This window comes from Heloderma suspectum, chromosome 2 (genome assembly GCF_057233095.1).
Source record: "Heloderma suspectum isolate Gila_16-S chromosome 2, 16-S_ref, whole genome shotgun sequence".
NCBI lineage: Eukaryota > Metazoa > Chordata > Lepidosauria > Squamata > Helodermatidae > Heloderma > Heloderma suspectum.
This window is the reverse complement of record NC_139459.1, coordinates 350263650-350335738: the sequence shown is the minus strand read 5'-3', so window position 1 is coordinate 350335738 and position 72089 is coordinate 350263650. Positions and strand designations below refer to the sequence as shown.

The following is a 72089-nucleotide window of genomic DNA, read 5'->3' as shown; positions in this document are numbered from 1 at the left end:
TTGGGAAGGTAATCCCACCACCTTTCTGGAGTTATGGTGCCTTGCATAAGTATTCACCCCCTTTGACTTTTCCACATTTTGTTGTGTTACAATGTGGAATTCAAATGGATTTAATTAGGATTCCTTGTCACTGATCTACACAAAGTAGTCCATGATGTTGAAGTAGGGGTGGGGAAATCCACATATTTTACAAAACAATTTACAAAGAAAGAAAGAAAGTATTCACCCCCTTTGCTGTGGCATCCCTAAATAAGCTCTGGTGCAACCAACTGCCTTCATAGAATCATAGAATCAATTAGGGATGGCGGAGAATTCCGCCACGGATCTCGGTGAGGCTGAATACCAGTGCATTCGGCCCCCTGAAATCCATGGAGGAACTAAGCCCCCCTCCCCCCACCTCACGAAATGGGCCCGGAACGGAGCTCCCAACCCAGTACAGGCGCACGAAACGGAGCACTTACCTGCTGCCATCCGAGCCGACGAGCGAATGGTGGCCGCCTCTGCAGCCACCATTCGTTTCTTCTTCATAGACATGATAGGCTATGTAAGCCTTTTGCGTCCCTGCAGAGGCCGTGATAGGCTACATAAGTACTTATGTATAGGGATGTATGAAAGTCACTTACTGTTTCGCGGATCTGCTTCGCGGTGGGGCGTGAGGCACTCCGTCTCTCCTCCCGGAATCCTCGACAGGGGGGAGGCACACCATCCTTCCCCCTGGAACCCTGCATGGCCAGCTTCGCCCACAGCCGGACATCTGGCCACTGGGCAGCAGGGATGTTTGTGTCCCTGTACTTAACAGTGATAGGCTACGTAAATATTTACGTAGCCTATCACGGCAAAGTAAAAAAAAAATACATACGCAAATGGCGGTGGCTACGGCAGCCGCCATTTGCGTCCGCTATTTTTTGCCATTCTAGCCTACGTAAATATTTACTTCGGCTAGAACGGCTAGAAATAGCGAACGCAAATAGCTGCCTCCGTAGCCGCCGCCATTTACGTATGCTGCGCCCAGCCATGGCCAGCCAGCAGACCAGCTGCCGATACCCCACCACCGCCGCTGCCGTCCCCGCTGCAACTGCCGCTGCTGCCGCCCATGCTGCCAAATCCTCCTCTGCCACAGAATCCTCCGCCACCCCCGCCACCCCCGCTGCCACTGCCGCACCTGCTGCTGCTGCCGCCCATGCTGCCAAATCCTCCACCGCCGCCTAATCCTCCGCCGCCGCACCTTCAGCTGCGCCGCACCTTCCGCTGCTGGGCCCATGACTTAGCCCTGCAGTACCCCACTCGTTACCTCTCCCCAGTTTGAGAAGGTCCCATTCATAAGCACTCTCATTGAGTGCTTGATAAGAACTCCGCACCCGCCGCTACCGGATTCGAGTGCAGCGGTGGTGGCAGAGGCGGCGGTGGGTGCAGCGGCGGCAGATGCGGCGGTGGCAGTGGGTGTGGTGGCGGCAGCGGGGGCCGCGGCGGTAGTGGGGGTGGGGGTGGCGGAGAGGCGGGGGCGGCAGCGGGGGCGGGGGCTGGTCTCCTGGCCGGCCGTGGCTGGGTGCATCATACGCAAATGGTGGCGGCTACGGCTGCCGCCATTTGCGTTCGCTATTTTTAGCCGTTCTAGCCTACGTAAATATTTACATAGCCTAGAATGGCGAAAAATAGCAAACGCAAATGGCAGCCACCATAGCCGCCGCCATTTGCGTATGCGGGTTTTTTTTACCTTGTTAAGTACAGGGACACAAACGGCAGCAGCTACGGCAGCCGCCATTTGCGTCCCTGCTGCCCAGCGGCCAGAAGTCTCCTTGATATTGGAGCATTTCTCTAAGCTCTCCTTGTAAGGACAGGGGCAAGGAAGATGGGGATGTGTTGTTCTGTGACTAACATCTCTTGCTTCCACACAGGGAATAACTTTTCCAGGGCTCTCCTTTGTATAACTGGAGAATGACAGAGTTGTAAGGGAGCTTGAAGGTCATCTAGTCCAACCCCCTACCCAATCTAGTCTCTCCAATGCAGGATACAGCTAGAGCATTCCTGCTATACCAACCTCCAGCCTCTATTAAAACCCTCCAAGAATGGAGATCCCACCACCTCCCAATCTTGCTTGTGCCACTGCTCAGCAGCTCTGTAAAGACGCTTCCCTTCTCCAAGCACCAGCTAGAGTTCCCACTCCCACCAGAACAGCACTTGTCCTTTGCTGACCTCAGCATACCTGTTTTGCATCTTTCACATGCATGGGCAGTTGTGTTCTCATTGTTCTGCTAACTCTGGTGCCTTATCAGGCTCTGAGCTGGAGAGGAAGCTGCAAGTGATACAAATACCACTTGTATCCCACATCTGGCACTCACAAAGACCAACGAAGGACCAAGCACACTTAAAAACTCATAGTGCCAATCTACATACATGATTTAGTGCAAACCAGAGCACATCATGGCCACTTCAGACACAGGACGTCGTTGCTAATACACAGCAACCCACAGCTTCCCTATGTAAAAGACACATTTTTGTAAAGTACATATTCTTCCCTTAAATGAGCCCTCCTTGCTGACCTGCTGCAGTATGCCCTGTCCCCCCAGCATTAAATCCTGGGTGTGCCTCTGTGATATGGCAATGACATGGTCAAGGGGTGAGGCCACACCTTCCCCCTATCCCCCTCCTTCCGTTCCCTCTTTTTCCCCATTCAAAGCAGGGCACTTTTGGACACAGGCTTGCTTTCCCACTTAGCACTCTTTCACTCTGTTTCATCCTTTCACAATATCGCAGTAGTACCTTTTCCCCAATCCTGATATAAAGCCTAGCACAGTAACCACTTTACCCATACACAGTATATAAGCTGTTTTCCCCTCTCATCATTAGGGATGGATTACCTGTTCTTGACGCTTGCTTCGTGGTGGGGGGGCACTTCGGTTCTCCCCCCGAAGATCAGGTGAGGGGGGGAGGCGCCCCGCCTCGCCCGGCCAAAATTCAGGCCGGAGGGGAGGCGCCCCATCCCTCACTGGCGAAATTCAGGCCGGGTAGGAGCGCCCCGTCTACCTGGCCGTGAAAAAAAAAGTAGAAAACACACACACAGACACACACACACCTGTGATAGGCTACGTAACGATTTACGAAGCCTATCACGGCTAGATTTCCAAAGTCAGCCGTGATAGGATATGTAAATCGTAACGTAGCCTATCACGGGTGACTTTGAAAAAAAAAAAAGTGCGTACGCAAACGGTGGCTCCCATGGGGACCGCCATTTGCTTTTCTTATTTTGACACGTCTAGTCTACGTAAAGATTTACATAGACTACGGCGAAAATAAAGGCAACGCAAATACCGTTCCCTTATTTTCGCCGTGGTCTACGTAAATGTTTACGTAGACTAGACATGCCAAAATAAGGAACGCAAATGGTGGCGCCCATGGGCCGCTGCCATTTGCGTATGCGCTTTTTTTTTTCAAAGTCACCCGTGATAGGCTACGTGACGATTTACGTAGCCTATCACGGCTGACTTTGGAAATCTAGCCATGATAGGCTACGTAAATCATTATGCAGCCTATCATGGGTGTGTGTTTTTTTTAATTTACTTTTTTTTTTTGCAATGGCAGCGGCAGCAGCCGGTCGGGAGACCGGACGCCGCCCCCGACGAACCGCCAATGGGACCCGCCGCCGAGAGGGACATTCAGCCACGGTAAGACCCATCCCGGGGGGGGGGGCAGCAGAGAATTTCCCCACCAATTTCGGTGGGCGAAATGCGTTGGCATTCGGCCTCCCGAAGATTCGTGGAGAAATTCTCCATCATCCCTATTCAACATAGAGCAGTAGCATGGTCTCAATCAGTCAGAATTGTGCAGTAGCCACTTCACCCATTCAAAATATGGAGCCTTCTTTCCCCATTCATAATAGCACAGTACCTTTGAAACTTTCATAATATCCCAATGGTGGATGAGAGGGGGGAGGTGTGGGGCAAACTATAGGGACTAAAACTTCCCTGAGCAGAAGGTGTGGACAGGGGTGGGCATAAACAAGCCTCCCTCATTTGCTGAGCAGCACGTACACATTGATGATGTTCAGTTCCACTGGCTAGATGCAGCCCACCCAATTCCAAAGTATGGCGGTTTCAAGTGTGTGACATGGGAAACTCAGTCTTTAAATAACGTATACTCTGCTTTTCTTACATCTTGTGCAGATCTTGGAGCCCAAGAAAGTAAAATCTGTCCCTGCTTCCATTTCTTCCCCTTCTATATGCCAGGAAGTGATAGGGCCAGATGACATGATCTTAGTTTTTTTAATGTTGAGTTTCAAACCAGCTTTTGCACTCTCCTCTTTCACCCTCAACAAGAGGCTCTTGAGATCCTCTTCACTTTCTGCCATTAGGGTGGTATCGTCTGCATATCGGAGGTTGTTGATAATTCTCCCGGCAATCTTAATTCCGACCTCTGATTCATCCAACCCGGCATTTCTCATGATGTACTCTGCATATAAGTTAAATAAGCAGGGTGACAATATGCAGCCTTGTCGTACTCCTTTCCCAATTTTGAACCAATCGGTTGTTCCATCTCTGGTTCTTACTGTTGCTTCTTGACCCTCGTACAGGTTTCTCAGGAGACAGGTAAGGTGGTCTGGTACTCCTATCACTTTAAGAATTTGCCACAGTTTGTTGTGATCCACACAATCAAAGGCTTTAGCGTAGTCAATGAAGCAGAAATAGACGTTTTTCTGGAATTCTCTTGCTTTCTCCATGATGCAGCGAATGTTGGCGATTTGATCTCTAGTTCCTCTGCCTCTTCAAAACTCAGCTTGTACTTCCGGTAGTCCTCGGTTCGCATACTGCTGAAGCCTAGCTTGTAGGATTTTGAGCATCACCTTGCTGGCATGTGAAATGAGCGCAATTGTGCGGTAGTTTGAACACTCTTTGGCGTTGCCCTTCTTTGGAATTGGAATGTAAACTGACCTTTTCCAGTCTTGTGGCCACTGTTGAGTGTTCCAGATTTGTTGGCATATTGAATGCAGCACTTTAACAGCATCATCTTTTAGGATTACATCTTGTGCCCCTGGCGGACCAAAACCAATGTCATGAAAATTCAGATATAACGTGAAAGTTCTTCTCATACCGTTCCATGAAGACTGGGCCCTGGAGTTTAAAACTCTTCCTTAATGCTGAAGGTGATGTGGGTCAAATCCTCGAACACACACAGTCTAACATAAACTTCCCCATCCTGGGACCCCACAGATGTGCTGGAGACCTTTCAGCACCACCATGCCAACTTCTTGTCAAAATTCATCTGTTCTTCTTGCAATGCATTTGGAAAGAAGAGAGATTGGTTAGAATAGCTTACAAATGACCATCACTTCCAAGGCAGGTACATTGGTTTTTATTACCGCCATGCTGTACAAAATCAGTCTATTTCAATCATATGCAGTCTTTTGATTTCGTCATTAGATGCTCCTTTTTATTCAGATTTGGCCTCAGTACAATAATGTAGCATTTGGGGATGAAGATGCAACCTTGTAATCCCAAACTGGAGGCCAAAATGGAGAAGACCTGCACAGCCACCATGTCTTTGCCTTTGGTGCTCAGGTAGGGATGTCAGAGAATTTCATCACGAATCTCGGGGAAGCTGAATGCCAGCGCATTCGCCCCCCGAAATGTAATCGGCAGCGTTTCGGCCGGGGCGGGGGTGGTGGCCGGTCTTCCGACTGGCTGCTGCCGCTGCCATTTCCCCGTAAAGTTAAAAAAAGAAAAAACGTGATAGGCTACCTAACGGCTATTTGCATTGCCCTTATTTTCGCCGTAGTCTACGTAAATCTTTACGTAGACTACCTGTGCCCAAATAAGGAACACAAATGGCGGCGCCCATGGTCGCCGCCATTTGCGTACGCACTTTTATTTTTTTTTTCAAAGTCACCCGTGATAGGCTACGTAACGATTTAGGTAGCCTATCACGGCTGACTTTGAAAATCTAGCCGTGCTAGGCTATGTAAATCATTACGCAGCCTATCACGTGTTTGTTTGTTTTTTTACATTTACTTTGTAATGGCAGTGGTGGCAGCCGGTCAGAAGACTGGCCGCCGCCCCCGCCCCCGCCGAACCACCGCCGAAACGCCACCAGGACCCGCCGCCGGGAGGGACATTCGAAGGAGGTAAGTCCCATCCTGGGGTGGTGGGGGGGAGAATTTCACCACCAATTTCGGGGGGCCGAATGCATTGGCATTCGGCCTCTCAGAGATTCGTGGAGAAATTCTCCGCCATCCCTATCCCCAACATTTCATTGTAGGAGAGAAAGCTGATCAGCTTAGGAACACATTGATATCAGTCCTTGTTTGGATGTTGATCATCTGGACACTTGTCGCAATGGCCTGCATTTGAAGAAGAGGAAGAAGAAGAAGAAGAAGAAGAAGAAGAAGAAGAAGAAGAAGAAGAAGAAGAAGAAGAAGAAAGACTAGCTGTAGTATTATTATAATCCAGTCTCATCCAAGTGGTGGTGCCCTGAAAACGTTTTGGACTACAATTCTCAGTGTTGCCAACCATTGAACGTCATGATTTCGACTTATGGCAGTTGAACTCCAGAACATCTCCTGGGAATCAGGTTGGGGAAAGCTGGTACAATTGATTTTACATCTTTCTTAGTCAGTGGTGTATTACAGCCTCCAAAACAGGGGTGGACAGAAAATAGATCTCCAGATGTCTTGGAAATCAAATACCAGCTTTCTCTCCATTGTTCATGTTAGCAGGAGCTTCTGGAAGTTGAATTCCAAACATTTGGAGATCTACTTTCTGCTCATCCCTCCCCTGTAAGATATCTTAAGGGTGAAAGCATATTTGCCACGAAAGCAAGGTGAAACATGGATGTGGGAGGGAGCCAAAACTAACAAAATGAATGAGGGTTGAAAAGGGGCCAGATTTCAGAATGCCATGCCACAGTATGCCATGCCACCTGACCCTTCTGAGTTATTCAACCATTCTTATTAGTTTTCTCTTTCTTTCTTTCTTTCTTTCTTTCTTTCTTTCTTTCTTTCAAGAAACAAGAAAAATTAAGCAGTACTTTTAGTTTCCTTGCCTTGTCCTTTGGTTTGCCCTCCTCCAACATCCTCAATTCAAACCTTCCTCTGTAGTTTCCCCTGTCTTTCTTGCTAGATCCTGTAAAACAAATTGTATCTATCTATCTATCTATACACACACACACACACACACACACACACACACACTACTTTCCTTCATTTCCTTGGGACCAAAAATACAGAAAGGAACCCATGCCTAAAACAACCCTTCCCAGAACATGTCAATACATGTGGCCTCTTGGCTCCAGAGTCACCCACCTTCCTGAGTGGAGATGGTTCCTTCTGGACATGGGACACAAGCATAGCAACAGAGGGGCTCTCCTTCCTTAATCATCTGGGCATATCCAGGCCAACAACTTTCAGTACATTGAGACAAAGGCATGGCCTATCCATGAAGAGAAGGAGAATACAGGGAGATTCCTTAGACTGAAAGTTTTATATATATATTGGTAGGAACTAGTTATACATTTGTGTAACAGGGAACTTTTAGTTAGTGCCCCCTGCCTCCCTTTTGGTGGCTGCTCTGACGGAACAAAGGCAGAGGCAGTGTGAATCTGATGCTTGAAAGGAACAATTGAAGGCACAATCCTATGTATGTTAAGCCAGAATGATGTTGTTCAACTCTCAGCACCCCACAGCCAATATGGCTGTCTGAAGCATCCTGGGAGTTGGAGGACCCTTTTCTGTCTAAAGGATCAGCTGCCATATTAAAGACTAACAAATTCCCTTTGGGCTAGGTTTTGCAGACACCGTTCATCAGATCCAGATGGACCCCTGTTCATACCTTTTCAGAAGTAACAGAGAAGCTGCACAGTACGAAAAATTCTTACAATTGTCTCCTCACAGGTAAAGAGGACTGGATTACTCGGGACTAAGTATGGGAAAGCATGCCTGCAAAGCTGAGTGTGGTGGGTGGTGGGGTGGTATAATAATGGAGGATTTGGGGGGATATTTAACAAATCAATTTGCAAAAGGCATTAAAGGCAGGGTTTAAAAAATGTCCAAATGGCAGTGAACAAATACATAGTAACACTTTCAAATTCATATATACAGAAATCTCTTTCATCCTCATTCACACACACATACAAAGGGATCCACCCCTTTGACACAGAACACCCATGCCTTAAAGGAAATTCAGGGCCAACACCTGAATGCTGTTTAAAATCTACATGAAACAGCTGAGGGAGGTTATCTGAAGGTATGGGCTGAGGTGCCATCAATATGCGGTTGACACCCAGCTCCACCTCTCTTTCTCATCAAACCCAGGTGAGGAAGTGGCTGTTCTGAATCTGGGCCTGGGCACGGTAATGGACTGGATGAGGGCCAGTAAAGTGCAACTCAATCCAGACAAGATGGAGGTACTGTTAGTGGATGGTTAATCTGCCCAGCTAGGTGATATTCAACCTGTACTGGAGGGGGTTGCACTCCCCCTAAAGGATCACGTTTGTAGTTTGGGGGTGCTCCTGGATCCAGAACTGTCACTTCAGGCACCGGTGAACTCAGTGGCATGGAGCACTTTTTATCAGCTTAAGCTGGTATACCTTATCTGGACAGAGATAGCCTAGCTGCAGTTATCCATGCTCTGATAACTTCTCGTCTGGATTACTGCAATGCGTCCTTCATGGGGTTGCTTTTGAAAATGGTCTGGAACCTTCAGCTGGTCCAAAATAGGGCAGCAAGTCTGTTAACAGGGACTGGCCAATGAGCTCATATTATGCCAATACTGTTCCAGCTGCACTGGCTGCCAGTCCATTTCCAGGCCCGATTCAAAGTGCTGGTGTTAACATTCAGAGCCCTTAACGACTTGGGGCCAAGTTATCTGAAGGATCGCCTCCTCCCATATGTCCCTGCCTGGACCTTAAGATCATTGTCAGCCGCCCTTCTCTGTGAGCCCCTGCCAAAGGAAGTGAGGCAGGTGGCTACTAGGAGGAGGGCTTTCTCTGCTGTGGCACCCCGGCTGTGGAATGAGCTCCCTAGTGAGGTTTGCCTGGCACCTACATTGTATTCTTCCCGGCACCAGGTGAAGACCTTTTTATTTTCCCAGGCATTTTAACATTTTAGCTCTTTAGACTTTTAGCTTTCCAGTCCTAAATCTGTATTTTAAATCCCTGCATTGCTGCTAGGTTTTATTCTGGTTTTATTCTTGTCATATTGTTCACTGTGGTTTTAATGTTTTATATATTTTCTATTGTTTTATTGTGTGCTCTTTGGTTTTAATTTTTGTGAACTGCCCAGAGAGTTCTGACTATTGGGCGGTATAGAAATGAAATAAATTAATAAAAAAGAATAAACACCTGCATAGGTGACCGAGACATTACCATACAATTGCACACATGATGGGATGTGAGGGTATCTTTCCCTACACTGCCCTGCTTCTCTGTCCCCTCTGCTGCCTTCTGTGAAATGGGTAATTTATGATGGCCATGCCCACCAGAACAGCCATTACGCAAATGGGTACCCCCCATCATGGAAGCCATTTTGTGACAGCTCCCACAAGAGTTTGCAACATTTCAAATATGCCTTGTAAACAAGATAGGCAAACACTGGCCTGGCAAACTTCACAGCAGGACTCCAAGCATTCCTTAAAATGATGCTAAACATTTTCCATTTATACTGACTGTGTTATTTTAGTATAAAGTAATGGATTGGGAAGCACATTCCTGAAGTGTAATCTACAATAGCTAAGACAACTGATAGACTTTAAGGATGCAATCCTGTGCCCACTTACCTGGACTAAGCCCAACTGAACTTAATGGACAAGCCTTATTGAACTCAATGAGACAAATTTTGCAGTACACATATGTCGGATTGCCTAGGAAGGTGTAGAAATGTAATAAATAAGCAACTAAAGTATTAAAGGACTTCAAATGAAATGAGTAGATTATCCTACCTGGTTTAACCTCTTGGGCCACACAATGGCATTCTGATCGATGGTGAACTTGATCTCTGAGGAGGCCTGTCTCTCTATGCTCCCAACGTCCACTCTAGCAGTGGACTTATTGGGAAAAACCACCCAGTTGACTATATGAAAGTCGGATACCAGTTCCCCATCCTCATCCATATAAGCTCCATCCATGGAAGTATTGTGAAGATGGAATTCTCTCAGGAAGGGTGTAACTAGAATGACACAGAAAAAGAAACGATTGAAGAATTTCTGGAAAGTTTGTGGTACATCTTGGGTCTGCTCATTTGGAGCTGTACTCTACTGATTCTTCCAGGCCACTGAGCCCTGACTCAACAATCCTATCTAGGAGACCCCAGCATTACCAACTGACCCCTGCCCCGGTTACCTCAGGTTGGCACATTGTTGAGGAGCTCGGCAGGAGGTACAGCCATGGAATCCCCTTTTGGTTGTGTGCAGATTTTCAAAAGAATATTGACTGAACAAGGGAAGAATTTCTGACTGGGGCACCTGATACACTATTTTGTGCATGTTGGGTCTGACCATTCGGAGCTCTACTCTACACTGAGTCTTCCAGGCCAATGAGCCCTGTTTAATTATTATGGCTGGAATATGGTATCTTTGCCTGTATGCAGAATTCCGAGTTGCTAGGAGAGTTCTATTTACATTCAAGGAAATGTGGGTAGATCTTTTCTTGAGGCTATGTGACTTAAGGCAAAGTGGGCAGTTCTTGTAAGTCTTGAAATCCATCCAGGTAGTGATCTCAACATGACAAATACACAGTGTTCTGTACCTCCATACCGATATCACCAGAATAATATCATCTGGTACCGCCAGAAGGACATAATCCACGCCCAAGAGGGCTGCCTCTGCATGAATGCTGAAGTGACAACTTCAACAACAATCTTATCTAGGAGACCCCAGCAGTACTAACAGACCCCCCCCCCACCCCCCAGCTAGCTCAGGTTGGCACATTGTTGAGGAGCTGGGTAGGAAGTGCAGCTATGGAATCCCCTTTTGAGGGAATCCCCCTCAGATTTTCCAAAGAATATTGACTGAACAATGGAAGGATTTCTGACCGGGGCACCTGATACACTACCTCTACCACTATATTCCTGCCCCCATGTGGGTTCAAATCTCCACTATGGTTTCCCTAGGAAGCTCACTAGATTGCCTTGGCCAGTCACCAGCACTCAGCTTAAGCTAATTCACAGGGCTGTTGTGAAGACAAAAGTGGGGAGGACGACATGTGTGCCACCTTGAGCTCCTTGGAAGAAAGGGGGGTACAAGTGTAATCAATGAATGAAATGTGTGAAGGAGAAGGAATACCTGCCATGGCTGTATCCCTTGAAGTGCCTGCTTCTCTCCGCCAGCCATCCTCATCCCATTTGATTTGGATGAGTATGCGGCATGTAAGTTCCGTGCCACAGCCTGGATGGAACTATAAACACTGTAGGAGTCTTGAGATAGGATCCTTTTAATCACATCCTGGGGCAGGTTCTCCCAGGTCTCCTTTTCTCTGCATCTTTCTCAGACTTTCTCAGACAGCATATGACTGGAATATGAACAATGAATTGCGGTCTCTACAAAATGCTTGATAGCAATGACAAATGATTCATAATTGTCATATTGTGTCCATCTGTCTTTCTTGATTATTGTCATTGTCTGGAGTCAGGAGACTGATCCAAGTCCATTTGATACGCAGGAACATAACATAACCACCACTTCAAGGCATCAATCCAAACCTAGGGATGTCAGAGAATTCTGCCACGGATCTCGGTTAGGCTGAATGCCAGTGCATTCGGCCCCCTGAACTCCGTGGCAGAACGGCCTGCCACCCCCCATACCCCCGCGGATCCCCCCTGGGACGAGGCTTACCTGGGGTGGATGTTCCAGACAGCAGCTCCAGGGGCGGCTTCGGCAGCGGCGGCGGCTCCAACCGGCTGCTGCTGCCGCCGCCATTCACAGTCTGTTTTTTTTTTCCCCATTCGTGATAGGTTATGTAAAGACTTATGTAGCCTATCACGTCTGGGTTAAAAAAAAAAAAAAGCGTACGCAAATGGTGGCAGCTACAGCCACCACCATTTCCGTTCCTTATTTTTGGCCATCTTAGTCTACGTAAATATTTACGTAGACTAAGACGGCGAAAATAAGGGGGAACGCAAATAGTGTAGTGTACGCTATTTGCGTTCCCCCTTATTTTCGCCGTCTTAGTCTATGTAAATATTTACATGGAGTAAGATGGTGAAAATAAAGGGAAATGCAAATAGTGTCCACTACGCTATTTTTGTTCCCCTTTCTTGTCTTCCTCTTAGTCTATGTAAATATTTACTTAGACTAAGACAGCCAAAAATAAGGAATGCAAATGGCGGCGGCCGTAGCCGCTGCCATTTGCATACACTTTTTTTTTTTTTAAGCCAGACGTGATAGGCTATGTAAGTCTTTACGTAGCCTATCATGGCTGAATTCAGGGACGCAAACGGCAGCGGCTACGGCCGCTGCCAATTGCGTCCCTGCTAGCCAGCGGCTGGATGTCTGGCTGCTGGCAGAGCCCGCCGGCAGCTCCGCGGAATCCCTGTGGAGCGGAGCCGGCCAGCCAGGATTCCGAGGGGAGGGATGGAGCGCCTCCCCCCACCAGCAGAACCCACCGGAGCCAGGTAAGCGGGGTTTCGTACATTCTTATCCAAACCTTGCATTCAACTAGGGTTGTGAGAACTCTCCGCTGTTCAGTTCTCCTCCCCTTCGTTGAAGCATGCAAGCAATCGACTATCACTGTCAATCGTCCCTCGAACCTTTTGTGGTTTCGGCGGTTCTTCTTTTCGATTCGGGACCCTAATGCGCAAAAAAGGTCACGTTCGTACAGAAAGCTTTGAATTGGCGCACTTTTAAATCCATGAAATGCGCACTTTCAACTACATCTGTGCAACATTTCAATTCAGTATTGCTCAATCATCCTTTAGCATTTGCAATTATTTTGGGGAGGAGGGAACATGAGGAGCGCTGAGTTATTGTTTCTGGCATGTGCTAATTTATCCTGCCGTCCTGACACAGACACAATTCTAAGGTTTTGGGGATAGATCATGCAACATCTCCTTGCCCAGCAGCTCTCTCTTGCAACTGTTACAGGGAATACCACTTTCCCATTGTTATGCAGAAATTGAGGCCAATGGCCCATTTCAATCTGAATGAAACTCAGACTGAAACTCTCTCTTGCAAGAGAGAAAAATGAACTTCCTGAGTGTCAGAGCAATACGGCAATGGAACCAATTACCTGGGGAGGTGGTGGGCTCTCCCACACTGGAGGCATTCAAGATGAGGCTGGACAGCCATTTGTCAGGGATGCTCTGACTTGGATTCCTGCATTGAGCAGGGGGTTGGACTCGATGGCCTTGTAGGCCCCTTCCAACCCTACTATTCTATGATTCTATGATTCTAAGAGAGGATGAGTGTAACCTTCCCACTAAGATAAGATCTGGTGACATTTCTACCTGGCGGCCTGGCCCAATACTGGCATCTAATCCTTGGGACACAACTTACCTGCGATAGCAGGCATGCAACGTTATAATTATATGATTTTTTGAAATTATTATTTGACATCCTTACAAGTCGTAGCTGCGATTGGTTTAATGGTGCACGATTTCCCATTAAAAATAAAGACTTCCCGTGGTTATTTATTTTTTTCTTACATTTATATCCCACATTTTTTCCTCTTCCAAGGAACCCATTCTCTCTATTTTATCCTCACAACAACCCTGTGAGGTAGGCTAGGTGGAGAGTCAGTGACTGGCCCAAACTCGCCCAGTGAGCTTCTGGGCTGAGTGGGGACTAGAACCCAGATCTCCTGACTCCCAGTCCAACACTCTAGCCACTCCACCACACTGGCAACATACTGGCTGTGCATCATTCTCCATTTGAAAGCACGGACCTGGCTTAACTGTGTACCATGTCCCAAGCAATGCCAATCGAGACAACAGCACCTGTGAGGCAGTTCCCACAAGGTGCCCCTTTCTTTGCAGATGCAATCTTCCCATTTGGAAACCTGCTGCTTGTTCAAGACACGGAATCTATGCAATGCAATGACGATGCCATTTAAGAGTTGGGATCAGCAAGAAAATGAGCAACATTCATACTAACACTGAATTTATCAGAGTCAAAGGCAAAACCAGAGCTGGTCAAACTAGGGCAACAAGTGCTCCAAAAAGTTATGTGGGAGTGTGGTCTCTGTGTGTTTTTATAGCTGTGCAATCCAGTGCAGGCAAACATGGTGGAGAGGAGGCCATTGGCTCTGCTGTCAGTGTGCCACTCCAATGGAGGCAGTGTGGTGTAGTGGCTAGAGTGAGGGACTGGGAGTCAGGAGATGGGGGTTCTAGTCCCCACTCAGCCATAGAAACTCAATGGGTGAATCTGGGCCAGTCTCAGACTCGCAGCTCAACCCACCTCCCAGGGTTGTTGTTGTGAGGATAAAATGAAGAGGAGGAGGATCATGTATGCTGTCTTGGGTTCTTCAAGGAGGGGGAAAGGCAGCATAGAACTGTAATAAATAAAAAGAAGAAGAAGAATTTGAAAGAGCCCCTTGCAAGATTGAGGCTTCTGTGGAAGCGGGTGGAGGGGCAACCTTTCTCAGCAAAATCACCTCTCTCCTGTTTTCGGAATGCATTCCAGCGGTAAAGGACTGGCTGGCTGGGCAGGTGTCTGAGCACCTCATTCATTCTCTTTAGCTGATTCCTTGGGGACAACTGAACAACCCCGATATTCATTCATGCCTGGCAGGGGGGGTGGGGGTGGAGAAGCAGAAATTTCTTGGGCTGTCCTTTTGGTTCTTGCACAGCTCAGTGGTCACCCCGACAACACACTGTAAGGAATTATTTATTTCCCTATTGTAAAGCACTGCCCAATAAATGTGCGCATATGTTGGTCTCTGAATGAAGGAACTCTTAAATCTGTCAAATGGGCACACTCCGCTTTGTATACAGCCTTGGGATCCTGCCCTGCTGCTGGCAGAGACGCCACCTCCCCAAGCAAGAAGAATAAGCGGATGATGTGAGTTGCATGTCATGCAGAAATTGAGGGCGATGGCCCATTTCAGTCTGACTGGAATGACCGCCATTCAGGTAGCAAGTTACAACCTAAGCACACAGTAAAACACTGAATGGGGCTAGCTTGCTGTCATCTGATCGACAAAATAACTCTTTTTCTTTCAGTTTCTTCTGGTTGTGAAGATATTCTCTGAAATGGTGGGGTTAAATTAGGAGAGATTTGCCAGATAAAAACAGATCTTCTTGCCCGGCAGCTCTCTCTTGCAAGTGTTATTCACTGAATGCTCAAAATGAAAAGGGCCCTGAGAGCTGCACATTCCCCCCCCCCCATGCACATATATGTGGGGCAGGGGAATACAAAAAAAATGAAGAGCAACTGCGCAAAAACGAAGGGATCACCGCTAGAGCCGTTCGCAAAGCAGACGATTGCCGAAAGCTGCGGGGGGCTGGGTGAACAGGAGCGCCATAGCATCCGAAGCTTTGAAGAAATCTTTCGACTAGAATGGGGAGACGATCGTTGAACACAAAGCTGGAAATGAACGTTCGTGACATCCCTACGTTCATCTGCTCTGATTCCCACTTCCAGATAGATGGCTGCAAAATCAACCCTGTCTTTTACACCCTTTGTAGCAGAGATTGGATTAGAAACTTGTCCCTGCTGCCCACATCTATGCTGACTAGAACTCTGATTATACAAACATTTAATGAGAAACAGTAGGTGCCTGTCCACTGAACTTATATGTAATTTAAACCACAACAGTTCCCTCGAGACCAAGTCAAAAGCAGACTTAAGTTCAATGAAAGCAGTGAAAAGCTTCCCACCAGGAACTGAGGGATATTTCTCTGCCAAGTGATCTAACCCAAAACAATCATCCAAAGTTGAATGGCCAGCTTTACACCCAATATCTTCCCACCGATTATACTATTACCCTCCATCCAAGGTAATAGCTTACGTTTCAGACACCTCACATATAGTTCACCAATAAATGAGGGGAGACTAATGGGATGGTAGTTATGTGGATTCGTCCTGTCACGTTTCCTGAAAATAGGAACTATAATCGCTTTACTACAAATATTGGGGATCTTTTTGGAGTTATTAATAAAAGTGAATAAAGCTGAATCTAAAGGAGCCCACCATTCTCAGTTAGATTTTAAAAGGGGGGGGGGATAGAATCTGGGCCAGGAGCTTTGCCAAATTTAAGTTCAGCAGTCAAACCCATAAGTTCACTAAGAGTAAGAGATTGCCATTCTGGAGTGTCAGAGGACATTTAGGAACAATGGGCGTTATCACACAGAGCTTTTATCCTGGGGTTGAGATGCCTCCTTCACGGAGTTTGCAGACTGTTCACATGATGCCATGACCCTGCCATGTGACCCACCTGCACTAAATGCCCTTGGTCCCATTTCTAAATAGATCACAGCTAATGAGCTACCAAATTACGCCACTGTGTTCCGCTTGAGTTTCCTCAGTGTGAAGAGTTAAAGCGGCAAGAAGTGGAGTGAGATCAATGAAAGAGAAAGGAAGACTCAGATACGAGGAGATGGTCAGGAAGGAGAGTGTGGGAGAAAGCATGTGTAAAGGGAGTCAGTCGTGATCCTGCATTTAAAACAGAAGCAGAAAGCCCCATTTCAAATGCAGGATTTCAGGCTGGTGTAGAAATGCCCTAAGCAAAGAGAACTTGTCCAGATCCTGATGAATTGCAGAAAAATGTCTTTCCCACTCATAATTGGAAATACAGCAGGCAGGATCCTTTTGGTGTTCTACCAGGGCCCCCGTAACAAGTTGGCAAAATTATTTGCTCTCTCTCTCTTTTGTGTAGCATGTATTAGTAGTAGGGATGTCAGAGAATTCTGCCACGGATCTCGGTGAGGCCGAATGCCAGTGCATTCGGCCCCCCGAAATCTGTGGCGCAATGGCCTGGCCCCCACCCCCCCCGTGGATCTTCCCCTCCGTGGGGCAAGACTTACCTGGGGCGGATGTTCCGGGAGGAGGCGGCTCCGGCGGCGGCTCCAGCGGCTGGTCTTCTGACTGGCTGCCGCCACCGCCATTCACAGTCTTGTTGTTTTGGTTTTTTGTTTTTTACAGAGACATGATAGGCTATGTCAAGACTTACGTAGCCTATCACATCCCAGTTAAAAAAAAAAAGAACGCGTACGTAAATGGCGGCGGCTATGGCTGCCACGAATTGCATTCCTTATTTATTGCTGTCTTAGTCTACGTAAATATTTATGTAGACTATTACGGTGAAAGTAAAGGGGAACACATATAGGGATGGCGGAGAATTTCTCCACGAATCTCCGGGAGGCTGAATGCCAACGCATTCGGCCCCCCGAATTTGGTGGTGAAATTTTCCGCCCCCCTCCCATGATGGAACTTACCTCTGTCGAATGTCCCTCTCGGCGGCGGGTCCCGGCGGCATTTCGGCGGGGGCGGTGGCTGGTCTTCCGACCGGCTGCCGCCGCCGCCATTTCCCCATAAAGTTAAAAACACACACACACGCGATAGGCTACGTAAATCGTTACATAGCCTATCACGGCCAGATTTTCAAAGTCAGCCGTGATAGGCTACGTAAATCATTACGTAGCCTATCACAGGTGACTTTGGGAAAAAAAAAGTGCATACGCAAATGGTGGCGCCCATAGCCACCACCATTTGCGTACTTTTTGTTTTTTTTACCCAGAGCCTTCCGCTGCCAGAAATCCGGCTGCGGATGGGCCTGGACTGGGCCTGGCTGGCCGCTCTGCGGAGCCGCTCCGTAGCACAACCAGCCATTGAGGATTTCAGGGAGGAGGGCTGGATTTCTTCCCCCCCTGTCGAGGATTCCGGGTGACTTTCGTACATCCCTAAAAGTAGGTTCCATATCTCTCTCTCTTTAGCTCGTTTCTTCTGACTGATTAGTGCTTGATATTCTCATTTCAATTTATCATACTCTTCAGGTAAACATTTAGCTTCTTTATTCTGGTACATAGTGTAAAGTGGAGTAATCTGATTCTTAAGTAGCACACAGTCATGGTCAAACCACCTTCTGTTCCTGTAATATTAATGACCAATCAAGGAACTATCTACCCCTAACGTCGCTAAAACTGCTAGGTCCCTTCTGGTCCGTCATAATCTCCATCTAGACTGCACCCTCAGCAGACGAAAAAGGGAAAGATGTCATATGAACAGCATATAGCCCTTAAAAAGGAAAGATGTTAAAATATCTTAGAATTTGTACAGAATAGTTTTAAAAAAGCCACAACATTAAAACAACAATATAATAAACCTCCTTTTAAACAAACAGCGAAGCAATCTAAAAGGGTAAGTCAGTCATATTTCTGCTTTAAGATTGTTTCTGTGAGCGTCAGAGAACTAAAAAAGGATATTTTGGTCTTATCTGTTCTAAAAGTATGTTGTTGTTGTTCAGTCGTTCAGTCGTGTCCGACTCTTCGTGACCCCATGGACCATAGCACGCCAGGCCTTCCTGTCCTGCGCTCTCTCCCGGAGCATGCTCAAGTTCATATTCATTGCATCCGTGATGCTATCTAGCCATCTCATCCTCTGCCGTCCCCTTCTCCTTTGGCCTTCAGTCTTTCCCAGCATCAGGGTCTTTTCCAGGGAGTTTTCTCTTCGCATTAGGTGGCCAAAATATTGGAGCTTCAGCTTCATTATCTGTCCTTCCAATGAGCACTCAGGGTTGATTTCCTTTAGGATGGACTGATTTGACCTCCTTGTAGTCCAGGGGACTCGTAAGAGTCTTCTCCAGCACCTCAGTTCGAAAGCATCAATTCTTCTGCGCTCAGCCTTCCTTATAGTCCAGCTCTCACAGCCATACATTACTACTGGGAAAACCATAGCTTTGATTAGACGGACCTTTGTCGGCAAGGTGATGTCTCTGCTTCTTACTATGCTGTCTAGGTTTGCCATAGCTTTCCTCCCAAGGAGCAAGCATCTTTTAATTTCATGGCTACAGTCACCGTCTGCGGTGATCTTGGAGCCCAAGAAAGTAAAATCTGTCCCTGCTTCCATTTCTTCCCCTTCTATATGCCAGGAAGTGATAGGGCCAGATGACATGATCTTAGTTTTTTTAATGTTGAGTTTCAAACCAGCTTTTGCACTCTCCTCTTTCACCCTCAACAAGAGGCTCTTGAGATCCTCTTCACTTTCTGCCATTAGGGTGGTATCATCTGCATATCCGAGGTTGTTGATAATTCTCCCGGCAATCTTAATTCCAATCTCTGATTCATCCAACCCGGCATTTCTCATGATGTACTCTGCATATAAGTTAAATAAGCAGGGTGACAATATGCAGCCTTGTCGTACTCCTTTCCCAATTTTGAACCAATCGGTTGTTCCATCTCTGGTTCTTACTGTTGCTTCTTGACCCTCGTACAGGTTTCTCAGGAGACAGGTAAGGTGGTCTGGTACTCCCATCACTTTAAGAATTTGCCACAGTTTGTTGTGATCCACACAATCAAAGGCTTTAGCGTAGTCAATGAAGCAGAAATAGACGATTTTCTGGAATTCTCTTGCTTTCTCCATGATGCAGCGAATGTTGGCGATTTGATCTCTAGTTCCTCTGCCTCTTCGAAACCCAGCTTGTACTTCCGGTAGTTCTCGGTTCGCATACTGCTGAAGCCTAGCTTGTAGGATTTTGAGCATCACCTTGCTGGCATGTGAAATGAGCGCAATTGTGCAGTAGTTTGAACACTCTTTGGCATTGCCCTTCTTTGGAATTGGAATGTAAACTGACCTTTTCCAGTCTTGTGGCCACTGTTGAGTGTTCCAGATTTGTTGGCATATTGAATGCAGCACTTTAACAGCATCATCTTTTAGGATTTTAAATAGCTCAGCTGGAATACTGTCATCTCCGCTAGCTTTGTTGGTACTAATGCTTCCTAAGGCCCACTTGACTTCACTCTCGAGGATGTCCGGCTCAAGTTCAGTGACCGCACTATCATGGCTATCAGGGACATTCAGATCTTTCCTGTATAGTTCTTCTGTGTATTCTTGCCACCTCTTCTTAATCTCATCTGCTTCTGTTAGGTCCCTGCCTTCTTTGTCCTTGATCATGCCCGTCTTTGCACAAAACGTTCCCTTGAGATCTCCAATTTTCTTGAAGAGATCTCTAGTCTTTCCCATTCTGTTGTTTTCCTCGATTACTTTGCATTGTTCATTTAAGAAGGCCTTCTTGTCTCTCCTTGCTATTCTCTGGAACTCTGCATTCAGTTGGGTATATCTTCCCCTTTCTCCCTTGCTTTTCGCTTCCCTTCTTTCCTCAGCTACTTGTAAAGCCTCATCAGACATCCACTTGGCTTTCTTGCATTTCTTTTTCTTTGGGATGGATTTCGTTGCTGCCTCCTGAACAATGTTACGGACCTCCGTCCATAGTTCCTCAGGCACTCTGTCTATCAGGTCTAATCCCTGAAATCTATTCCTCACCTCCACTGTATATTCATCAGGGATATGATTTAGGTCATACCTGAACGGTTTAGTGGTTTTCCCGACGTTCTTCAATTTCAGCCGAAATTTTGCAAGAAGCAGCTCATGATCTGAGCCACAGTCAGCTCCAGGTCTTGTTTTTACTGACTGTATGGAGCTTCTCCATCTTTGGCTGCAAAGGACATAATCAATCTGATTTCGATATTGACCATCTGGTGACGCCCATGTGTAGAGTCGCCTCTTGTGCTGTTGGAAAAGAGTGTTTGCTATGATCAGCATGTTCTCTTGGCAAAACTCTATTAGCTTTTGTCCTGCTTCGTTTTGTACACCAAGGCCATGCCTGCCTGTTATCCCGGTGATTTCTTGACTTCCTACTTTAGCATTCCAATCCCCTATGATGAAAAGGACATCTTTTTTGGGTGTTAGTTCTAGAAGGTGTTGTAGGTCTTCATAGAACCGATCAACCTCAGCTTCTTCGGCCTCAGTGGTTGGGGCATAGACTTGAATTACTGTGATGTTGAATGGTTTGCCTTGGATTCGTACTGAGATCATTCTATCATTTTTAAGATTGTACCCCAGTACTGCTTTTCCCACCCTTTTGTTGACTATGAGTACTACTCCGTTTCTTCTAAGGGATTCTTGCCCACAATAGTAGATATGATGGTCACCTGAATTAAATTCGCCCATGCCTGTCCATTTTAGTTCACTGATTCCCAAGATGTCGATGTTCAATCTTGCCATCTCATGTTTGACCACCTCCAGCTTACCTTGATTCATTGATCTGACATTCCAGGTTCCTAAACAATATTGTTCTTTACAGCATCGGATTTTCTTTTCACCGCCAGACACATCCACAGCTGAGTGTCCTTTCGGCTTTGGCCCAGCCGCTTCACTCTTTCTGGCGCTACTTGGAAATACCCTCTGCTCTTCCCCAGTAGCATATTGGACACCTTCCGACCTGAGGGGCTCATCTTCCGGCGTCATCTCTTTTAGCCTTGTGATACGTTCCATGGGGTTTTCTTGGCAAGAATACTGGAGTGGGTTGCCATTTCCTTCTCCAGTGGACCACATTTTGTCAGAACCCTCTGCCATGACCTGTCCGTCTTGGGTGGCCCTGCACGGCATAGCTTATGGCTTCACTGAGTTACGCAAGCCCCTTCGCCACAACACGGCACTAATCCATGAAGGGGATCACTAAAATGAGTATTTATACTAAAAGTATAAATACACAAAAAATACTACTCTAACCAAAAAAAAGCAAAATATGTCAAAAACATGTATAAAAGTTAGGGATGTCACAGAATTCTGCCATGGATCTCAGAGAGGCCAAATGCCAGTGCATTCGCCCCCCTGAAATCTGTGGTGAAACGAGGCCGCCGCCCCACCACCTCACGTAAATACTTACATAGCCTATCATGATTAATGCAGGGATGCCATTTGCATCCTTGCGGGGACTGTGATAGGCTACATAAATATTTACATAGCCTATCACAGCAAAAAAGGGGAACGCAAATGGTGGCAGCTACGGCGGCCGCCATTTGCGTTCCTGTTTTTTGCCATGATAGGCTACGTAAATATTTACATTATCTATCACGGCGAAAGACAGTGTCACAAATGGCAGCTGCTACGCCATTTGCGCCCTTGTTTTTTTGCTGTGATAGGCTATGTAAATATTTATGTAGCCTATCATGGCAAAAAAAGCAGGAACGCAAATGGTGGCCACCGTAGCTGCCGCCATTTGCGTCCACAGGTGCCGCACGCCTGTGAATGCACCCGGCCAGTGGCTCCATGGAGTTGCCACAGAGCGGAGCCGGCCAGGTTAGGATTTCATGACAAATGAAATTTCATGAAATCCTAACCCTTGACAAATCTTCCCCTTCAAAAAGGTAAGTGACTTTCGTACATCCCTAATAAAAGTCGGTTTGAGGTAGCAGTATCCGTATAGTGGCTCCACCAGTCCGAAATAACGTAACGCAGAGTAACTCTAACATCCAATTTGCTAGAACAGAACATTGCTGAGACCAAGTCCCACGGAATGTCTTCCAGACATTTCCCGATGGGTCGTCATGCCACAGTATGTCCCAACGTAATGGAGGGACCGCTTGTATTGCAGAAGCCTCCTGACGGAGGGAGCGTCCTGCGCGACATGGAGTGCCATGCCAAGCGCCACGCTAGGTGGCACTGGCAGGCCTGCCTTAAATCCCTGGTGGGCAGGGACAGAGACAAGCACAGGCTCAGGCTCCACAGGTGCAGTGGACTCTGGCCACTCCTTCCTCACCGACCCTTCCCAAGATCCTTGCCCTTCATCTCCTTGATATTGTAGCATTTCTCCAAGCTCTCCTTGTAAGGACAGGGCCAAGGAAGAGGAGGACGTGTTGTTCTGTGACTAACATCTCTCACTTCCAAACAGGGAATAACTTTTCCAGGGCTCTCCTTTATATAATTGGAGAATTACAAAGTGGGAAGGGAGCTTGAAGGTCATCTAGTCCAACCTCCTGCACAATCTAGTCTCTCCAGTCCAGGATACAGCTAGAGCATCCCTGCTATACACACCTCCAGCCTGTTTTCAAAAACCTCCAAGAAAGGAGATCCCACCACCTCCCAAAGTAGCCTGTCCCACTGCTCAGAAGCTCTGTAAAGAAGCTTCCTTTCTCCAAGCACCAGCTAGAGTTCCCACTCCCACCAGAACAGCACTTGTCCTTTGCTGATCTCAGCATACCTATTTTGCATCTTTCACATGCATGGGCATTTGTGACCTCATTGTTCTGCTATCTCTCTTGCCTTGTCAGGCTTTGAGCTGGAGAGGAAGCTGCAAGGGATCCAATTCCCCCTTCTATCCACTTACAGCACTCATAAAGCCCAACCAAGCATGAAGCAGACTTAAAAACTGCTGGGGCCAATCCACATGGATGATTTAGTGCAAACAAGAGCACGTCACGGCCACTTGGGACACAGGAAGTTGTTGCTAATTCACAGCAACCCACAGCTTCCCTTTGTAAAAGGCAAATTTTTGGAAACTCCATTTTAGTACATCAGTTTCAGTTAACCAAGCCCCTCTTGCTGTTCTGCTGCCGTGTGCCCCGTCCCCCCAGCATTAAATCCTGGGTGTGCCCCTGTGATTTGGCAATGACATGGTCAAGGGGTGGGGCCACCCCTTCCCCCTACTCCCCCCGATTCCCCCTTTTTCCTCATTCAAAGCAGGGCAATTTTGGACACAGGCTTTCTTCCCCACTTAGCACTATTTCTCACTGTTTCATCCACTGTTTTGGACCAAAACCAATGTCATGAAAATCCAGGTATAACATGAAAGTACTTCTCATGCCGTTTCCATGAAGATTGGCCCCTGGATTTTAAAACTCTTCCTTAATGCTGAAGGCAGTGTGGGTCTCATTGACACACACAGTCTAACCCAACCTTCCCCATCGAGGGACACCTCAGATGTGCTGGAGACCTTTCAGCACCACCCTGCCAATGTTTTGTCAAAACCCATCAGTTCTTCTTGCAATGCATTTGGAAAGAAGAGAGATTGGTTAGAATGGCTTACAAACACTTACAAATGCTGTTCACCTCCAAGGCATGCACGTTGGTTTTTATTACCACCATGCTGTACAAAATAATCTATTTCAAAGAAATGCAGTCTTTTGGTTTCATCATTAGATGCTCCTTTTTATTCAGATCTGGCCTCAATATAATAATGTAGGATTTGGGGATGAAGATGCAACATGCAACCCTGTAATCACAAACTGGAGGCCAAAATGGAGAAGACCTGCACAGCCACCATGTCTTTGCCTTTGGTGCTCAGGTAGGTCAGCACAAAGGACATCCACACACTGCAAAACACCAACATGCTGAAGGTGATCAGCTTGGCTTCATTGAATGCCCCAGGCAGCTTCCTGGCTAAGAAAGCCACCATGAAACAGATGGAGTGTAGAGTGGAGGCTGCTGCCGCCGCCAAGCACATTTTGGGATAGCCTTATAGCCAAGTCAGTAACCCCCCCCCTTCGGTATGACAACATGACCACGTTATTCATTCTCCGTCCTCCTGAAATTGGAGGGTCATGTCATGTGTCAGTGTGTTCATGCTCCAGAGTCGGTGTTACAACATCAGGTTCTGGGTCCACTATATGCCGGGTTAGGCAAACCCAATTGTCAATGCCTTGTCATGAAATTAGGTCTTCCGGGCCTTAGCCCCGTGGGTGCTCCATTCCCAGATCCCATCCTTGCAGTACTATGGGAGACCGGGATACTGAAGCCAGGCATGCCAGTCTGCATTCCATGGCTCTCCATTCAGGAGCCGCCTGCGACAGAGCAGGTTGGGTGTGCCGCGCATTAGGCAAAGCTTCAGCGTTAGGATTCATGACCCTTATCTATAGATCAGTGGCCGCATTTCGTGCCTCCTTAAGGAACAGCAGACTATTTGGGACCATAAGTCGCAAGTTGGCCATTTAGCCTTCCGGCCCACAACGGTGGGATTCACTGACTCTATGTCAGATTTTAGGGTTCGGCGTGCAATATAGTGTTGGGCACAGACGTTGCCTGCTTTAGTAAATTAGCCACCCTCTCTCTCTGGATACCCATTTCGGTCTCTGGGGGTAATGGCCCTCCATTTCAGCTTTCCAGTAAGACTTTTCCCTGTCCCATGTAGCAGCCTTAACTGCCTTCAAACCCTCCCCCCTTAGGAATTCAGGGTTGCTCTGGGCTCCCAAGGCCGACTGGTCCCGGAGGGCCTTGATATGCTTCAAGGTACAGGTCTGGCCCAATGTAACCCATTTACGTATTTGGTGATCTAACTGATCAGTATGGCAAGGGCACGGCAGTGGCCCACGGCCAAAAGCAAGTCAATGGGTTAGGCCCCATCGGCACCTTATGGGTTTTATGGAATGCTGCGGGTCTGAGGAGGGGCCTCCGTTTTATCACTTCAACAGCTTACTGTTGACTTAGGGGCAATTTGGGCAGTTTCTACATTAGCTTTACCCTGCTAGGCCTAGGTAATTTGCAGTTCAGAGCCCACTGTTGTTTCATTGAAGCAGTCTCCATGGTAGCTGATGGAGGTTTCTATCTCAGGCACGTTAGGACATTTTGAAAATGGGGCGTCACAGCATTTCGGCCTGCGTTCTCAAGTTGTCCGCTTCTTCCTGACACAATTTTCGCTTTGCTTGCCCTAATGTGCTTATTCCTTAGACCACCAGACTCGTCGTACGCCGGCACAGGTGCTCTTACATGGGCACGTTATGATGTCTGGAGCTGCACGAAGGGCTTGTATGTCGTCTTCAGATGTCAGCTTCTGTCACCCTGTCACATTAGGATCCAGTGACTTCCCAGACGTGGCAGGCGGTGGGAGTCCCCTCCTCACTCTGTTCCACCAGGTTTGTCACTCTTCCTCCGCAGGTCCAGGTGCTGCACATTGAGAGCAATGATGTCAGCTGTAAGCCAGGCGAGGACCTGATGAAACAGGCCTTGGTTGAGATGCAGGTGGTCCAGCATACCTGGCTGGAAGTAGCCTATTGCAGCCTTCGCTGCTCCCATGGATCAATGGGAAGGACTGGAATGATGTTGCCAGTGGCAGGGCATGTCCGAAAGTGCACAGAGAAATGGTTTATGGCCATGTGAATGAGGTGATGGATGCACCACCCGCCAGGGAATTCTGTGGACTTGGAGGGAGCATTACAGGTAGGATGGTGTCCGCCTGTCTCATTTAGTGAATAACATATTTCTGTCTGATCTGCAAAGGGGCCTGCGGGAAGTACCACCATGCAGGGAGGGGCAGGCTGAGCTGCCTTAAACTCAGCTCCCCCTCCCAATCTCAGCTCTCTGGCTCGACGCAGCTCCCTCCCACCCTCCCCTAGGTGTGTTTTCAGCCAAGAAGTGCCAGCTAGCCGCTGACACAGTTAGATGCTCGTCCTAGTTACCCCTTTGCAGCTATTTCAATAAATGTGGCCCAATTTTCAACCCAAGCTTGTTGTCTGCATCTTTTTTAACCCATCTCCGCTCTCAATTGGAAATACAGCAGGCAGGATGTTTTGGGTGTTCTACCAGGGTCCCCGTAACAAGTCGGCAACATTATTTGCTGTCTCTGTTTTGTGTAGCACATATTAGTAAGTTCCATTTCTCTCTCTCTTCAGCTCTTTTCTTCTGACTGATTTGAGATTGATGTTCTCATTGGAATTGATAATACTCTTCAGGTACACATTTAGCTCCTTTATTCTGGTATATACTGTAAACCTGAGTAATATGATTCTCAAGCAGCATCCAGTCATGGTCAAACCACCTCCTGTTCCTGTAATATTTATCACCCATCAAGGAACTATCTACCCCTGAAGTCACTAAAAGAGCTAGGTCCCTTCTGGTCCATCACAATCATCTAGACCATGCCCTCAGCAGAAGAAAAAGGGGAAGATGTCATACTAATAGCATACAGCCCTTAAAAAAGAAATACTTTAAAATATCTTTAAATTTGTACAGAATGATTTTAAAAAGCAACGACACTAAAACACCACCACCAACAACATCATAACATTCCTTTAAACCAAACAACCAAGCAAACTAAAAGGATAAGTCAATCATCTTTCTGCTTTAAGATTGTGTCTATGTGCATCAAAGAACTAAAACGGATATTTTGGCCTTATCTGCTCTAAAACCATAAAAACGCAAAAATATAATCCAAACCAAAAAAAAGCAAATTATGTCATAAACATGTATAAAGGTTGGTTTAAAGTAGCAGTCTCCATACAGTGGCTCCACCAGTCTGCAATAACGTATAGCAGAGTAACTCTAACATCCAACTCTACCATCCTGCATTGATGAAACCAAGTCCCATGGCATATCTGCAAGCTTTCCTTGCAAGGACAGGGGCAAGGAAGAGGAGGAGGAGGTGTCAGTCTGTGACTAACATCTAGGGATGGGGGAGAATTTCTCCCCGAAACTTCGGGGGGCCAAGTGCCAATGCATTCGGTCCTCCGAAGGTTGTTTGGGGAGAAATTCTCCGCCCCCCCGCCCCCCGCCCCCCCCCGGGATGGGACTTACCTTTTACGAATGTCGCTCCCGGTGGCGGGTCCCAGCGGCGGTTCGGCAGGTCTTCGTCAGGGGCCGGGGTGGCAGCCAGTCTTTTGACCGGCTGCCGCCGCCGCCATTACAAGAAAAGTAAAAAAAAAAAAACACCCCTGTGATAGGCTATGTAACGATTAACGTAGCCTATCATGGCTAGATTTGCAAAGTCAGCCGTGATAGGCTACATTAATCGTCACATAGCCTATCACAGGTGACTTAAAAAAAAAAAAAGCGCGTACGGCTAATGGCGGCCCCCATAGGGAACCGCCATTCGCGTCCCTTATTTGGTCCCTGTAGTCTACGTAAAGATTTATGTAGACTACGGCAAAAATAAGGGCAACGCAAATAGCATTGCCCTTATTTTCACCGTAGTCTACGTAAATCTTTACGTAGACTACAGGGACCAAATAAGGAACGTGAATGGCAGCTCCCTATGGGGGCCGCCATTTGCGTACGGGCTTTTTTTTTTTTTTAAGTCACCCATGATAGGCTACGTGACGATTAACATAGCCTATCAGGGGTGACTTTGCAGATCTAGCCGTGATAGGCTACGTAAATCGTTACATAGCCTATCATGGGGCGTTGTGTTTTTTTTTAACCTTTCTTTTGAAGTTCGCGGCTGGGGAGACGGGGCGCTTCTTCCCGGCCTGAATTTCGGCCGGGCGAGGCGGGAAGCCTCCCCCCCCAGGCTGAATTTCGGCCGGGCGAGGCGGGAAGCCTCCCCCCCTGGCCTGAACTTTGGGGGGAGAAGCGAAGTGCCTCCCCCCCACCACAAAAAAACTGCGGGACAAGGTAAGTCCCTTTCGTACATCCCTACGCTTCCAAACAGGGAATAACTTTTCCAGGGCTCTCCTTTGTAGGGATGTACAGAAGTCACTTACCTTTTTGAAGGGTGACATTTGTGGTGGGGGGAAGGCGCTCTGTCCCTCCCCCAGAGCCACGGGCTGGGGCCGCCCACAGCCAGACATTCAGCCACTGGGCAGCCTGCACAGGGACGCAAATGGTAGCTGCCATAGCCACCGCCATTTGCGTCCCTGTACTTTGCCATCATAGGCTACGTAAATATTTACATAGCCTATCACAGCAAAAAATAAATTAAAAAATACAGTGAATGCAAATGGCTGAGACTACGGTGGCCGCCATTTGCATTCCCTTTTTTTTTTTTGCTGTGATAACCTACGTAAATATTTACATATCCTATCACACAGCCAAAAAAAATGTAACGCAAATGGCGGCCACCGTAGCCGCCGCCATTTACGTTCCGTTAGTTTTGCCATGATAGACTATATAAGTACTTACATAGCCTATCGCAGCTTCTGCAGGGAGGCAAATGGCGTCCCTGCGTTAGCAGTGATAGGCTACTTAAGTATTTACATAGCCTATGACAGCTATATGGAAGAACCAAATGGCGGCCGCAGATGCAGACGCCATTCGCAATGCAGCACGGACGGCAGGTCGGTGCTTCATTCTGGGCCCATTTTGCAGAGTGGGGGGGTGGGGGGCTTCGTCCCGCCACGGATTTGGAGGGCCGAATGCACTGGCATTCGGCCTCACCAAGATCCGTGGTGAAATTCTCTGACATCCCTACTCCTTTGTATAACTGGAGAATGACAAAGTTCAAAGGGAGCTTGAAGATCATCTAGTCCAACCGCCTGGCCAATCTAGCCTCTCCAGTGCAGGATACAGCTCCAGCTTCCCTGCTATGCAGACCTCCAGCCTATTTTCAAAAACCTCCAAGAAAGGAGATCCCACCAACTCCCAAAGTAGCCTGTCCCGCTGCTCCGCAGCTCTATAAAGAAGCTTCCCTTCTCCAAGCACCAGCTAAAGTAAAAAAAAAACTTGTATAAAGGTCGGTTTGAGGGAGCAGTCTCCGTATAGTGGCTCCTCTAGTCTGCAATAACGTATCACAGAGTAACTCTAACATCCAATTTGCTAGAAAATTGGTGAGACCAAGTCCCATGGAATGTCCTCCAGACTTCTCACAATGGGTCATCACACCACAGTATGTCCCAATGTAATGGAGGACCACTTGTACTGGAGAAGCCTCCTGACGTAGGTAGCCTCTTGCGTGAGTGACATGCCAAGCTCAATGCTAGGTGGCACTGGCAACCCTGCCTTAAGTACCTGGTGGGACAGAGACAAACACAGGCTCAGGCTCCACAGGTGCAGCAAACTCTGGCCAATCCGTCCTCACAGACCCTTGCCAAGCTCCTCCCCCCCCACCTCCAATAAAGTGTAGCATTCTACCAAGCTCTCCTTGTGTGGACAGGGCAAGGAAGAGGAGGACGTGTCATTCTGCGGCTAACATCTCTTGCTTCCAAACATGGAATAACCTTTCCAGGGCTCTCCTTTGTATAAATGGAGAATTACAAAGTTGGAAGGGAGCTTGAAGTTCATCTAGTCCAACCCCCTGCCCAATTTAGTCTCTCCAATGCAGGAAAAAGCTAGAGCATCCCTGCTATACACACCTCCAGGTTGTTTTCGAAAACCTCCAAGAAAGGAGATCCCACCACCTCCCAAAGTAGCCTGTCCCACTGCTCACCAGCTCTGTAAAGAAGGTTCACCAGCTAGAGTTCCCACTCCCACCAGAACAGCACTTGTCCTTTGCTGATCTCAGCATACCTGTTCTGCATCTTTCACATGCATGGGCAATTGTGTTCTCATTGTTCTTCTATCTCTGTTGCCTTATCAGGCTTTGAGTTGGAGAGGAAACTGCAAGTGATCCAATTAACACTTGTATCCGACTTCTGGCACTCACAAAGACTAACCAAAGACCAAGCAGACTTAAAAACTGCTGGAGCCAATCTACATGGATGATTTAGTGCAACCAGAGCACATCATGGCCGCTTGTGACACAGGATGTTGTTGCTAATACACAGCAACCCACAGCTTCCCTCTCTAAAAGGCCTATTTTTGGAAAGTCCATTTTAGTACATCCTTTTCCCTTAAACGTGCCTCCCTTGCTGTTCTGCTGCTGTGGGCCCCGTCCCACAGCACTGAATCCTGGGCATGCCTCTATGATATGGTCAAGGGGTGGGGCCACCCCTTCCCCCCCTACCCTCTTTTTACCCATTTTTTACCCATTTCCCACTTAGCACTATTTCACGATGTTTCATCCTTTCAGCACATCGCAATAGTGCTGTTTTCCCAATCCTGATATGTAGCTTAGCACAGTAACTGCTTCACTAATTCACACTATATAGCCTGTTTTTCCCAGTCATCATAGAGCAGTAGCACTGTATCAATCATTCAGAATTGCGCAGTCACCACTTCACTAATTCACAATATGAAGCCTTTTCTCCCCCATTCATAACAGCGCAGTATCTTTGAATCTTTCATAACATCCCAATGGTGGATGAGAGGGGAGAGGTGTGGGGCAAAAACAGGGATGAAAACTTCCCTGAACAGAGGAGGGGAATAAGCCTCTCTCATTCGCTGAGCAGCACTTACACATTGATGATGCTCAGTTCTACTAGCTAGGCGCAGACCACTCAACATCGAAGTAAGGCGGTTTCAAGTGTGTGACATGGGAAACTCAGTCTTTAAATAGCATACACTATGCTTTTCTTACATCATGTGCTCCTGGTGGACCAAAACCAATGTCATGAAAATCCAGACAAAACATGAAAGTACTTCTCTTACCATTTCTATGAAGATTGGTCCCTGGAGTTTAAAACACTTCCTTAATGCTGAAGGCAATGTGGGTCACATACTTGAACAGACACAGTCTAACCCAACTTTCCCCATCCTGTGACCCCTCAGATGGGCTGGAGACTTTTCAGCACCAGCCTGCCAACTTTTTGCCAAAATTCATCAGTTCTTCTTGCAATGCATTTGGAAAGAAGAGAGATTTTTTAGAACAGCTTACAAATGATGTTCACTCCCAAGGCATGTACATTGGTTTTTATTTCAACCATGATGTACAAAATATTTGAAGCCTATTTCAATCATATGCAGTCTTTTGGTTTCATCATTAGATGCTCCTTTTTATTCAGGTCTGGCCTCAATACAATAATGTAGCATTTGGGGATGAAGATGCAACCCTGTAATCCCAGACTGGAGGCCAAAATGGAGAAGACCTGCACAGCCACCATGTCTTTGCCTTTGTTGCTCAGGTAAGTCGGCACAAAGGACACCCACACACTGCAAAACACCACCATGCTGAAGGTGATCAGCTTGGCTTCATTGAATGCCCCAGGCAGCTTCCTGGCTAGGAAAGCCACCATGAAACAGATGGCAGCTAGAAAGCCCATGTAACCAAGTGTGAGATAAAACATGATGAGAGACCCTTCATTGCATTGCAGGATGATCTGCCCAGGTTGGGAAAGCATGTCAGATTCAGGAAATGGAGGAGAGATTCCAAGCCAGACAATGCAGGTGCCAACTTGAACACTAGAGGAAGACATTACAATAGAGTTTGCCAAACTGCTCCCTAGCCATTTCCTCATCCTGTTTCCTGGCTTGGTGGCTAGAAATGCCACCACCACCATGATCGGTTTGGCCAACAAACAAGAGACGGCAACTGAGAAGATGATGCTGAAGGCAGTTTGTCGGAGAAGGCAAGTCAACTTCTGGGGCTGACCAATGAATAGAAAGGAGGACAAGAAGGAAAGCAGGAGAGAGACAAGAAGCATGTAGGTGAGGTCACGGTTGTTGGCTTTGACTACTGGAGTTTCTCGATATTTAATGAAGATAACTAAAAGAAGGCCAGTGGTGAGGGATAAGAAAAGGGAAAAGAAGGTAATGATGACCCCCAACATTTCTTTGTAGGAGAGAAAGTTGATCAGCTTAGGAACACATTGATCTTGGTCCTTGTTTGGATGTTGATCATCTGGACACTTGTAGCAATGGCCTGCATCTGAAGAAGAAGAAGAAGAAGAAGAAGAAGAAGAAGAAGAAACACGATCTGCAGCATTCTTAGAATCCATCCTCATCCATGCGGTGGTGCCCTGAAAACGTTTCTGAGCAGAAATCTCAGTGTTGCTAACCATTGAACACCATGATTTCGACTGATGACAATTGAACTCCACAACATCTAAGGATGGACGAAAGTCCCTTACCTGGTCCCACAGCTTGCTTCGCAGTGGGGGGGGGAGGCGCTTCAGTTCTCCCCCCAAAATTCTTGGTGGGGGGGAGGCGCCCCACCCCTCCCAGCTGAAATTCAGGCCGGGGGTGAGGCACCCCATCCCTCGCCCCCGAAATTCTGGCTGGGGGGGAGCGCCCCGTCTCCCTGGCCGCGAAATAAAAAAGTTATGGGGGGAAAAAAAAACACATGATAGCCTACGTAACGATATATGTAGCCTGATTACATAGCCTATCACGGCTAGATTTTCAAAGATTTTCTAGATTTTCACAGGTGACTTTGAAAAAAAAAAAAGCGTTGCCCTTATTTTCGCCGTAGTCTACGTAAATCTTTATGTAGACTACCCGTGCCCAAATAAGGAATGCAAATGGCAGCACCCATGGGCGCCGCCATTTGTGTACGTGCTTTTTTTTTTTCAAAGTCACCTGTGATAGGCTACGTAACGATTTATGTAGCCTATCATGGCTGACTTTGAAAATCTAGCCGTGATAGGCTACGTAAATCGTTACGTAGCCTATCACGTGTTTTTTTTTAAAAAAAACTTTACGGGGAAATGGCGGCGGCGGCAGCCGGTCGGAACACCGCCCCCGCCCCTGCCAAAACGCCGCCGGGACCCGCCGCCGAGGGGGACATTTGACAGAGGTAAGTCCCATCCCAGGGGGGGAGAATTTCCCCACCAATTTGGGGGGGCTGAATGCGTTGGCATTCGGCCTCCTGGAGATTCATGGAGAAATTCTCCTCCATCCCTAACAACATCTGCTGGGAATCAGGTTGGGAAAAGCTGGTACAATCGATTTTACATAATTCTTAGTCAGTGGTCTATTACAGCCTCCAAAACAGGGGTGGAAAGAAAATAGATCTCCAGGTCTCTTGGAAATCTAATCCCAACTTTCTCTCCATTGGCCATGTTAGGAGGAGCAAGGGATGTCAGAGAATACCGCCACGGATTCCAAGGAGGCTGAATTCCAGTGAGTTTGGCCCCCCCAAAATTTTGGTGGAACGAAGCCCCCTGACGCACCAATCCGCGAAAAGCGCTCAAAATGGAGCACTTTCCTGCTCCTATTTACGATGCCATTTGCCTCTCTGCAGAGGTTGTTATAGGCTACATAAATATTTACATAGCCTATCAGGGCACAGCGAGAGGACACAAATGGCGGCCGCTGCGCCGGCCACCATTTGCATCCACAGGCCTGCACATTTTGCAGGCCTGCGAATGCACCCAGCTGACGGCTCCGCAGAGTTGCCGTGGAGCTGGCTGGCTCCATGCCTCTCCCCCACCGCAAATGCTATGAATCGAAATGGTACGTGACTTTCGTACATCCCTATCAGGAGCTGCTGGAAGCTGAATTCCAAACATTTGGAGATCTACTTTATGCGCACCCCTGCCCTGTAAGATATTTTAAGGGTGAAAGCATAGTTGCCATGAGAGGAAGGGGAAACCAGGGTGCTTGAGAGAGCAAAAACTAACAAAATGAATGAGGGTTGAAAAGGGGCCAGATTTCAGAATGCCATGCCACAGTACGTGGGGGTGGCCTGTAGCATTAAACAAAGATAAGGTACATACATGGAGGTGAGGTATATCAATACCTTGAGGTATATCAATACCTTGTGATCATGGTCCCTATATGGTGCCCTCCACATCCCTTTTCATTGTTTGCCATGTCTTTTTATAGTGTAAGCCCATCAGCGGGAACTGTTATTTTTTAATAAATTGTAGGCAACTCTGGGAGCCTTGTTTTGCTGCTTGGCAAGATGAAAATACTTGAATAAACCAATAATTAATAAATATGTACATCTTGCAGGTAGAAATCCTGTCTGCATCTGCATACCAGTTCAAGTTTGTAACAACAGGAGAGGGCTATTGCCTTCATGTCATGCTTATGGGCTTCTCAGAGGCACCTGGCTGGATGCTTTTGGAACAGCCTGCTGGATTAGATGGTCCATTGATCTGAACCAAAAGAGCTCTGCTTGCATTCAGTGGCAGGGGACATGCTTTGCATGGAGAAATTTGCAGGTTCAGTCCTGCACATCACCACCCTAAAAGGACCCCAGAAAGAAGGTCCAGGAATCCCCTTGCCCGAGATTTTGCCCAAGATACTAGATTCTCTACCAGTGAAAGTCACTCCATGGGTGAGTGGCTTTGCTCTCTAGGAACATGGTTAGTTGCTTGCTCTGCATGGGTTTACTCTTCTCTGGAGGGGAAGGAGTGTTGTCTCAAAACTGGAATTTTGCAATGCACTTCATGTGGGCCTGCCTTCAGGTGGCTGTGCAAAATAGGGCTGTGCATCACTTCAGTGCTAAATTCAAATCCCAAAGCTAATTGGGGCACTTCAGGGTATCTCTGTGCCATTTGAAGCAAATCAGAACAGCACCGAGGTGGTCCAAAGTGAAGCAGGTCCGTGATGCAGTGCCTCCCTCCACCTTGGAGTTTCGGAGCTATTCTGATGCCTTCTGAAGCCGAGACAGCCTGTCTTCAGAAGGTATCAACTTGAGAAAGACCAGGGAGTGGGAGAGGAGGAGGAGGGAGGGGGAAGGGGAGAGGAGGAGGGGGGAGGAAGCTTTGGCGAATGGCAATGTTATTTGCCAAATTTGGGCTGAACGTTACCCAGCAATCTCCAACCAGTTATAGTGGTGGAGGACGGTGGGTGGGATACTGGATTTATTGGAGAGCAGCCTATGTTTGTCTCACAGTGGGAGAAAGAGCTGTTGCTAACAGTTAGAGTGAGCTGTGTCGTTTAGTTGGCTGGATCTCTCATGTGTGTGTGTATGTCTGTCTGTTGTACTGAAGCTGTGCTCTTATTCTTTCCCACCCGGCCCTTTTCAATTCAACTATTCCCTTTTTTTCTTTTCTAGATAATTTGTTTAAAAAACCAGAAACGTTACTTTCCACAGTTCCTTGCCTTACTCTTTGGCTTCACCACCACCACCCACCCATGCCACCCGAACCTTCTGAAACATTCAATCATTCTTATTTGATTTCTCTTCATTTCTTTCTTTCTTGCTTGCTTTCTTGCTTTTTCTTGATCTTTCTTTCTTTCTTTCTTTCTTTCAAGAAGCGACAAAAAAAGTACGTTTAGTTTCCTTGCCTTGTCCTTTGGCTTCCCCTCCCCCTACATTCTCAATTTAAACCTTCCTTTGTAGTTTTCCCCGTCTTCTTTGCTAGATCCTATTAAACAAATTCACTCTCTCTCTCTCTCTCTCTCTCTCTCTCTCTTTCTTTCAACACACACACACACACACACACACACAAACACACAGTACTTCCCTTCCTTTCCTTGGGAACAAAATACAGAAAGGAACCCATACCTAAAACAACCCTTCCCAGAACATGTCAATACATGTGGACTGTGTTCCGAAAGAGCAGCTCTTGGCTCCAGAGTCACTCACCTTCCTGAATGGAGATGGTTCTTTCTGGACATGGGGCACAAGCATAGCAACAGAGGGGCTGTCCTTCCTTAGTCAACTTGGCATATCCAGGCCGGCAACTTTCAGTACATCGAGAAAAAGGCACGGCCTATCCATCAAGAGAAGGAGAATACAGGGAAATTTCTTAGTCGGAAAGTTTTATATGTATCGGTAGAAACTAGTTATACTTTTGTATAACAGGGAACTTTCAGTTAGTGCCCCCTGGCTCCTATTAGGTGGCTGTTCTTCTGCTGATGGAACAAAGGCAGAGGCAGTCTGAATCTGGTGCTTGAAAGGAACAATTGAAGGCACAATCCTACGTCAAGACAGAAAGATGTCATTCAACTCGGAGCACCCCACAGCCAACATGGTTGTCTGAACCATCCTGGGAGTTGGAGGAACCTTTTCTGTCTAAACCTGCATGGGATTGGGCCCTTAAAGCATCCCTAATCCACCCCTTGCACATTGTTACACAAATAAAAATAATCCCCCCGAAACATTACTTTGGTTGGGGCCCAGATTCTCCTGTACCAACAGCAACTGCCATTCCACAGAGAATCAAATGGCTTTAAAATCATGAGGGAAGAATGGTGTGGGCAGCCACAGAAGAAGAAGAAGAAGAAGAAGAAGAAGAAGGAGGAGGAGGAGGAGGAGGAGGAGGAGGAGGAGGAGGAGGAGGAGGAGGAATGATCAGAGCCACACAGAGTGTGTGGAACAGAGCAACGAATTGTGAGATTGTCCGAATTCCACCTCTTTTAATGACCTCAAAGAATCACCTGCCATATTAAAGACGAACAAATTCACTTTGGGCTAAGTTTAGTCGGCACCGTTCATCAGATATAGATGTACCCCTGTTCATACCTATTCAGAAGTAGCAAAGAGAAGCTGCACAGTACTAAAATTCATCTCATAATTGTCTCCTCACAGGTAAAGAGGACTGGATTACTCAGGACTAAGTATGGGAAAGCATGCCTGCAAAGCTGAGTGTGGTGTGTGTGGGGGTGCAACAATAATAAAGGATTTGGGGGGATATTTAGCAAATAAAATTGCAAAAGACATTAAAGGCAGGGTATAAAAAATGTCCCAAAGGCAGTGAACAAAGATGTTGTAACACTTTCAAATTAATGTATACAGAAATCTCTCTCATTCTCATTCACACACGCAAATACAAACCGATCCACCCCTTTCACGTAGAACACCCATGCCTCAAAGCAAATTCAGGGCCAGCACCTGCACAGGTGATGGAGACATTGTCATGCAATTGCAGACATGATGGGATGTGGGGGGATCTTACCCTACCCTGCCCTGCTTCCCTGTCCCCTCTGCTGCCTTTTGTGAAATAGTTAATTTATGACGGCCATGCCCACCAGAACAGCCATTATGCAAATGGACACACCACAGCATTGAAGCCATTTTGTGACAGCCCCCACAAGAGTTTGCAACATTTCAAAGATGCCATGTAAACAAGACAGGTGAACGCTGGCCTGGCAAACTTCACAGCAGGCCTCCAAGGGTTCCATAAATGATGCTAAACCTGTTCTATTAATAATCACTATGTTATTTTTAGGGGTGGACGAAAGTCCCTTACCTGTCATTGAAGGACATTCGCAGTGGGGGGGAGGTGCTTCGCTGCTCCCCCCGCGAAGTTCAGGCCGGGGGGGAGGCTTCCCACCTCGCCCTGGCCGAAATTCAGGCCGGGGGGGAGGCTTCCCGCCTCGCCCCGGCCGAAATTCAGGCCGGGGAGGAGGCTTCCCGCCTTGCCCGGCCGCGAACGCGAAAGTTTAAAAAACAAAACAAAACGCCCCCTGATAGGCTACGTGACGATTCACGTAGCCTATCACGGCTAGATTGATAATATCTAGCCTATCACGGCTAGATTGATAGTGAGCTTCCTAGAGAAATCACAGTGGGGATTTGAACCCAAATTGGGGCAGGAATGTAGTGGAAGAGTTAGTGTATCAGGTGCCCCAGGCACAAATCCTTCCCTTGTTCAGTCAATATTCTTTTGAACATCCGTGCACAACCAAAAGGGGATTCCATGGCTGTACCTCCTGCCCCACTCCTCAACAAAATCCCAACCTGAGCTAGCTGGAGGGTGGGGGGATGTTGGTAATGCTGGGTTCTCCTAGATAAGAATGTTGAGGCACTTCAACATTCATGCAGAGGCAGCCCTTTTGCTGTATCAGATGATATTCCTTTGATCATCTGGGTATGAGGTACAGAACATTGTCTATTTGTCATGTTGCAATCACTACCAGGATGGATTTCGAGGCTTACAAGAATTGCCCACTTTGCCTTGAGTCACATAGCCTCAAGGAAAGACCTACCCACATTTACTGGACTGTAAACAGAACTCTCCTACCAACTGGGAATTCTGCATACAGGCTAAAATATCATATTCCAGCCATCATAATTAAACAGGGCTCAGTGGTCTGGAAGAATCAGTGTACATTAGAGCTCCAGCTGGTCAGACCCAAGATGTACAACAGACTTCCCAAGAATTCCTAAGTGTTTTCTTTTTTCTATGTCATTCTAGTTACACCCTTTCCTGAGAGAATTCCATCTTCACAACTCTTCCATGGATGGAGCTTATCTGGATGAGGATGGGGAACTGGCATCTGACTTTCATATAGTCAACTGGGTGGTTTTTCCCAATTTGTCCACTGCTAGATTGGACGTTGGGAGCTTAGAGAGACAGGCCTCCTCAGAGATCAAGTTCACCATCGATCAGAATGCCATTGTGTGGCCCAAGAGGTTAAACCAGGTAGGAGAAACTACTCATTTCATTTGATGTCCTTTAATACTTTATTTGTTTATTGATTACATTTCTACACCTTTCCAGGCAATCCGATATATGTCTACTGCAAAAGTTGTTCCATTGAGTTCAAAAAGGCTTGCCCATTAAGTTCAATTGGGCTTAGCCCAGGTCAGTGGGCATAGGATTGCATCCTTCAAGTCTATCAGTTTGTTAGCTATTGTACGTAGAACTTTAGGAATGTGCTTCCCAATCCATTAATTTATAAAATAACTAGGGATGGCGGAGAATTTCTCCCCGAAACTTCGGGGGGCTGAGCGCCAACGTGTTCGGCCCCCCGAACAAGTTTCAGGGAGAAATCCTCCGAACCCCCCCGTCCCCGGCACCCCTCCCGGGACGGGACTTACCTTCGCCGAATGTCCCTCCCGGTGGTGGGTCCAGCCGGCGGTTCGGCGGGTGTTCGAGCGGGGCGGGAGCTGCCGCCGCCATTGCAATAAAAGAAAAAAAAAACTGCCCCCTGATAGGCTACGTGACGATTCACATAGCCTATCACGGCTAGATTTGCAAAGTCAGCCGTGATAGGCTACGTCAATCGTCACGTAGCCTATCACGGGTGACTTAAAAAAAAAAAAAAAGCGCATACGCTAATGGCGGCCCCCATAGGGAGCCGCCATTCGCATTCCTTATTTAGTCGCTGTAGTCTACATAAATGTTTACGTAGACTACGGCAAAAATAAGGGCAACGCAAATAGCGTTGCCCTTATTTTCGCCGTAGTCTACGTAAATCTTTACGTAGACTACAGCGACCAAATAAGGAACGGGAATGGCGACTCCCTATGGGGGCCGCCATTATCCGTACGCGCTTTTTTTTTTTTTTTTTTAAAGTCACCCGTGATAGGCTACGTGACGATTGACGTAGCCTATCACGGCTGACTTTGCAAATCTAGCCATGATAGGCTATGTGAATCGTCACGTAGCCTATCAGGGGGCAGTTTTTTTTTTCTTTTATTGCAATGGCGGCGGCAGCTCCCGCCCCGCTCGAACACCCGCCGAACCGCCGGCTGGACCCACCACCGGGAGGGACATTCGGCGAAGGTAAGTCCCGTCCCGGGAGGGGTGCCGGGGACGGGGGGGTTCGGAGGATTTCTCCCTGAAACTTGTTCGGGGGGCCGAACACGTTGGCGCTCAGCCCCCCGAAGTTTCGGGGAGAAATTCTCCGCCATCCCTAGTTATTTTATAAATTAATGGATTGGGAAGCACATTCCTAAAGTTCTACGTACAATAGCTAACAAACTGATAGACTTGAAGGATGCAATCCTATGCCCACTGACCTGGGCTAAGCCCAATTGAACTTAATGGGCAAGCCTTTTTGAACTCAATGGAACAACTTTTGCAGTAGACATATATCGGATTGCCTGGAAAGGTGTAGAAATGTAATCAATAAACAAATAAAGTATTAAAGGACATCAAATGAAATGAGTAGTTTCTCCTACCTGGTTTAACCTCTTGGGCCACACAATGGCATTCTGATCGATGGTGAACTTGATCTCTGAGGAGGCCTGTCTCTCTAAGCTCCCAACGTCCAATCTAGCAGTGGACAAATTGGGAAAAACCACCCAGTTGACTATATGAAAGTCAGATGCCAGTTCCCCATCCTCATCCAGATAAGCTCCATCCATGGAAGAGTTGTGAAGATGGAATTCTCTCAGGAAAGGGTGTAACTAGAATGACATAGAAAAAAGAAAACACTTAGGAATTCTTGGGAAGTCTGTTGTACATCTTGGGTCTGACCAGCTGGAGCTCTAATGTACACTGATTCTTCCAGACCACTGAGCCCTGTTTAATTATGATGGCTGGAATATGATATTTTAGCCTGTATGCAGAATTCCCAGTTGGTAGGAGAGTTCTGTTTACAGTCCAGTAAATGTGGGTAGGTCTTTCCTTGAGGCTATGTGACTCAAGGCAAAGTGGGCAATTCTTGTAAGCCTCGAAATCCATCCTGGTAGTGATTGCAACATGACAAATAGACAATGTTCTGTACCTCATACCCAGATGATCAAAGGAATATCATCTGATACAGCAAAAGGGCTGCCTCTGCATGAATGTTGAAGTGCCTCAACATTCTTATCTAGGAGAACCCAGCATTACCAACATCCCCCCACCCTCCAGCTAGCTCAGGTTGGGATTTTGTTGAGGAGTGGGGCAGGAGGTACAGCCATGGAATCCCCTTTTGGTTGTGCACGGATGTTCAAAAGAATATTGACTGAACAAGGGAAGGATTTGTGCCTGGGGCACCTGATACACTAACTCTTCCACTACATTCCTGCCCCAATTTGGGTTCAAATCCCCACTGTGATTTCTCTAGGAAGCTCACTAGATTGCCTTGGCCAGTCACCAGCACTCAGCTTAAGCTAATGCACAGGGCTGTTGTGAGGACAAAGATGGGGAGGACGACATGTGCGCCACCTTGAGCTCCTTGGAAGAAAGGGGGGGTACAAGTGTAATCAATGAATGAAATGTGTGAAGGAGAAGGAATACCTGCCATGGCTGGAACCTTTGAAGTGCCTGCTTCTCTCCACCAGCCATCCTCATCGCATTTGATCGGGATGAGTATGCGTCATGTAAGGTCCATGCCACAGCCTGGATGGAACTGTAAACACTGTAGGAGTCTTGAGATAGGATCCTTTCAATGACATCCTGGGGCAGGTCCTCCCAGGTCTCTTTTTCTCTGCATCTTTCCCAGACTTTCCCAGACTGCACATGACTGGCATATGAACAATCAAATGCTAACTCTACAAAATGCGTGATAGCAGCGACAAATGATTCAAAATTGTCATACCGTGTCCGTCTGTCTTTCTTGATTAAGAAGGACAAAGAAACTGGGTTGTGCTGGAAATCAATATCCAGCTGACGCTGCATGGTGTACATCAAGCTGACGCTGACTTCCTGAAGAGCTGTTGCAATCCAAACTTTCCCCACAGTTTGTTTTGTCATCTGTTCAGCTCTATGCATTATGAATATTACTTTTGCTATGATCTGAAAGTCCACTGGACAAACAACTACATTGACCTGGGTCTTTATAAAATATGAAACTATGTTCAACATCTTTCTACGATCCAGCACTGGAATGCTTTCTGAGAAGGCAATGCAAATTCCGTTCCTGATCACCACAGGTGTGAAGCTGCTCATGAACCGCTCTCCGTTGTCATTGTCTGGAGCCAGGAGACTGATCCAAGTCCATCTGAAATGCAGGAGCAGTTTGACAATCCCCAGGTATGGAGGTTCTGGTTTGGGGACCATCCGGTAACGAAATGGGATCTTGTGTCTATCCTTGGGACCTTGACTGACAAACCCATAACTGACCTAGTAAAGAGGGGAAGAGATATGGGGTTTTCAAAGGGAGAAGTGAACAACTGCCTCTGCCCCTCATTGCTGGAGACAACTCCTCTCAACTCTCCTCCCCTTCGCTTCATCGCCAGGACGTGTGGGTCTCGGCGCTCAGCCAGCCCTCCCTGCCTCAAAGCCACCTACGCCCCCCCCCCCAGCTGCCTGGCAGTGTCGGCATCACTTCAGGGCTTCCTGGGCAGTGGCACTTGCTTTGGCATAGGGATGTCAGAGAATTCCACCAAGGATCCCAGGGAGGCCCAATTCCAGTAAATTCGCCCCCCAAAGTCCGTGGCAGAGCAAAGCCCCTGGCCCCACCACCCAGCGAAATGCATGCGGAACGGAGCACTTACTGTCGCCATTCACAGTGCTTTTTGCATCCCTGCGTCGGCCGTGATAGGCTACCTAAATACTTATGTAGCCTATCACGGCAATATGCAGGAATGCAAATGGCGACCGCCGTAGCCGCCATTTGCGTCCCTGTCTTTTGGGGTGATAGGCTACGTAAATATATACATAGCCTACCACAGCTAAGTGAAGTGACGCAAATATTTATGTAGCCTATCACAGAGCACCTCCCCCCACCCCAAATATCACCCTTCAAAAATATAAGTGACTTTCATACATCCCTAGTTTGGCAGCGCACGCACCCCTTGCCTTTTCTGACCAGCCCCGCTGCTCCCATCAGCGGCAGTAGCCATGCTCCATCGGCATCACAGGGGCCTGCCCTACCCGCCCCCAGCGCTGTGGAGCAGAGCCAGCCAGGGTAGGATTTCAGGTAGGATTTCCCACCCCGAATGTCACCCTTCGAAAAGGTAAGTGACTTTCGTACATTCCTACTTTGGCAGCACACGCGCCCCTCGCCTTTTCTGACCAGCAGCAGTGACAGTGGCCATGGTCCACCACCTTCCAAGGGGCCCGCCCTGCCCGCCCCCAGCGCCTTCTTCCACCTGGGCCACAAATATTTATGTAGCCTGTCATGGAGCACTTCCCCACACCCCAAATGTCACCCTTCGAAAATGGAAGTGTATTTTGTATTTTTCTATACAAAAGTATCTCTATGTTCCAGGGGCGGCAGCTCTGGTGGCAGCTGGTCTCTTGGCCGGCTGCTGCGCACTCAAATGGCAGCCACCATGCCATTTGCGTAGCTGCCTTTGCCGTGATAGGCTAAAAAATACTTACGTAGCCTATCACGGCAAGCAAAAAAACAAAACCCGCGTACGCAAATGGCGGCGGCTGTAGAACAACAACATGGCGGGTGAGGGAGCGGCAGAGGTGGGGGTGGCGGTGGTGGGGGTGGCAGCAGCAGCGGCTGGTCTCCTGGCTGGGCACAGCATATGCAAATGGCAGCGGCTATGGCAACAACCATAGTTGTTACAACCATAACAACCATAAAGGGGCCACTGTGGCTTAGTGGTTAAGAAGCTGAGCTGCAGACTGGAAGGTCGGCAGGTCAGCAGTTCGAGACCCGAGTGCTGCGTGACGGAGTGAGCTCCCGTCTTCAGTCCCAGCTTCTGCCAACCTAGCAGTTCGAAAGCAAGAAATTGCAAGTAGATAAATAGGTGCCGCCTCGGCGGGAAAGGTAACAGCGTTCCATGCACCTCGGTGTTCAGTCATGCCGGCCACATGACCACGGAAGCGTCTTCTGACAGCGCTGGCTCTTCGGCTTAGAAACGGGAATGAGCACCGCACCCTAGAGTCGGACACGACTGGTTGGGGACACCTTTACCTTTTTATGGCAACAACAACATGGCGGGTGAGGGGGCAGCGGTGGGGGCGGCGGTGGGGGTGGCGGCAGCAGTGGCTGGTCTCCTGACTGGGCACAGCATACGCAAATGGCGGTCTGAGGAGTGACCTCTGTTGTATCACTGTGATGGCTTACTGTTGACATAATGGCAATCTGGGCAGTCTCTACATCAGCTCTACCCCGCTAGGCCGAGGTAATTTTTAGTTCAGAACCCACTCTTTTTTGTATTGGAGCGGTCTCCACGGCAGCCACTGGAGGTTTCTCTCACAGGAACGTTATGGCAGTTTGAAGATGGCACTTCGAAGCATTCCGGCCTTGCATTCACAAGTTTTCTGCTTCTTCCTGACACAATTTTCCCTTCCCTACAGTTCCATTCCTTCGACCAGCAGACTCAATGTACACCAGAATGGGTGCTCTTAGGTGGGCACGGTATGATGTTTTCAGCTGCACGAAGGGCTTTTGCATCGACTTCAGATTTCAGCTTCTTTCTCCCTAACACTTTACGATCCAGTGACTTCGCAGATGGGGCATACGGTGGGAGTCCCTCCTCCTCACCCTGTTCCACTAAAGTTTTGTCAGTCTTCCTCCGTAGGTCTGGGTGCTGCACACTGTGAGGAATGACTTTGGCTGTAAGCCAGGCAAGGACGTGATCGAACAGACCTTGGTTGAGGTGCAGGTGGTCCAGCATACCTGGCCGGAAGAAGCCTTATTGCAGTCCTCAATGCACCCACGGATCAATTGGAAGGCTTGGAATGATGCTGCTGTTGGCAGGGCACATTGGAAAATGAACGGAGAAATGGCTTATGGCCTATGCGACTGGGTTGATGGATGCACCACCCACGAGGAAATTCTGCAGACAAGGAGGGAGCGTTACAGCAGGATGGTGTCCGCCTGTCTCATGTAGGGAATAAACTATTTCTGTCTGATCTTCAAAGGGGCCTGTGGGAAGTTCTTCTACGCAGGTGGGGGGAGTTCCACAAGCACCAGGCTTGTGACTCCTGCAGTGGCTAGGATGGGCAACAGCAGGAAGAGATTAGGGATGGTGTGCATGCAGAGGCACCTTATGGTGACAGGTGACGCCTGAGGCCCCCTGAACGGGTTGTGCGGCTCGGCGGGGGAACAAGGGTTGCCTGGGAGACCAACCCTTCTCACTCATCCAGGTGTTGTGTGGCAACGGGAGGGGTGACAAGGGAAGGTCTACCTCCCCCGGAAGGGGCAGTCTGCAGCAATTACATTGTGTTTTTATCATTGGACAAAAATTACATTAGAAAAAGCAGACTCATGTCCACAAAAGTGTTTGCCATAATAAATGGGACATTTTTTCAGATACACACAATTCTTTGTCCTTCTTACAAAACAGAAGTTGTCCAAAGGAAATTTAATTACGTGAATATTTTATATATATTCCAGGGGGACGGTTGGATGGACGTTGATAGAGGGATGTTCTGGTCAAGGCATGTGCACTAATTCCAAGCTTTTCTTACTTATAAAATTAAAACATTCATACCCCACACTTCAGTAGTACAACTTCCTGGGTGAGTTTCAGAAATCCTAAAAGGACAACGTTCGATCCAGACTAAATTAGTCTATTGAAATCAATGTGACAGGTTAGCTGTGATTTAAGTGCCACTGAGAGCAATGGGAGCATGTGTGACTGACTGACTTTGCTTCCATGGGGGGACTCTGATGGGAGGTCCTGAAGATATTGTCTTCACATTGTAACCCTCCCATGCTTCCCCACTTCTGGGATTTTTTGTGACTAGAAAAATAAACGTTACGGAAAAAACAGTCCAAATTCCTGCAGAATGCCTTTGGAGTGTTCCATCTGGAAGCTTGCTTAGTCTTGATTCAACCCAACATCAAAACCTGAAAACTCACTGCACATTTTTTACTGGTTCACACTACCTGTGCAGAGGATACAGTTGACAAATGAAATAAGGAATAAGCGAACAAGCACAGAACCGTAAATAGGTCAAGCAATAATAGTGTAATGTTATAACAATATGAACACACGGTGAACTTCATGGGTCAGTGATCCATTTGAAATGGATAGTTGGAACAATATAATTATACGTTTGAAAACAATATGAATACAATTGTACATACATTGTAATATGACAGAAGCATCAGAATCACAGCTATATACATATAAATATCATAAATAGTTCAAAGGATCTCAAAGGCCATCCAAAAAGTGTTACAGGAATCCGGTGCGATCCTATTTCACATATGAGTTGCTTCTTCAGGTAAATAATAACTGTAAAGATATTAAGATATTCAGATCTATAGTCATATGTATATGCACACAAATGCACACGCAGGCACACATGTATGTGCATGCATATGCACATACGTACACATGAAGTGTTTGTTATATTTATATTCACACTTGTTGTCAGTTATTATCCTAATATATACATGTACCAAGACATTATTTCACATGAACACAAAGGTTCTTGTTAAGAATTGTTGCCATAACCTTATGCAAAATTATTTACATGAAAGCAGGGCTGTACTTAATAAACAAGGAAATTGTTCCAGCTCCAGAGAGATTTTGTTCTCACACCCGGATATAATGCCTTTCATACCCACATTGATTTTTTTCCAATTTATACGACAATTAAAATTGAGGAAGTTCTTTGTTGAAAGTGAGGAGTTAATATATCTTCTCCCCTCCAGCGTAGTTCAATATTTATACCAGCTATCACTAGTCCCTGTATTCAGGTTTTGAACAGATGGTCCTTGGGGATATAGAGCATATTGAACACAGGCCCAGGAAAGGATGGTATAATCTATCAAGGAAGGATCAGAATATTTTGAAAGGATTGGCTAAGGATCAGTCTTTAGTGATTAAGGATGCAGACCAAGGTGGTGCCATTGTGGTGCTTAACAAGGCAGAGGTTCATAGACAATTACAAGATTCTTCTTGTTATAAACCTATTTCCTATGACCCCACTAAACATATTTCCTCTATCATTACTACTAGGGTAAGGGAAGTGATGCTTTTTGGGCTGATAAATGAGAAAACCTCTAAATTTCTTCAGAACCCATATCCACAGGTTCCTGTTATTTCTATCCTTCCTCAGATACTCAAGCCTGGTTTTCCACGTCCCGGTCACCGATTGTCTCGGGTTCTAATACTATTTTGGAACCTTTATCTCCATATCTGGACTACTTTCTACGTCCTTTGGTCATCAGGACTCTTTCATACTTGAAAGACACCAGGGACTTCATTAATGACATGGCCGGGGGCATGGAAAATCCTACAGAGGCTGTCTTAGTAACTGTGGATGTCAATTCCTTATATATTAATATTCCACACGAGGAGGCACATATGATAGTTGAATCTTTTCTTGATACTAGGGATGATCTTTCTCCCCCACGTATTTCCTTATGGAATTAGTGGACATCATTCTTGAGAAAAAATTATTTCTGATTCTCTCATCAATTTTATTTTCAAGTTAGGGCAGTAGGAATGAGGAGTCCTTTTGCCCCCAGTGTGGCTAATTGATTCATGGCATCCCTAATGGACCCCACAATATCTCACGTTAACTTCATTCCATTTTATTGGAATGAAAAGTATTTTCTTTTTTGTAAACGTTATATTGATGATATTTTTCTTATCTTTTCGAAACAAGAAATTTTACATCAATTTCTGGCCTGGATCAATGCCATACATCCCACTATAAAGTTTTCATCTCATTTTGATGCAGTGAGTGTTTCATTTTTAGATACGGAGGTATACTGCAGACAAAATCATCTCTGCATTAGAGGATTGAGAAAACTGACTGACAGGAATTCACTTTTGCATTTTGAATCTTTCCACCCAGTGCATCTGTGTAGGAATTTACCATATGGACAATATTTATATTGCAAGAGAAATTTCTCACAATATTATGAGTATGTAAATCAAAAAATACTATTTAGGCAATGATTGGTGGATAGGGGTTACCCAGGGAATATAATAAGGGATGCTGAAACACAAGTCAATGCAGTCACTAGATCTATTGTAGGTACAACTGTATTCAAATTGTTTACTTATGTATAAGTATATTGTTCCAACAATCTATTTCAAATAGATCACTAACACCCACCAGATTCACTGTGTGTTCCTATTGTTATAAAATTATACTATTATTACTTGACCTATTTCCAGTTGTGTGCTTGTTTGCTTATTTCTTATCTGTATTCTCAGGAAGGCAAAACATCTCTCAGACCATATTCAGCTCTTCTGATGAGCGCTGCCTGGCTCCAGCCTTACATGGTGATGCCCACTGAATGCCACCTCCTGGTCTTCCCTGGAGAGACTGCAAGGTGGAAGTAGACCCAGCCTTTATCCTTCACCAACATTCATACCTGGGGGACCTTGTAGATGTCCAGCATGCTTGAAATCCTGTTGGAGATTCCAGGGTCAGACCCTTCAAGGACTGCCAAGAGGTGATTCTGTCTCCCACAGCTGAAGTTCGGAACACTTTGCTCCCCCACAGACAGAAGGTCTACCATGGCCTCATAAGTCATTCTTGCATTGAAATAGTTCTCATAGACATTGTAGCCCAGGGTGATATTGGGCAACAGCCTCGGATTCTCATTGATTTCACGAATGCCAAACAAGAACGGGAGGATGGACCAGTACCTCATACCCCCAAAACTGCAACAAAAATAGATGTCATCAGATTTTCACCCAACATTCCATGGAAGGATATCCCTTTTCTTGGCTCATTTGTTAAAATTGCCTTTCTAGGAAATAGAAATCTCAACACTTTACTCTTAGAACTAGACTCCCAGTGACATTAATGCAAATTTTCTTCCCAGTGCAGAGCATAGTGTCAAGGGAAGATTTTTGTTGGGACCATGACAGAGGGGGGAAAGGTTACACTCCCCTTCCCCACCTTTTCTAGTCAGGTGCCTAATCATTCACCCTCCATGACATATATTTGCATCATTAAAATGTGGATGTTAGATGCAAAAAAACAGATATCTTGTCACATTTGGTTTGGCTGTATCACTGACCTTGAGTCCAATTCAACATCATTTATCCTAGCATGAGGGGTTCTACAAATGACATGGTGCATAGCCCATGGCAAGCAATAAGCCCTGAACCACAAAGTAGGGGAAGATGCCCAGTTCAGTGCAGGAGAAGGCAGTGCAGAAGCTTTGAAGAACCTCAGCTGAAATCCTAAACATACTGGGCAGGGAAAAAGCCTCACTGGGCACAGTGAGATCAATCGCTGAATAACCAGGCCCACACAACATAACTAGAGACATACGAAGATAGGCAGCTGGCATCACACCCAGTATTGTCAACACCGACTGGCGGCAGCTCTCCAGGGTTTCAGGGTGTGGTTTTTCCAGCCCTACTTGGAGATGCCGAGAATCAAACCTAGGGCCTTTGGCATGCTATGCACATGCTCTACTGACTGAGCTATGGCCCCTCCCTTTGTAGATCCAATCAAAATATATCTTGAAGAGTTTGCGTATCATGAGATGGGGGGGTGCTCTATGATGACTGGTAGTTTTTACAAAGTTTGCTAGTTGAACATCGAAATGTAGATGAGAGGAGGAGCAGTTAGCCTCCAATCTAGAAAGGAAGTATAAAACAAAGGTAGCCAGGTGATTTTTTTAATCTCCTTTGGCAACCTATAGTGGCCCTGCACACACAGCAATTTGGGAAGGTAATTCTACTGCCCTTCTGGAGTTATGGTGTCTTGCATAAGTATTCATCCGCGTTTGACTTTTCCACATTTTGTTGAGTTACCAGCTGGAATTCAAATGGATTTAATTAGGATTCCTTGTCACTGATCTACACAAAGTAGTCCATATTGTTGAAGTGGTGGTGGGGGAATCTACATATTCTACAAAACGATTGACAAAGAAAGAACAGAAAGGTCTTCATTGGATAAGTATTCACCCTCTTTGCTGTAACATGCATAAATAAGCTCTGGTACAACCAACTGCCCTCTGAGGTCACATCATTTCTTGAATGGAGTGCACCTGTGTGCAATTCAAGTGCCATGTGATCTCAGATTAAATGCACCCTTTTCTGGAAGGTTGCAGAGTTTGTAGGAGAGCATATCTAAACAAAGAGCATCATGAAGACCAAGCAGCTATCACAACAACCCTGGGATAATGTTCTAGTGAAGCCCCAATCAAGATTGGGCTATAAAAAAATATCCAGAACTATGAACATCCTCCTGAGCACCATTAAATCGATTATTATGAAAAGAAAAGAATATGGCACAACTGTGATTCTAACTAGTAAAGGCCATCCACCAAAACTCAGTGACTGGGTAAGGAGGGCATTAGTAAGAGAAGCAACCAACAGGCCAATGGTAACTCTGCAGAAGCTGAAGAGATCCATGGCTGACATGGGGGAATCTGTCCTTGCAACAACTATCACCTGGATGCTCCACAAAACTGGGGTTTAAGGAAGGGTGGCAAGAAGAAAGCCATTGTTGGGGGAAAAGAACCCTATGGGCCTCACTGCAGAACACTTTGTAGGGTCGGAAAGACAGCAGTGCTCATTGGCTGAGAACACCATCTCCACGGTGGAGCATGGTGGGGGCAGCATCATGGGCTGGGGATGCTTTTCATTGACAGGGACAGGGAAACCCATCAGGATTGAGGGCAGGATGAATGGAACCAAATACAGGGCATTTCTAAAGGAAAATGTGTTTCATTCTGCTAGGGATGAGGGACTGGGGCAGAGGGTCACCTGCCAGCAGGACAATGACACCAAACCTACAATCTGTCACTGCTTCACTTTCTTTGGTGTTAGTTGTAGAAGGTGTTGTAGGTCTTCATAGAACCGATCAACCTCAGCTTCTTCGGCCTCAGTGGTTGGGGCATAGACTTGAATTACTGGTGCTTCTACCACCTATTGCCTCAGGGGAGGAATACTTAGGCAACCAAAAAATGAAAAAGTGGGAACCCAAATGACAGGGAGCAGTCAGATTGCAAACCACAAAAGATGTATAGAACAGCAGCCAGACAATTCATTTCTCTCCAAAGGCAAACTCTGTTCTTCCCAGACACAGTGAAACCGGGAAGCTAACTCCTAAAGCAGATTGTGGGACTCCCTGCCAAGTGAGGATGGGTCGGCTCCGTCTCTGCTGTTGTGGCTCCAGCAGGCTGACACATTCAACAGGCCTTTGACATGTAAGCAGATCTGCTGGGTCAGATGCTGTTTTTATCCTACCATGTTTGTATTTTTCAGTCTGTTCAAGTGTATTTGTTTTATTGTTGTTTTAATCACGTTTTTATGTATCCATTATTGATAGCAAACCTGAGTACCATTTTCTTGGTAGAAAGGTGAAGAACAAATAAAATGAATAAAATAAATCATATTATCCCCTTTGACATTTATTCATTTGATTACATAGGAGCTCTTTTTAAAGAGGACAACTTATCAGAAGAGAGAGATTCACCGTCCCCTCTGCTAAAGACCGACAGCTGGAAAGTATGAATGCGGAACTAGCCATAATATCACTTACGAGGAAAGTCGGGAGGAGGGAGGCTCAAAGAAAACAAATGGTTCAACATGAGTATTTTGTGCTGATGTGATCCCACTGATCAGGTACTCTCCTGGCCTGTAATAATTAAATGATTCCCTCTGATCACTTCTCAGATTCAAAGGGCATTTTGTCTCCAGCATCCCACAGGGAAGGTGGGGCAGCAGGAGAAGCAGCAGCAGCAGCATGCTGGAAACGTCCGTGACAATCTCCTTCTGTGTCTCGTGTGTGTGTGAGTGTGTGCCAGTGACGGGTCTCAGGACCAACTAACTGGAAGCCGAGCCCTCTCACAGCTGCAGTAACTGTACAAAGAAAAAAGATGCGGTCTGGCATGGCCTCAGCTCTGAAGACATCATTATATGTATCGGTTCAAATGCAGAAAGAATAACTATGGTTTAAATAGAAATACAAAACATCTGACCATAGTGGAGAGACTGACTCGGTGATCTGTGTGCCTGCTCAGTTTGCTGTCCAGATCCTATAGCTAGACAACTTCCAGGACCCTGTGTCCTCTCTCTCCTTGTGGTTCTTTATTTTTAATCCAGACATGTCCTGGACAGCTCATCTGAGAGAGAACATCTTCAAATGCAGGGCTGTCCTCTGCTAGCTCTCGACAATAGAGGATTGTCCTCTGTAATGGAAGGCACTTGGACACCCGAGAAGGGGATGATACGAAACCTCACACTGGCACAGTCTCTGCCTTCCCTACATCTCCCCAAAGGCCCTTGGAGGTGCAGGACTATATTGATGCACCAGATTTTCAGGCTTCGCATATAAGGCGAACAATCATTGCTCTTCCCTTGAAGATTCTTGCATTGTTTTCTAAAGTGGCCTTTGGAGATCAAATTCCCTCGAGCTTTTGTGAGCACTAGAATAAATAACTATGATTTTTATAATTATGAGGCAGCAAGAATCACTCCTGTGACTTTGTTGACTCTCTGTGGCTCCGTCTGCAGGTGCTCATCTGAAGAATACATGTTTCCATAACTCACCAGTGTAGCTCTACTTCATGGGTCAGTGACAGAGCAGTTCAACCACGTTTGAATGACCTTAGGCATGTAACTGTATTCTTTGTTTTATCTGAAATGCTACCAACCATTTCCAATCTACTCCCTGCTTGTTCCATGAATAAAGACGCTCAACTGGATATGGACTTTGATTTAGTTCTCTGGCCTATGTTGACAGTGGTCTGACTGACACCTGGACCACTTGGCAGAGTGTATCTTGCTGTTCACGGAGTTTAAAGGGGATCAGGGGAAACAGGATCTATTTTGTTGTTGTTGTTCAGTCATTCAGTCATGTCGGAATCTTCGTGACCCCATGGACCATAGCACGCCAGGCCTTCCTGGCCTGCATTCTCTCCCGGAGCGTACTCAAGTCCATATTCATTGCATCAGTGATGCTATCTAGCCATCTCATCCTCTGCCATCCTCTTCTCCTTTTGCCCTCAGTCTTTCCCAGCATCAGGGTCTTTTCCAGAGAGTTTTCTCTTCGCATTAGGTGGCCAAAATATTTCAGCTTCAGCTGCAGTATCTCTCCTTCCAATGAGCACTCAGGGTTGATTTCCTTTAGGATGGACTGATTGGACCTCCTTGCAGTCCAGGGGACTCGTCGTCAGAGTCTTCTCAAGCACCACAGTTTGAAAGCATCAATTCTTCGGCACTCAGCCTTCCTTAGAGTCCAGCTCTCACAGCCATATGTTGCTACTGGGAAAACCATAGCTTTGATTAGACGGACCTTTGTCGGCAAGGTGATGTCTCTGCTTCTTACTATGCTGTCTAGGTTTACCATAGCTTTCCTCCCAAGGAGTAAGCGTCTTTTATTTCATGGCTACAGTCACCGTCTGCGGTGATCTTGGAGCCCCAAAAAATAAAATCTGTCACTGCTTCCATTTCTTCCCCTTCCATATGCCAGGAAGTGATGGGGCCCAATGCCATGATCTTTGTTTTTTTAATATTGAGTTTCAAACCAGCTTTTGCACTCTCCTCTTTCACCCTCAACAAGAGGCTCTTTAGATCCTCTTCGCTTTCTGCCATTAGGGTGGTATCATCTGCATATCTGAAGTTGTTGATAGTTCTCCAGGAAATCATAACTCCGACCTGTGATTCATCCAACCCGGCGTTTCTCATGATGTACGCTGCATATAAGTTAAATAAGCAGTACGGCAATATGCAGCCTTGTCATACTCCTTTCCCAATTTTGAACCACTTGGTTGTTCCATGTGTGGTTCTTACTGTTGCTTCTTGACCCTCGTACAGGTTTCTCAGGAGACAGGTAAGAAGACAGGTAAGAGTTTGTTGTGATCCACACAATCAAAGGCTTTAGCGTAGTCAATGAAGCAGAAAGAGACATTTTTCTGGAATTCTCTCGCTTTCTCCATGATGCAGCGAAAGTTGGCAATTTGTACTCTAGTTCCTCTGCCTCTTTGAAACCCAGCTTGTACTTCCGGTAGTTCTCGGTTCCCATATTGCTGAAGCCTAGCTTATAGGATTTTGAGCATCACCTTGCTGGCATGTGAAATGAGCGCAATTGTACTGCAGTTTGAACACTCTTTGGCATTGCCCATCTTTGGAATTGGAATGTAAACTGACCTTTCCAGTCTTGTGGCCACTGTTGAGTGTTCCAAATTTGTTGGCATATTGAGTGCAGCACTTTATCAGCATTGTCTTTTAGGGTTTTAAATAGCTCAGCTGGAATACTGTCATCTCCGCTAGCTTTGTTGTTACTAATGCTTCGTAAGGCCCACTTGACTTCACTCTCTAGGATGTCTGGCTCAAGTTCAGTGACCGCACTATCATGGCTGCCACGGACGTTCAGATCTTTCCTGCATAGTTCTTCTTTGTATTCTTTCCACCTCTTCTTAATCTCATCTGCTTCTGTTAGGTCCCTGCCTTCTTGGTCCTTTATCATGCCCGTCTTGGCACAAAACGTTCCCTTGAGATCTCCGATTTTCTTGAAGAGATCTCTAGTCTTTCCCATTCTGTTGTTTTCCTTGATTTCTTTGCATTGTTCATTTAAAAAGGCCTTCTTGTCTCTCCTTGCTATTCTCTGCAACTCTGAATTCAGTTGGGTATATCTTCCCCCATGTCTCTTGCTTTTCTCTTCCCTTCTTTCCTCAGCTACTTGTAAAGCCTCATCAGACAGCCACTTGGCTTTCTTGCATTTCTTTTTCTTTGGGATGTATTTCGTTGTTGCCTCCTGAACAATGTTATGGACCTCCGTCCATAGTTCCTCAGGCACTCTGTCTATCAGGTCTAATCCCTGAAATCTATTCCTCACCTCCACTGTATAGTCATAAGGGATATGATTTAGGTCATACCTGAACGGTTTAGTGGTTTTCCCTATGTTCTTCAATTTAAGCTGAAATTTTGCAAGAAGCAGCTCATGATCTGAGCCACAGTCAGCTCCAGGTCTAGTTTTGACTGACTGTATAGAGCTTCTCCATCTTTGGCTGCAAAGTACATAATCAATGTGATTTCGATATTGACCATCTGGTGACGTCCATGTGTAGAGTCGCCTCTCGTGCTGTTGGAATAGAGTGTTTGCTATGATCAGCATGTTCTCTTGGCAAAACTCTATTAGCCTTTGTCCTGCTTCATGTTGTACATCAAGGCCATACTTGCCTGTTATCCCGGTTATTTCCTGACTTCCTACTTTAGCATTCCAATCCCCTATGATGAAGAGGACATCTTTTTTTGGTGTTAGTTCTAGAAGGTGTTGTAGGTCTTCATAGAACCCATCAACCTCAGCTTCTTTGGCGTCAGTAGTTTGTCGCCCTGCTTATTTAACTTTTATGAAGACTACATCATGAGAAACACAGGGTTGGATGAATCACAGTGTGGAATTAAGATTGCCAGGAGAATTAACAACAACCTCAGATACGCAGATGATACCACCCTAATGGCAGAAAACGAAGAGGATCTAAAGAGCCTCTTGTTGAGGGTGAAAGTGGAGAGTGCAAAAGCTGGTTTGAAACTCACCGTTAAAAAAACTAAGATCATGGCATCTGGCCCCATTACTTGTATTGGCTGTGAGAGCTGGACTATAAGGAAGGCTGAGCGCCGAAGAATTGATGCTTACGAACTGTGGTGCAGGAGAAGACTCTTACGAGTCCCCTGGACTGCAAGGACATCAAATCAGCCAATCTTAAAGAAAATCAACCCTGAATGCTTATTGGAAGGACAGATTCTGAAGCTGAAGCTCAAATATTTTGGCCACCTAATGCGAATAGAAAAGACCCTGATGCTGGAAAAGATTGAAAGCAAAAGGAGAAGGGGATGGCAGAGGATGAGATGGCTAGAAAGCATCACTGATGCAATGAATATGAACTTGAGCACGCTCCGGGAGAGAGCGCAGGACAGGAAGGCCTGGCGTACTATGGTCCATGGGGTCACGAAGAGTTGGACATGACTTAATGACTGAACAAGAAGAACAACAAGTAACTGCCTTCAGAGGTCACATAGTTTCTTGAATGGAGTGCACCTTTGTGCAATTCAAGTGTCACATGATCTCAGATTAAATGCACCCTTTTCTGGAAGGCCCCAGAGCTTGTCAGGGAGCATGTCTAAACATGCAGCATCATGAAGACCAAGCAGCTATCCCAACAACCCTGGGATAAAGTTCTGGAGAAGCACCAATCAGGATTGGGTTATAAAAAATATCCAGAACCTGAACATCCTCCCGATCACCATTAAATCCATTATTATGAAAAGAACAGAATATGGTGCAGCTGTGATTCAAACTAGAGAAGGCCGTCCACCAAAACTCAGTGACCGGGTAAGGAGGGCATTAGTAAGAGAAGCAACCAAGAGGCCAATGGTAACTCTGCAGGGGCTGAACAGATCCAAGGCTGACATGGGGGAAACCATCCACGGGACAACTGTCACCATGATGCTCCACTAAAATGGGGTTTATGGAATGGTGGCGAGAAGAAAGCCATTGCTGGGGGAAAAAAAAAACATATGAAATCTGCATTGGATTTTGCCGAGAGGCATGCAGAAGACATAGCAAACATGTGGGGAAAGGTTCTCTGCACTGATGAGACCAAAACTGAACTTTTTGGCCTTACTGCAAAACATTATGTGTGGCACAAAGCCAATAGTGCTCATTGGCCTGAGAACACCATCCCCACGGTGGAGCATGGTGGGGGCAGCATCATGGGCTGGGGATGCTTTTCATCAGCAGTGACTGGGAAACCCATCAGGATTGAGGGTAGGATTGATGGAGCCACTAAACCCACGACCAAAGTTACACTGGCGTGGTTTAAAAACAAGAACCTGAATATCTTGGAATGGCCCAGTCAAAGCCCAGACCTCAGTCATATTGAGAATCTGTGGCAATACCTGAAAATTTCCTTTCACCAACAGTCCCCAGCCAACCTGAGATGGCTTGAGCAATTTTACTGAGAAGAATGGGGGGAAATGGGAGGATCGCGATGCGCAAAACTGGTAGAAACGTACCGCAAAAGACTCACAGATCATCAAACACTTTAGTATGTTGGGGAAATCAAATGGGGAAAAGGCCAATTAAATTCATTTCAATTCCAGATTGTAATACAACCAAATGTGGAAAAGTCAAAGCGGGCGGGGGGGGGGTGTCAATAATTATCCAAGGCACTGTACACCCTAACTCACATTGCCTTCTCTTGACACTGATATATATGTGATTCTATGGCAGCTCAGGGTAGTCTACATGGCTTCTAAACACATCTTATCCTTAACAACATGAATGGTCCAATGCCAGCCAGTGAACTTCCTGACTGAGCGGGGATTAGAACCTGAGTCCAGTCCTAGTCCCAGCACTCCAATGCCACACACCAGCTCTTGAAAGATAAATGCACCACCCATTGTGCAGAGTAAAGTAGGCAGTTGAACCAGGAACCATTCAGTTCCCCAACCACCTCAAGTATAGTCCCAGAGCTAAAGACACATTTTCCCACGATACTCAGAAGTCAGAACAAGGATCATTGCCTGAGCTCAGACCATCCCCTATTCCCACTTTCCCCACAATACTGAAGCTTCTTCTGTGCCCGCTCTGTTAGCCATTGTGTTTCTACCCCCAAATAATAGCCTGCTAGCACTCGCTCCTGAAGAAGGGCAATAGTGTACAAAGGGAGACATTTTTTTAAAAAGGCAACCGAAGAGGGCAACCCCCCAAAAAACAAAATAATCCATTGATATCTATAACATGTTCAGTACCCACAGAACATTGAGTGCTAATTTGAAAAGCAAAAGGGGAAAAGCTGGGGGGAATGGAATGGAGTACCTGGAGAAGGGCATGGCTGGCTGGCACCTTGAACGGGACAACACATTTATAACCCTTGGTGTTAAACTACCATTGAGATGTCATTTGAAAATGGTTCTCCCTGACACTCATGAGAAGGGAGAAGCACACAGAGCCTCAAAGACTAGCACATTCATTCTGGCCTACATTTTGAGGGCATTCGCCACTTTATCGGATGCAGATGGACCCCTATCTATAACTACACAGGAGGAACAGTGAGAAGCTGCACAGTACAAAAATCCAGTTTATGAAAAAGTGGGAACCCACATGGAACAGAGCAGTCAGATTCCAAACCGCAAAAGATGTATAGAAGAAGAGCAGCCAGACAATTCATTTCTCTCCACAGGCAAACTCTGTTCTTCCCAGACACAGTGAAACCAGGAAGCTATCTCCTAAAGCAGACTGTGGAACTCCCTTCCAAGTGAGGACGGGTCGGCTCCCTCTCTGCTGTTGTGGCTCCAGCAGGCTGACACATTCAAGCAGGCCTTTGGCATGTAAGCAGAACTGCTGGGTCGGGGGCTGTTTTTACCCTACCATGGCTGTATTTTTAAGTCTGTGTAAATGTATTTGTTTCATTGTTGTTTTAATCAAGTTTCTATGTATCCATTATTGAAAGCAAACCTGAGTGCTGTTTTCTTGTTAGAAAAGCTCATTACGCTATTTGCGTTCCCCTTTCTTTTCACTGTAATAGTCTATCTAAATATTTACGTAAACTAAGACGGAGAAAAATAAGGAACGCAAATGGCGGCCGCCGTAGCCACCGCCATTTGCGTACCATGGGTTTTTTCCCCCCTGCCGTGACAGGCTACATAAATACTTACGTAGCCTATCACGGCTAAATACAGTGACTCAAATGGGGGCGGCTATGGCCACCACCATTTGCGTCCCTGTAGGCTGCCCAGCAGCCGGATGTCCCAGCAGCCGGATGGGCAGGATTCCAGGGGGGACGACCAGATCGCCTCCCCCCCTGTCGAGGATTCTGGGGGGAGGGACAGAGAGCATCCCCCCTCAGCGGAAACAGAATGGAATGGAAGGTAAGTGTTCCATCCATCCCTACCTGTAATAGTTAAATGATTCACTCCAATCGCTTCTCAGATTCAAAGGGCATTTTGTCTTCAGGATCCCACAGGGAAGGTGGGGTAGCAGGAGAAGCAGCAGCAGCAGCATGCTGGAAATGTCAGCGACAATCTCCTTCATGTGTGCGGGCCTCAGGAGCAACTAACTGGAAACCGAGCCCTCTCACAGCTGCAGTAACTGTACAAAGAAAAAAGACGTCATTAGAGAGCCAGTGTGGTGTAGTGGCAAGAGTGTTGGACTAGGAGCTGGGAGATCTGGGTTCTAGTCCCCACTCAGCCATGGAAGCTCACTGGGTGACTTTGGGGCAGTCACAGGCTCTCAGCCCAACCCACCTCACAGGGTTGTTGTTGTGAGCATAAAATGGAGAGGAGGAGGATAATGTAAGCCACCTTGGGTTCCTTGCAAAAGGAAAAAAGGCGGTGTATAAATGCAATAAATAAATAAATCCATAGGTGCAAATGCAGAAAGAATAGCTATGGTTTAAATGGAAATACAAAACATCAGACCATAGTGGAGAGACTGACTCGGTGACCTGTGTGCCTGCTCAGTTTGCTGTCCAGGTCCTATAGCTAGATAACTTCCAGGCCCCTGTGTTCTCTCTCTCCTTGTGGTTCTTTCTTTTTAATCCAGATGTGTCCTGGACAGCTCATCTGAGAGAGAACATCTCCAAACGCAGGGCTGTCCTCTGCCAGCTCTCGACAATAGAGGATTGTCCTCTGTAATGGAAGGCACTTGGCCACCCGAGAAGGGGATGATACGAAACCTCACACTGGCACAGTCTCTGCCTTCCCTACATCTCCCCCCAGGCTCTTGGAGGTGCAGGACTATATTTATGCACCAATTTTTCAGGCTTCCTTCGCATATGAGGCTCTCCATTTGACGATTCTTGCATTTTTTTCAAAAGTGGCCTTTGGAAATCAAAATCCCTTGAGCTTGGTAAGCACTAGAATAAATAACTATGAGTTTTATATTTATGAGGCAGCAAGAATAACTGCTCATTCCTCCCCAAGCAAGTAGAATAAGCGGATGATGTGAGTTGTGTGTCATGCAGAAATTGAGGCCAATGGCCCATTTCAGTCTGACTGGAACGACCGCTATTCAGGTAGCAAGTTACAACCAAAGCACACAGCAAAACAATGAATGGGGCTAGCTTGCTGTCAACTGATAAATGAAGGAACTCTTTTTCTTTTGGTTTCTTCTGCTTGTGAAGCTATTCTGTGAAATGTTGGGGTTAAATTAGGAGAGATTTGCCAGATAAAAACAGATCTTCTTGCCCGGCAGCTCTCTCTTGCAAATGTTATTCATTGAATGCTCAAAATCAAAAGGGCCCTGACAGCTGCACATCCCCCCCCAAAATGATATGTGGGGGGGGCAAATGCAACAGAATGAAGAGCAACTGCACAAAAATGAAGGGATCGCCACTGGAGATGTTCGCAAAGCAGATGATTACCGAAAGCTGTGGGGGCTGGCGAACAGGAGTGCCATAGTGCCCAAAGCTTTGAGGAAATCTTTCGACTAGAACGGGGAGATGATCATCAAACACAAAGCTGGAAACAAACCCTTGCGACATCCCAACATTCAACTGATCTGACACCCACTTCCAGATAGATGGCTGCAAATGCAACCCTGTCTTTTACACCCTTTGTAGCAGAGATTGGATTACAAACTTGTCCCTGCTGCCCACATCTATGTTGACCAGAAGTCTGATGAAGCCCATAATTTCACTAGGAATAAAGATTGCCATTCTGGAGTTTCAGAGGACATTTAAAAACAATGGGCTTCATCACACAGAGCTCTTAACCTGCAGTTGAGATGGCTCCTTCATGGAGTTTTTCGGGCTCTTTACCCTGCCGTGACCCTCCTGCTCAAAATGACCTTTGTTCAATCTCTAAATATATCTCAGCTAATGAGCTATCAAATGATGCCATTGTTTCCTCAGTGCGAAGAGCTGAAGTGGCAAGAAGTGGAGTGAGATCAATGGAAGAGAATGGAAGACTCAGATATGAGGAGATGGAGGGGAAAGGAGAGCGGGGGGAAAGTGCATGTAAAGGGAGTCAGTCATGATCCTGCATTTAAAAGAGAAGTAGAAAGCCCTGTTTTAAATGCAGGATTTCAGGCTGCTGAAGAAATGCCCTTAGCAAAGAGAACTTGTCAAGATCCTGAAGAATTGCAGAAAAATGTCTTTCCCACTCAGAATTGGAAATACAGCAGGCAAGATGTTTTGAGTCTTCTACCAGGGCCCCCGTAACAAGTCGGCAAAATTATTTGCTATCTCTCTTTTGTGTAGCATGTATTGGTAAGTTCCATTTCTCTCTCTCTTTAGCTCTTTTCTTCTGACAGATTAGTGACTGATGTTCTCATTTGAATTTATAATACTCTTCGGGTAAACATTTAGCTCTTTTATTCTGGTATATAGTGTAAACCTGAGTAATCTGATTCTCAAGCAGCATACAGTCATGCTCAAACCACCTTCTGCTCCTGTAATATTTATCACCAGTCAAGGAACTATCTACCCCTGAAGTCACTAAAAGAGCTAGGTCCCTTCTGGTCCATCACAATTTCCATCTAGACCATGCCCTCAGCAGAAGAAAAAGGGAAAGATGTCATACTAACAGCATACAGCCCTTAAAAAAGAAATACTTTAAAATATCTTTAAATTTGTACAGAATAATTTTAAAAAGCAATGACACTAAAACAACAACCAAAACAACATAATAAAATTCCTTTAAAACAAACAACCAAGCAAACTAAAAGGGTAAGTCAATCATCTTTCTGCTTTAAGGTTATTTCTGTGAGCATCGAAGAACTAAAAAAAATATATTTTGGCCTTATCTGCTCTAAAACCATACAAACACAAAAATATAATTCAAACCAAAAAAAAGCAAATTATGTCAAAAACATGTATAAAAGTCTGTTTGAAGTAGCAGTCTCCATACAGTGGCTCCACCAGTCTGCAATAACGTATCGCAGAGTAACTCTTAACATCCAACTCTACCATCCCGCATTGATGAGACCAAGTCCCATGGCATTTCTGCAAGCTCTCCTTGCAAGGACAGGGGCAACAAAGAGGAGGAGGAGGTGTCAGTCTGTGACTAACATCTCTCTCTTCCAAACAGGGAATAACTTTTCCAGGGCTCTCCTTTGTAGGGGTGTACGAAAGTCACTTCCCTTTTCGAAAGGTGACATTCGCGGTGCAGGGGAGGCACTCCATTCCTCCCCCCGAAATTCTCTCTGGCCAGCTCCACTCCATGGAGATTCCTCAGAGCTGGACATCTGGCCTCTGGGCAGCCTGCACAGGAAGGCAAATGGTGGCTGCTGTAGCCACTGCCATTTGTGTCCCTGTATTTTGCCATCATAGGCTAGGTAAATATTTAAAATATTTAAATATTTTAAATATTTAAGGCAAAAAAAAAAAACAGTGAACGCAAATGGCGGCCACTACGCCATTTGCGCCCCTCTCTTTTGTCGTAATAGGCTACGTAAATATTTACGAAGCCTATCACATGGCAAAAAAAAGGGAACGCAAATGGCAGCTGCCATAGCCGCTCCCATTTCATTTCCTTAGTTTTGCCATGATAGGCTACATAAGTACTTACGTAGCCTATCATGGCTATATGGAAGAAGCGAATGGAAGAAGCGCAGACACGGCTGCCATTTGCAATGCAGCATGGATGGCAGCAGGAAGGTTCTCCATTCCAGGCCCATTTCGTGGGGTGGGGGGGCAGGGGTCTTCATTCTGCCACGTATTTCGGGGGGGCAATGCACTGGCATTCGGCCTCATCGAGATCCATGGCAGAATTCTCTGACATCCCTACTCCTTTGTATAATTGGTGAATGACGAAGTTAGAAGGGAGCTTGGAGATCATCTAGTCCAATCCCCTGCCCAATCTAGCCTTTCCAGTGCAGGATACAGCTAGAGCATCCCTGCTATACACACTTCCAGCCTGTTTGCAAAAACCTCCAAGGATGGAGATCCCACCACCTCCTGAAGTAGCCTGTCCCAGTGCTCAGCAGCTCTGTAAAGAAGCTTCCCTTCTCCAGGCATCAGCTAGAGTAAAAAAAAAAAAATGTATAAAAGTAGGTTTGAAGGAGCAGTCTCCATATAGTGGCACCACCAGTCTGCAATAACATATCACAGAGTAACTCTAACATTCAATTTGCAAGAGAATTGGTGAGACCAAGTCCCATGGAATGTCCTCCAGACTTTTCACAATGGGTCATCACACCACAGTATTTCCCAATGGAATGGGGGGACTGCTTGTATTGTAGAAGCCTCCTGACATAGGTAGGGTCCTGCGCGACACTGAGTGACATGCCAAGCTTAACGCTAGGTGGCACTGGCAGCCCCGCCTTAAATACCTGGTGGGACAGAGACAAAAACAGGCTCAGGGTCCACAGGTGCAGCAGACTCTGGTCAATCCTTCCTTACAGACCCTTGCCAAGCTCCCCCCCCCCATCTCTGATAAAGTGTAGCATTTCACCAAGCTCTTCTCATAAGGACAGGGGCAAGAAAGAGGAGGACGTGTCTTTCTGCAACTAACATCTTTTGCTTCCATACAGGGAATAACTTTTCCACAGCTCTCCTTTGTATAATTGGAGAATTAGAAAGTTGGAAGGGAGCTTGAAGTTTATCTAGTCCAACCCTCTGCCCAATTTAGTCTCTCCAATGCAGGATACAGCTAGAGCATCCCTGCTATACACACCTCCAGCCTGTTTTCAAAAACCTCCAAGAAAGGAGATCCCACCACCTCCCAAAGTAGCCTGTCCCACTGCTCAGCAGCTCTGTAAAGAAGGTTCCCTTCTCTAAGCACCAGCTAGAGTTCCCACTCCCACCAGAACAGCACTTGTCCTTTGCTGATCTCAGCATACCTGTTCTGCATCTTTCATATGCATGGGCAATCGTGTTCTCATTGTTCTGCTAACTCTATTGCCTTATCAGGATCTGAGCTGGCACTCACAAAGACCAACCAAGGACCAAGCAGACTTAAAAACTCCTGGAACCAATCTACATGGATAGTGCAAACCAGAGCACATCACGGCCACTTGTGACACAGGATGTTGTTGCTAACACACAGCAACCCACAGCTTCCCTCTCTAAAAGGCCTATTTTTAGAAAGCCCATTTTAGTACATCTTTTTCCCTTAAATGTGCCTCCCTTGCTGTTCTGCTGCATGGGCCCTGTCCCCCAGCATTGAATCCTGGGCATGTCTCTGTGATATGGAAATGACATGGTCAAGGGGTGGGGCCACTCCTTCCCCCTACCCCCCATTCCCTCTTTTTACCCATTTTTTACCCATGTCCCACTTAGCACTATTTCACACTGTTTCATCCTTTCACTACATCGCAATAGTGCTGTTTGTTTTCCCAATCCTGATATGAAACTTAGCATAGTAACTGCTTCACAAGTTCACAGTATATAACCTGTTTTTCCCATTCATCATAGAGCAGTAGCACTGTCTCAATCATTCAGAATTGTGCAGTAGCCACTTCACTAATTCACAGTATGAAGCCTTTTCTCCCCATTCATAACAGTGCAGTATCTTTGAATCTTTCATAACATCCCAATGGTGGATGAGAGGGGAGAGGTGTGGGGCAAATGACAGGGATGAAAACTTCCCCGAGCAGAGGAGGGGAACAATCCTCTCTCATTCACTGAGCAGCACTTACACATTGATGATGCTGAGTTCTACTGGCTAGACACAGACCACTCAACACCGAAGTAAGGCAGTTTCAAGTGTGTGACATGGGAAACTCAGTCTTTAAATAGCATACACTATGCTTTTTTTACATCATGTGCCCCTGGCGGACCAAAACCAAATGTCATGAAAATCCAGGTATAACATGAAAGTATTTCTCACACCGTTACCATGAAGATTGCCCCCTGGAGTTTAAAACCCTTCCTTAGTCCTGAAGGCGATGTGGGTCACATCCTCAAACACACACAGTCTAAGCCAACCTTCCCCATCCTGAGAACCCACAGATGTGCTGGAGACATTTCAGCACCACCCTGCCAACTTTTTGTCAAAATTCATCCATTCTTCTTGCGATGCATTTGGAAAGAAGAGAGATTGGTTAGAATAGCTTACAAATGACAATCACTCCCCAAGCATGTACATTGGTTTTTATTTCCACCAAGTTGTATAAAATATTTCAAGCCTATTTCAATCATATGCACTCTTTTGGTTTCATCATCAGATGCTCCTTTTTATTCAGATCTGGCCTCAATACAATAATGTAGCATTTGGGGATGAAGATGCAACCCTGTAATCCCAAACTGGAAGCCAAAATGGAGAAGACTTGCACAGCCACCATGTCTTTGCCTTTGGTGCTCAGGTAGGTGGGCACAAAGGACACCCACACACTGCAAAATACCACCATGCTAAAGGTGATCAGCTTGGCTTCGTTGAATGCCCCAGGCAGCTTCCTGGCTAGGAAAGCCACCATGAAACAGGTGGCAGCTAGAAAGCCCATGTAACCAAGTGTGAGATAAAACATGAAGACAGACCCTTCATTGCATTGCAGGATGATCTGCCCAGGTTGGGAAAACATGTCAGAGTCTGGAAATGGAGGAGAGATTCCAAGCCAGACAATGCAGGTGCCAACTTGAACACTAGAGGAAGACAGTACAATAGAGTTTGCCAAACTGCTCCCCAGCCATTTCCTCATCCTGCTTCCTGGCTTGGTGGCTAGAAATGCCACCACCACCATGACCGTTTTGGCCAACAAACAAGAGACGGCAACCAAGAAGATGATGCTGAAGGCAGTTTGTCGGAGAAGGCAGGTCACCTTCTGGGGCTGACCAATGAATAGGAAGGAAGACAAGAAGGAAAGCAGGAGAGAGACGAGGAGCATGTAGGTGAGGTCACAGTTGTTGGCTTTGACTACTGGAGTTTCTCGATATTTAATGAAGATAACTAAAAGAAGGCCAGTGGTGAGGGATAAGAAAAGGGAAAAGAAGGTAATGATGATCCCCAACATTTCTTTGTAGGAGAGAAAGTTGATCAGCTTAGGAACACATTGATCTCGGTCCTTGTTTGGATGTTGATCATCTGGACACTTGTTGCAATGGCCTGCATCTGAAGAAGAAGAGGAGGAGGAGGAGGAGGAGGAGGAGGAGGAGGAGAAGAAGAAGAAGAAGAAGAAGAAGAAGAAGAAGAAGAAGAAGAAGAAGAAGAAGAAGAAGAAAGACTATCTGCAGCATTCTTAGAATCCATCCTCATCCATGCGGTGGTGCCCTGAAAACGTTTCTGAGCAGAAATCTCAGTGTTGCTAACCATTGAACACCATGATTTCGACTGATGGCAATTGAACTCCAGAACATCTGCTGGAAATCAGATTGGGAAAAGCTGCTACAATCGATTTTACATCATTCTTAGTCAGTGGTGTATTACAGCCTCCAAAACATGGGTGTACAGAAAATAGATCTCCAGGTGTCTTGGAAATCAAATCCCAACTTTCTCTCCATTGGCCATGTTAGGAGGAGCTAGGGATGTCAGGGAATACTGCCACGGATTCCAAGGAGGCCGAATTCCAGTGAATTCAGCCCCCCAAAATCTGTGGTGGAACAAAGCCCCCTGCCCCACCACCCTGCGAAAAGCGCAAGAAACTGAGCATTTACCTGCTCCCATTCACGATGCCATTTGCATCTCTGCGGAGGTCATGATAGGCTACATAAATATTTACATAGCCTATCAAGGCACAGCAAGAGCACGCAAATGGCAGCCGCTATGCTGGCCGCCATTTGCATCCACAGGCATGCACATTTCGCCGGCCTGTGAATGCACCCAGCCGACGGTTCCACAGAGTCGCCGCGGAGTGGAGCAGAGCCAGCTGGGGTAGGATTTTGCACCACAAATGCTATGAATTGAAATGGTACATGACTTTCGTACATCCCTATCAAGAGCTGCTGGAAGTTGAATTCCAAACATTTGGAAGTCTACTTTATGCCCACCCCTGCCTTGTAAGATATTTTAAGAGTGAAAGCATATATGCCATGAGAGGAAGGGGAAACCAGGATGCATGAGAGAGCAAAAACTAACAAAATGAATGAGGGTTGAGAAGGGGCCAGATTTCAGATTTTAGAATGCCATGCCACAGTATGTGAGGCTGGCCTGTAGCATTAAACAAAGATAAGATACATACATGGAGGTTAGGTCTATCAATACCTTATGATCATGGTCCCTATATGGTGCCCTCCACATCCCTTTTCATTGTGTGCCATGTCTTTTTATATTGTAAGCCCATCAGCAGGGACCGTTATTTTTTTATAAATTGTAGGTAACTCTGGGAGCCTTGTTTTGCTGCTTGGCAAGATGAACATACTTGAATAAACCAATAATTAATAAATATGTACATCTTGCAGGTAGAAAACCAGTCTGCTTCTGCATACCAGTTCAAGTTTGTAACAACAGGAGAAGGCTATTGCCTTCATGTCCTGCTTATGAGCTTCTCAGAGGCACTGGGCTGGATGCTTTGGGAACAGCCTGCTGGATTAGATGGTCCATTGATCTGAACCAAAAGAGCTCTGCTTGCATTCAGTGAAAAATGGTGGAAAAAAAGGAAAGCAAATGGCTCGCACTATGCTATTTGCGTTCCCCCACTTTTTTTTTCACCGTAATACCTTACGTAAATATTTACGTAAGCTAAAACTGCAAAAAAATTGGAATGCAAATGGCAGCCACCGTAGCCGCTGCCATTTGCATATGCGGGGTGGGGTTTTTTTGGAAGGAAGTCTGCCCAGAGGCCACATTCCCAGCTGCAGGCAACCCCTGACAGCAGCCCTGAGGAATCTCTGTGGAGCGCAGCCAGCTGGAGAAGAATTTCGGGGGGAAGTCCAGAGCGCCTCCCCCCTACTGCAAATCTCCTAGTCAAAAAGGTAAGTGACTTTCGTACATTCCTACCGTTAGTTGGATGGATCTGTCGTGTGTGCATGTCTGTGTGTTGTATTGAAGCTTTGTTCTTATTCTTTCCCACCCAGTCCCTTTCAATTCAACTATTCCCTTTCTTTCTTTTCTAGTTAATTTGGTTAGAAAACCAGAAACATTACTTTCCACCATTCCTTGCCTTGCTCTTTGGCTTCACCACCACCACCCACCGAAACCACCCAACCCTTCTGAAACATTCAATCATTCTTATTTGTTTTCTCTTTGTTTCTTCCTTCCTTCCTTTCTTTATTGCTTTTTCTTGCTTTTTCTTGTTCTTTCATTCTTTCATTCTCTCTCTCTCTCTCTCCCTTCCTTCCTTCCTTCCTTCCTTCCTTTCAAAAACCCAGAAAAAAACTACTTTTTGTTTCCTTGCCTTTTCCTTTGGCTTCACCTCCCCCCACATTCTCAATTCAAACCTTCCTTTGTAGTTTCCCCTGTCTTTCTTGCTAGATCCTATAAAACAAATTCTCTCTCTCTGTCTCTCTCGTTCTCTTTCTACACACACACACACACACACACACACACACACAGTACTTCCCTTCCTTTCCATGGGAACAAAACTACAGAAAGGAAACCCTGCCTAAAACAGCCCTTCCCAGAACATGTCAATACATGTGGACTGTGTTCCGAAAGAGCAGCTCTTGGCTCCAGAGTCACCCACCTTCCTGAGTGGAGATGGTTCCTTCTGGACATGGGACACAAGCATAGCAACAGAGGGGCTCTCCTTCCTTAGTCAACTTGGCATATCCAGGGCTACAGCTTTCAGTACATCGAGAAAAAGGCACAGCCTATCCATGAAGAGAAGGAGAATACAGGGAAATTTCTTAGTCGGAAAGTTTGATATATATCGGTAGAAACTAGTTATACTTTTGTATAACAGGGAAGTTTCAGTTAGTGCCCCCTGGCTCCTTTTCGGTGGTTATTCTTCTGCTGATGGAACAAAGGCAGAAGAGTCTGAATCTGGTGCTTGAAACGTACAATTAAAGGCATGTTCCTATGTATGTTAAGAAAGAAAGATGTCATTCAACTCTCAGCACCCCACGGCCAATATGGCTCTCTGAAGCATCCTGGGAGTTGGAGGAACCTTTTCTGTCTAAACCTGCATGGGATTGGGCCCTTAAAGCATCCCTAATCCACCCCTTGCACATTGTTACACAAATGGCCGCCGCCGCCATTCCAATAAAAGAAAAAAAAAAACCTGCCAGTGATAGGCTACGTGACGATTAACGTAGCCTATCACGGCCAGATTTGCAAAGTCAGCCATGATAGGCTACGTAAATCGTCACGTAGCCTATCACGGGTGACTTTAAAAAAAAAAAGCGCGTACGGATAATGGCGGCCCCCATAGGGAGCCGCCATTCCCGTTCCTTATTTGGTTGCTGTAGTCTCCGTAAATCTTTACGTAGACTACAGCGAAAATAAGGGCAACGCAAATAGCGTTGCCCTTATTTTCGCCGTAGTCTACATAAAGATTTATGTAGACTATAGGGACCAAATAAGGAACGCGAATGGCGGCTCCCTATGGGGGCCGCCATTTGCGTACGCGCTTTTTTTTTTTTTTAAAGTCACCCGTGATAGGCTACGTGACGATTTACGTAGCCTATCATGGCTGACTTTGCAGATCTAGCCGTAATAGGCTACGTTAATTGTCACGTAGCCTATTACGGGCGCGTTTTTTTTTTTTTTTAACTGTTTAGTTCGCGGCCGGGCGAGGCGAAGTGCCTCCTCCCCAGCCTGAATTTTGGCCGGGCGAGGCGGGAAACCTCCCCCCCCCGGCCTGAACTTCACGGGGGGAGCAACGAAGCGCCTCCCCCCCACCGCGAAAAGCTTCAAGGACAGGTAAGTGACTTTCATCCACCCCTAAAGAAGAAGGAGAAGGAGCAGGAGAAGGAGAAGGAGAACAAGAAGGAGGAGGAGGAGGAGGAGGAGGAGGAGGAGGAGAAGAAGAAGAAGAAGAAGAAGAAGAAGAAGAAGAAGAAGAAGAAGAAGAAGAAGAAGAAGAAGAAGAAGAAGAAATTCTCAGAGCCACAAAGAGTGTTTGGAATAGAGCAACGAATTGTGAGATTGTCCGAATTCCATCTCTTTTAATGACTTCAAAGAATCACCTGCCATATTAAAGATGAACAAATTCACTTTGGGCTAAGTTTTGTCAGTGCCATTCATCAGATACAGATGTACCCCTGTTCATACCTATTCAGAAGTAACAAAGAGAAGCTGCACAGTACTAAAATTCATCTTATAATTGTCTCCTCACAGGTAAAGAGGACTGGATTACTCAGGACTAAGTATGGGAAAGCATGCCTGCAAAGCTGAGTGTGGTGTGTGGTGGGGTGGTACAATAATAAAGGATTTGGGGGGATATTTAACAAATAAAATTGAAAAAGACATTAAAGGCAGTGAACAAAGATGTCGTAACACTTTCAAATTAATGTATACAGAAATCTCTCTCATTCTCATTCACACACACATACAAACCGATCCACCGCTTTCACGCAGAACACCCATGCCTCAAAGCAAATTCAGGGCCAGCACCTGCACAGGTGATGGAGACATTGTCATAGAATTGAACACACGATGGGATGTGGGGGGATCTTTCCCTACACTGCCCTTCCCTGTCCCCTCTGCTGCCTTTTGTGAAATAGGTAATTTATGACAGCCATGCCCACCAGAACAGCCATTATGCGAATGGGCACGCCCCAGCATTGAAGCCATTTTGTGACAGCCCCCAGAAGAGTTTGCAACATTTCAAAGATGCCTTGTAAACAAGACAGGTGAACGCTGGCCTGGCAAACTTCACAGCAGGCCTCCAAGGGTTCCTTAAAATGATGCTAAACCTGTTCTATTTATACTTGCTATGTTATTTTATAAATTAATGCATTGGGAAGCACATTCCTAAAGTTCTATGTACAATAGCTAACAAACTGATAGACTTTAAGGATGCAATCCTATGCCCACTTACCTGGGCTAAGCCCAATTGAACTTAATGGGCAAGTCTCACTGAACTCAGTGGAACAACTTTTGCAGTAGACATATATCGGATTGCCTAGAAAGGTGTAGAAAGAAAAGAAACAAATCAAGTATTAAAGGACATCAAATGAAACGAGTAGTTTCTCCTACCTGGTTTAACCTCTTGGGCCACACAATAGCATTCTGATCGATGGTGAACTTGATCTCTGAGGAGACCTGTCTCTCTAAGCTCCCAACATCCAATCTAGCAGTGGACAAATTGGGAAAAACCACCCAGTTGACTATATTAAAATCAGATGCCAGTTCCCCATCCTCATCCAGATAAGCTCCATCCATGGAAGTGTTGTGAAGATGGAATTCTCTCAGGAAAGGGTGTAACTAGAATGACATAGAAAAAAGAAAACATTTCGGAATTCCTGGGAAGTCTGTTGTACATCTTGGGTCTAACCATTTGGAGCTCCAGTGTACACTGATTCTTCCAGGCCACTGAGCCCTGTTTAATTATGATGGCTGGAATATGTTATCTTAGCCTGTATGCAGAATTCCCAGTTACTAGGAGAGTTCTGTTTACAGTCCAGGAAATGTGGGTAGATCTTTCCTTGAGGCTATGGGACTCAAGACAAAGTGGACAATTCTCGTAATTCTCTGCATCCATCCAGGTGGTGATCACAACATGACAAATAGAAAATGTTCTGCACCTCATACCCAGATCACCAAAGGAACATCATCTGATACAGCAAAACGGCTGCCTCTGCATGAATGTTGAAATGCCTCAACATTATTATCTAGGAGACCTCAGCATTACCAACAGCCCCCCCCCCCGCAAGCTCAGGTTGGCACATTGTTGAGGAGCTGGGCAGGAGGTACAGCCATGGATTCCCCTTTTGGTTGTGTGTAGGGATGTCTGAGAATTCCGCCACAGATTTCAGTGAGGCCGAATGCCAGGGCATTCGGCCCCCCGAAATCTGTGGCGAAACGAAGCCCCCGCCCCCCCAACCCGCAAAAGGTACGCTAAATGGAGCATTTACCTGCTGCCGTCTGCACTGACTTGCGAATGGCGGCCGACTTGGGGCCGCCATTCGCTTCTTCATCATAGCCGTGATAGTGACATTCGTACATCCTTAGTTGTGCTTTTTTCAAAAGTATATTGACTGAACAAGGGAAGGATTTCTGACTGGGGCACCTGATATACTACCTGTACCACTACATTCCTGCCCCCATGTGGGTTCAAATCCCCACTATGGTTTCTCTAGGAAGCTCACTAGATTGCCTTGGCCAGTCACCAGCACTCAGGTTAACCTAATTCACAGGGCTGTTGTGAGGACAAAAATGGGGAGGACAACATCTGTGCCACCTTGAGCTCCTTGGAAGAAAGGGGGGGTGTAAGTGTAATCATTGAATGAAATGTGTGAAGGAGAAGGAATACCTGCCATGGCTGGAACCTCTGAAGTGCCTGCTTCTCTCCGCCAGCCATCCTCATCGCATTTGATCGGGATGAGTATGCGGCATGTAAGGTC

General features: G+C 46.4%; 2 protein-coding genes across 2 annotated transcripts; one reads left to right on the top strand and one right to left on the bottom strand.

The window, feature by feature from the left end:
* Positions 1 to 31328: 31328 nt before the first annotated feature.
* On the bottom strand, positions 31329 to 41773 carry LOC146355485 (vomeronasal type-2 receptor 26-like). The gene is made up of 3 exons (XM_084840961.1): positions 41222 to 41773; positions 35911 to 36037; positions 31329 to 32298 (listed from the first exon to the last, which is right to left on the bottom strand). Exons 1-3 carry the CDS (start codon positions 41693 to 41695, stop codon positions 31388 to 31390), a joined length of 1512 nt encoding a protein of 503 aa, XP_084697087.1. The 5' UTR covers positions 41696 to 41773; the 3' UTR covers positions 31329 to 31387.
* Positions 39697 to 45326, top strand: LOC146355484 (uncharacterized). Its single transcript, XM_084840962.1, has 3 exons — positions 39697 to 39778; positions 41857 to 41956; positions 44407 to 45326. Exons 2-3 carry the CDS (start codon positions 41930 to 41932, stop codon positions 44716 to 44718), a joined length of 339 nt encoding a protein of 112 aa, XP_084697088.1. The 5' UTR covers positions 39697 to 39778; positions 41857 to 41929; the 3' UTR covers positions 44719 to 45326.
* Positions 45327 to 72089: the final 26763 nt, after the last annotated feature.

What these genes read in the sequence shown, in the direction of transcription:
- LOC146355485 (XM_084840961.1), bottom strand. Translation starts at nt 41,695, where the DNA reads ATGCATAGAGCTGAACAGATGACAAAACAAACTGTGGGGAAAGTTTGG. An exon ending in AAAGGTTCCAGCCATGGCAG is followed by an intron (nt 36,038 to 41,221) that starts GTATTCCTTCTC and finishes CTTGATGGATAG; the next exon opens with GCCGTGCCTTTTTCTCGATG. An exon ending in AACCATCTCCATTCAGGAAG is followed by an intron (nt 32,299 to 35,910) that starts GTGAGTGACTCT and finishes CTTCTTCTTCAG; the next exon opens with ATGCAGGCCATTGCTACAAG.
- LOC146355484 (XM_084840962.1), top strand. Translation starts at nt 41,930, where the DNA reads ATGCAGGAGCAGTTTGACAATCCCCAG. An exon ending in AGCAGTTTGACAATCCCCAG is followed by an intron (nt 41,957 to 44,406) that starts GTATGGAGGTTC and finishes CTTCCTCCGTAG; the next exon opens with GTCTGGGTGCTGCACACTGT.